A 72089-nucleotide genomic window follows, 5' to 3' on the forward strand; every position below is an offset into this window, starting at 1 on the left:
TTCCTCTGATAATGCTCACTCACTCCTCCTTGGGCATAGATCTGCTCCCAGAATGATTTCTGCTTCTCCTTTCCTTGCTCTGCACCTACAAACTTCTATCAGAAATGCCCGGGAAAACGGTCTCTCAACCACTGGATATGAGTCCTCTCTTCTCTCAACTAACGTGATCACCAAGAATAGTTCATATTCAGCTCCCAAATATTAATTCCACTCAAATTACTGCCCAAAGCAGGGGGCACCAAAACGGCATGTTTACTTTAAGAATTGCAAATAAAGGCAATGATTTTTTTTTTTTTACATTGAAGACAAACCCAAAATAAAAGTTCTTATGATCATTGTCTTGTTTCTATTCATCAGATGCCTGGCTAAGCAATTTACTGGAACAAATCCACATTTTCATTCATATTGTTAATGGAGAACTCTAACCAGAAAGAGAAGAAGGAAGGGGACACTGGAATATGTCATCTGGAGTGTAGACAATGGCTGTAAAATGTGCCTGGGTACTCCTAAATAAAGTAACAACTATTCAAAATTACACAGGAGAGGCAGAAGTGGTGAAGGAGGAGGTAGATGAACAAGAGAGGCCATGAGGAGTTGGTAATTACCAAAGATGACTCATGTGAGGACATGAAGGCTCATTATTTTATTAAGCCTACTTTGTATATGTTTGAAATTTTTAGAATTAAAAGTAAAAATATCTAAAAATAAGACTTTACCAAATTTGGCTTGCAGCAGGAATGATTAGGGTAGGATGCCATGGTGTACCCATGCATGAGGGAGAGCCAGTGATATGGACAGGAGACAGAAATACTGGGTAGAAGAGGGCAGTTTCTCAGCAAAGGCCCCACCCTCAAGCCTGGAGATCTGCAGCTGTAAACAGGGACAAGAATTCCTGTTTTCCTCCCCAAAAAGTTGTCTTTGACCCACCATGCCCCTTTCTTGTACCCATATAAACCCCAAACCCCAGGCTTCAGAGGCAGACAAGCAGGCTAAGAGACAAGCAGAGGGAGGGCAGAACGACGTGGCAGAGAAAAAGAGGAGGAACGTCTGAACCCTGAGAGGAGTTCAGCTGGGGGTGGTCAGAGAAGAGTTCGGTCCCTGGAATGGCCAAACTCCAAGAGGAAGATCATCTTCTCACTCCATCCCCTCTTCCAGCTCCCCATCCATCCCACTGAGAGCCACTGCCACCACTCAATAAAACCCCACATTCATCCTTCAAGCCCATTTGTGACCCAATTCTTCCAAGACGCTGGGCAAGAGCTCGGGATACAGAAAGCTGTCACACTGGCCCTCTGCCCTTGCAGAAAGGCAGCAATTTGAAACAAAGTTAGGAATCCTGTCCTTCATAAAACAAAAAATCTCAAACTTTACAGATAATGTATTCCAATTCATAGTTTACCAAGAACTGAGTTGGAATAAATTAAATGCAGAAAAAAAGCAGAGTTATAATGTCCTATCATTCAAGTGAGACTAGACTTCCTTTATTTGAAATTCAATTTGGTTTTGAATTTTCTCCAGCCTATTTTCTCAGGAGGATGATGTCTCCTTGAACAACTGAAATAGATATGCCCTGAGAAAGGGGAGAGAGGCAGCTCTCTGGTGGTTGTCAGTAAAGCACCAGAAAAAACAGAAGAGAAGCAAGTAGAAGAATTTCAGCATCTACTGAGAACATATAATACATAAGCCAACATGGCCTCTTTCTTTAAGACCCAGTACCTTGGGAGGGACAATGACATCACTTCCTGAATCCTCCCAGTTTTCTATTTCCATGCCCTGCTTCCCTCAACATCCAGAGCTGGAAACACCTCCATCCTGCCTCTTCATGCCATGGCCTCCCTGCTCCTCTTCTGTGTGGCCTTTTGTCTCCTGCGAACAGGTGAGTTTGGAAAACAAATGGGGAAATAACTGCCTTAAATTTTCCAGGTTCTGGATTAAGCCTATCCCTAGAGATTGTAGCACGAGGACATTTACCAGTCTCTGTCTTCAGTTTCTGTCTTATTTCCCACAGGGTCCATGGATGCTGATATTACCCAGACCCCAAGGAATAGGATTGCAAAGACAGGAAAGACGATTATGCTGGAATGTTCTCAGACTAAGGGTCATGATAGAATGTACTGGTATCGACAAGACCCAGGACTGGGGCTACGGTTGATCTATTACTCCTTTGATGTCAAAGATATAAACAAAGGAGAGATCTCTGATGGATACAGTGTCTCTCGACAGACACAGGCTAACTTCTCCCTGTCCCTAGAGTTTGCCACCCCCAACCAGACAGCTCTTTACTTCTGTGCCACCAGTGATTTGCACAGTGCTTCACGGCCACCTGCTCTCTACACAGAAAGACAGACACATGGGTGAGTTGTTTGCTCTGAAGGGTACCTGGATATGGGTTGTGGGATGTGGGGTGTTTAGAGCTTTCAGTGGTCTTAGGTAGTGTGAGCTAAGGGCCACTTTGGATCAATGTCCCCAAGCCATGTGATGACTCTGAAACCACAGGCTACACTGAATCAATCTCCCCTGTCTATTTATTTTTCCTAGGGAGCTAGCCCAGTGGTGACCTTTCAGGAGAATGAACTTGAGCGTTTGACAGAAGCTCATGATTTTCAACAAGAGCATTTGTTATGAGCTGAATACAATGCAGTTTTTATAGTCCCTTTGCCATTATCTCCACCCACTTTGCAACATCCCACACTTTGTTCTGTTCCCACTGACAGCTCCTTTATCCTGTCTAACCTTTCTCTGCCCCAGTTCTTCCAAGCTCAGCTCCACCATTTAGCTCTATATTTGATTGCCTTTCTACTAAAAACAAAATAACTAGCTTGTTTTCTAAAACTTCACTGTAAGTAAATTTAATTATTAAGTCTGACTCAGAAGTTAAATTTCAAGTATCAGAGACTGTGATTTACAAAAGTAATTTTTCATCTACTACCCCACACTTTGATCTCTGCTGAGATTCATTTTAACCTGCAGGTGCAGATAGACTTACATTATTATCTGGATGTACTGAATTTCAAAAAATAAAATTCCCTGACCCCAGTATGAGGTCAAAGCTAGGAGCTTGGAAGTGCCCCTTTTTTTTTCCAGGCACTGGAATAGTCCCCTGGTTCCCCTGCAGAGGGGATTCTGTTAGGAGCCAGTGAGGCCCAGGCACAAAAATAATTGATCTAGGACTGACAGAGCTTGATGTAAAAGTCTTCCTGAGAATCAAGTTGATGTCTTCCTCATGGGTTTATCTTCTTGTCCCATAAGCTTCAATTATTTCAGCAAAAGAATCCACGGGACTTGGTGACTGTTCAGAAATGAATAATCCAACTTGTTCCCTTTTCTACCTGTTCTCATGTGAAAAGAATGTTACTCTTAGGGATTCTTTCTCATTTGCTTTCCATTTAAAAAACAGGTTTCTCCAGAGTTTTGTTTCCTGCTTTCTATGCACACCTCATCAAGTCTTAACAGGAATAATAATTCTTCCCTCACAAGCTATTAACTGTCCCAGTTAATTGTCTCCTGGACATTTCTGATAGATTTCCCCAGGATTTTTCCTTCTGCCCTTTTTCCTCAGTATACATATTTTTCCTCAACCTTCCCGTTCATTGTCATGACAACTTCTTTCATAGGTTCCTGCCTGGCAAATTCAACTATCTACTGGACACTTGCAGCTGGATGCTCCACAGGCGATTCAAACTCAGTTTATCCCTGAAATGAACTGTCTCTCCATCCTTGCACTTGCCCATTTTGGCCACACACTGTATTTCTATCTCAGTGATTGAACAGCCATTCTAGGTTCCTGATTTTTGCTATGCCTCATATTAAATCAGTTTCTAAATCTATTACTTCTATATCCCACATTGTCATAGTTTGTGTTCTCCAAAAGAAGATTTTGAGAGGGAAATTAGTGTGCAGGAAGGTTTGTGGAAACTGCCCTTGCAGTCCACGTGGGCAGAATGAAATTGGGCAGAGGGAAAAGTTGGGCTATGCCGTATCCTCAACAAAGTCCTTCACTGACCCCACAGGGAGCTCTGAGTCTTGATGGTCCTTTAGTGCCATCCCAAGGTGAGAGGGAAGATCTTATTCCCACTTTCCTTGTAACCACGTCATTATATGTGAGTTGCTCTGAGAAGCACTCATAAATTTGATGGGGAGGAAGCGTCTCTTTAGAACAAGGCCATTCACAGAGAGATGTCGGCATCACAGTTTCTAATACACACATATTCATCTGATTCAGTTACCCCTCTCCCTCCTCATTGCTTCTACCTCAGTGCAGACCCTCATCATTCATTGCCTAGAAATAAATGCAATGCCCTCTCCCTGGCTTACTAGCTTCTTACCCCTTTCCCTTACCCTATTTCTCACATTGCCACCAGCATGACCACTTATGACATTCCTCACACAACACACAAAGCCCTTCAGAAATGGTTCTCCAACTAAACATCTGGCCAAATTGGCCGAATTCACTCCAGCACTTTAGACTCTAGCTCAACTGAACTTTTTATATTTCCCTGAATATACCAGGCTGAATTGCACAGGTGTACCTTTGCCAAAGCTCTTTCCTTCATCTGAAATGAGCTTCTTTATTCCTTTTCTGTCAAAACTAATTTTTTTATTTCAACTTTTATTACAGATTAATGGGCACATGTTGTGCAGGTTTGTTACATGGGTAAATTGCGTGATGCTGAGACTTCAGGTCCCAACAATCCCATCACCCAGGCCATAAGCATAGAATCCAACAGGTGGTTGTTCAGCCCATGCCCTGCTCCCTCCTTCCCCCATCTAGTTAGCCCCAGTGTCTATGGTTTCTATCTTTACAATCATGTGTATTCAATGTTTAGCTCCCACTTAAAAGAGCATATAGTATTTGATTTTCTGTTCTTGCATTAATTGCTTAAGATAATGTCCTCCAGCTCCACCCATGTTGCATAAAGGGAATGATTTTGTTCTTTTATGGCTGCATGGTATTCCATGGTGTATATGTACCACATTTTCTTTATCCAGTGCACTGTTGATGGGTGCTTAGGTTGATTCAATGTCCTTGCTATTGTGAATAGTGCTGCAATGAACATAATGGGTACATGTGTCTTTATGGCAGAATAAATTATTTCCCTTTGGGTATATATCCAGTGGTGGGATTGCTGGGTCAAATGGTAGCTCCATTTTAAGTTCTTTGAGAAATCTCCAAACTGCTTTACACAGTGGCTGAACTGGTTTGCATTCCCACCAACAGTGTATAAGTGTTCCCTTTCCTCTGCAGCCTCACCAACATCTATTGTTTGAAATAAATCTTGAGTGCCTGGCTAATCCTCACATATCCTTTAATTCTCAAATCAAAGATGAGCTTATCTATAAGAGTTTTTCCAACTTCTGTAGACAAAGATTCAGCTTTTCTCTTGTGTGTGATAGTTGATGCATTTCAAAGTTATCATAGTTGTTATGTTCCTTCATATTTCTTTTAACTTTTATTTTAGGTTCATGGGGACATGTACAGGTTTGTTATAATAAACAGTTATGTGCAAAACTGTGATGCTGATCTCATTCTTTTTATGGCTGCATAGTATTCCATGATGCATATGTACCATATTTTCTTCATCCAGCTTACTGTTGATGGCCTTTTAGGTTGATTCCATGTCTTTGCTATTGTGAATAGTGCTGCAGTGAACATCTGTGTGCATGTGTCTTTATGACAGAATGATTTCTATTCTTTTGGGTATGTGCACAATAATGGGATTGCTGGGTCAAATGGAAGTTCTGTTTTAAGTTCTTTGAGGAATCACCATACTGCTTTCCATGATGGCTGAACTAATTTATACTCTCACCAGCAGCATATAAGCAATCCCTTTTCTCAGCAGCCTTGTAAGGATCTGTTATTTTTTGACTTTTGATAATAACCATTCTGCCTGGTGTGAGATGGTATCTCATTGTAGTTTTGATTTGCATTTCTCTAATGATTAGTGATGTTGAGCACTTCATATGCGTGTTGATCACATGTATACCTTTTGCTGAAAAGTGTCTGTTCATGCCGTTTGACCACTTTTTAATGGGGTTACCTGTTTTCTGCTTGTAAGTTTAAGTTCCTTATAGATTCTGGATATTAGACCTTTGATGCATACATAGTCTGCAAATATTTTCTCCCATTCTGTAGATTGTCTATTTACTCTGTTGATAGTTTCATTTGCTGTGCAGAAGCTCTTTAATTAGGTCTCATTTGTCAGTTTTTGATTTTGTTGAAATTGCTTTTGGTATCTTCATCATGAAATCTTTGTCAAGTCATATGATTAGGATGGTATAATATTTCCTAGGTTATCTTCCAGGGGCATTATAGCTTTAGGTTTATATTTAAGTCTTTAATCCATCTTGGGTTGATTTTTGTATATGGTATAAGGAAGGGATCTACTTCAATCTTTTGCATATGGCTAGCCAGTTATCCCCGGCACCATGTATTGAATAAGGAGTTCTTTCCCCATTGCTTTTTCTTGTCAGCTTTGTCAAAGACCAGATGGCTGTAGATATGTGGCATTATTTCCTGGCTCTCTATTCTATCCCATTGGTCTATATCTGTTTTTGTACAGTACACCATGCTGTTTTAGTTACTGTACCCTTGTAGTATAAGTTAAAGTTGGGTAACATGATGCCTCTGGCTTTGTTCTTTTTGCTTAGGATTGCCTTGGCTATTCAGGCTTTTTGGTTCCACATGAATTTTAAAATACTGTTTTTTCTAATTCTTTGAAAAATGTCATTAGTAGTTTGATAGGAATATTAGGTTGGTGCAAATGTATTTGCAGTTTTTGCATTGTTGAAATTTGCCATTTGATATTGAAATACATTCTTAAGTAAATGTGGTTATGTTATACATCATTTTAATGCACATTTTCACTTTATGTTTTTTGCTAATTACTTATTACTTGCTACTTATTTGGTATTTATTTTAGACTCTCCACATGGTGTTAGACAAAAAGCAGATTTGAGTGATTTTCTTATTCAAGTTCAAACTGAGTCATAAAGTGGCAGAGATAACTCGCAACATCAGCAATGCATCTGGCCCGGGAACTGCTAATGAACATACAGTACAGTGTTAGTTCCAGAAGTTTTTCAAAGGAGATGAGAGCCCTGAAGATGCAGAATATAGTGGCAGGTGATCAGAAGTTGACAATCACCAGTTGAGCGCAATCATCAAAACTGATCTTCTTACAACTGGGCGAGAAGTTGTCAAAGAACTCGAGGTTGACCATTTTACAGTTGCCCAGCATTTGAAACAAATTGGAAAGGTGAAAAATCTCGATAAGTGGGTGCCTCATGAAGTGAGCAAAACTTTTTTTAAATTGTCATTTTAAAGTGTCATCTCTTATTCTATGCAATAACAACGAACCATTTCTTGATCAGATTGTGACATGGAACGAAAAGTGAATTTTATATGACAACTGCCAACAATCATCTCAATGGTTGGCCCGAGAAGCTCCAAAGCACTTCCCAAAGCCAAACTTGCACCAAAAAAAGGTCATGGTTGTGGGCGGCAAGCCTCCCAGGTGCCGAGGCAAGAGACCGAGGACACGAGCTGCTCCAGTATAATAAAATATAAAATAAGAATAGTTATACCAGATATAGATCTTAGATATGATTATATATGAATATCATTAATCATTAGTTTGTAGCAATTACTCTTTATTCCAATATTATAATATTCCTCACTCTATAATCATAACCTAGGAAAAACCAGGCTATACAGAGATAGGAGCTGAGGAGACATAGTGAGAAGCGACCAGAAAAGAGTGCGAGCCTTCTGTTATTCCCAGACAGGGCCACCAGAGGGCTCCTTGGTCTAGCGGTAGTGTTAGCGTCAAAGAAAAACACCCGCTACTTATCTGACCAGGAAAGGGAGTCTCCCTTTCCCCGGGGGAGTTTAGAGAAGACTCTACTCCTCCACCTCTTGTGGAAGGCCTGACATGAGTCAGGCCCGCCCGCAGTTATCCGGAGGCCTGTCTCCCTGTGATGCTGTGCTTCAGTGGTCACGCTCCTAGTCCACCTTCATGTTCCATCTTGTACACCTGGCTCTGCTGTTTAGTTAGCAATAGCAAATTAGTGAAAGTACTGCAAGTCTCTGATAAGCAGAAATAATAGTGTAAGCTGTTTCTCTTTCTCCTCTCTCTCTCTGCCTCGGCTGCCAGGCAGGAAAGGGCCCCCTGTCCAGTGGATACATGACCCATGTGGTCTTACCTATCATTGGAGATGGCTCACACTCCTTATCCTGCCCCTTTGTCTTGTAGCCAATAAATATCAGCACAGCCTGGCATTCGGGGCCACTACCGGTCTCTGCGTCTTGGTGGTAGTGGTCCCCCGGGCCCAGCTGTCTTTTATCTCTTTGTCTTGTGTCTTTATTTCTATGCTCTCTCGTCTCTGCACACAAGGAGAAAACCCACCGACCCTGTGGGGCTGGACCCTACACATGGTCACTGTCTGGTGGTCTGCCGCCAGTGTGATCCACCACAGCTTTCTGAATCCCGGCACAACTATTACATCTGAGAAGTATCCTCAGCAAATTGATGAGATGCACCAAAAACTGCAATGCCTGCACCCGGCATTGGTCAACAGAAAGGGCCCAATTCTTGTCCACAACAACACCTGACCGCAGGTTACACAACCAATGCTTCAAAAGTTGAATAAATTGGGCTACAAACTTTTGCCTCATCTGCCATATTCACCTGACCTCTCACCAACCGACTACCACTTCTTCAAGCATCTTGTCAACTTTTTGCAGGGAAAATGCTTCCACAGCCAGCAAGATGCAGAAAATGCTTTCCAAGAGTTCATTGAATTCCAAAGCATAGATTTTTATGCTACAGGAATAAACAAACTCATTTCTCATTGGCAAAAAATGTGTTGATTGTAATGGTTCCTATTTTGATTAATAAAGATGTGCTTGAGCCTAGTTATAATGACTTAAAATTCACCAAAACCACAATTACTTTTGCACCAACCTAATACCATCGAATCTATATTGCTTTGGCCAGTATGGCCATTTTAATGATACTGATTCTTCCTATCCCTGTGCATAGAATGTTTTTCCATTTGTTTTTGTCATCTCTGATTTCTTTGAGCAGTGTTTGGTAATTCCTGTTGTAGAGATCTTTCACTTCTCTGGTTAGCTGTATTCCTAGATATTTGTTGTGTGTGGCAGTTATGAATGGAATTGTGTTCCTGGTTTGGCTCTCAGCTTGTATGTTTTTAGCGTATTGGAATTCCAGTTTTTAATGTTGATTTTGTATTTTAAAACTGCTGAAGTTGTTTATCAGATCAAGCAGCTTTTGGGCAAAGACTGTGGGGTTTTCTAGATATAGAATCCTGTCATCTGCAAATAGGGATAGTTTGACTTTCTCTCTTCCTATTTGGATGTCTATTTCTTCCTTCTGCCTGATTGCCCTGACCAGGAATCCCAGTACTATGTTGAATAGGAGTGGTGAAAGAGGGTATCTTTGTCTTGTGCTGGTTTTCTTTTTATACTGGCTCTTCACAAGGCTATATATTCTTTAGTTAAGAGTAGACATCTCGATGGACCAGTGACTATCACCCTATTAACCAGTCATGGGAGCACTGCCATGCATTTGGTATTTTAACTTTCAGGTATGCTATCACATCACAGAAGGCCTGGTCCCCTCCCCACCACCTGCAGCTGGACCTGTCTTTGATTCCTACCAATCACCTATATTAATTGCACCTAAATTCAATATTCCAACATGGCATAACTACCCTAAGGTGCTAATTAATTCATGCTTGAAAGACATAACAGTAATTAATAGACAAACACACACAACCACTCCCCTTATCGGACTTTTAAAATGAAAATCTGCAACCCCCCCCCCCCCGCCCGCCCCATCTCTGACTTCATCAACCCAGGAAAAAAGACACCTTGCCAAACTTCAAAAACAAGTAAGCCTTAATTCAACTCGGCCAGAGCCCAAAGTATTCGTATTTTAGCTTTGGGTATCCCCAACAGCTACCCCTCAACTAATGCAAATTTTTTTAGGAAACTAACCCCCCGCCAATCTAATTCTACTTTTACAACAATTATATCTAATATGCATGCCCATCCATTACTAAGCCCATACCCTAAATTTACACACCCCAAAAGGCATCATCTGTCACCTTGTACTACACCAACCACTTGGGAGTACTAACACCTACTCCACCAACTCCTGCTAACTCAACTTTAAATCCCTGAACCCTACAACTATGCATATTGCCTGTATCTTCTTCTATACTCCAATTTTGCACTTAACATATATACGGTTAATGTAGCTTAATTATTTAAAGCAAGACACTGAAAATGTCTAGATGGGCTTATACAGCCCCATAAACAGACAGGCTTGGTCCTGGCCTTTCTATTAACTCTTAGTAAGATTATACATGCAAGCATCCCCATCCCAGTGAAAGTACCTCTAAATCACCTTGATCAAAAGGAGTAAGTATCAAGCACGCACAAATGCAGCTCAGAACACTTTGCTCAGCCACACCCCCACAGGAAACAACCGTGATAGACCTTTAGCAATAAACAAAAGTTTAACTAAACTATACTAATATCTAGGTTGGTTAATTTCATGCCAGCCACCGCAGCCATACAATTAACCTGAGCTAATAGAACTCGGCATAGAGTGTTTTAGATCTATCTTTAATAAAGCTAAGCTTCATCTCAGTTGTATAAAACCCTAGCTGAAATAAAATAAACTATGAAGGAGGCTTTAATACTTCTGAAGACACAATAGCTAAGACCCAAACTGGGATTAGACACCCCACTAGGCTTAGCCCTAAACTCCAATAGTTAAATCAACAAAACTATTTGCCAGAACACTGCAAGCAATAGCTTAAAACTCAGAGGACTTGGCGGTGCTTTATAACCCTCTAGTGGAGCCTGTTCGATAATGCATAAATCCCGATTTACCTCACCACCTCTTGCTCAGCTTATATACCATCATCTTCAGCAAACCCTAGTAAAAGTCGCAAAGTAAGCACAATTATCTACATAAAAACGTTAGGTCGAGGTGTAGCCCATGAGGCGGTAAGAAATGAGCTACATTTTCTACACCCAGAAAATCTCATGACAACCCTTATGAAATCTAAGGGCTCAAGGAGGATTCAGCAGTATATTAAGAGCCAGAGTGCTTAATTGAATGAGGCCATCAAGCACGCACACAATGCCCGTCACCCTCCTGAAGTATTAATTTAGAGATTAGTTTAACTAAAACCCCTACATATTTATATACAGGAGACAAGTCGTAACATGGTAAGTGTACTGGAAACTGTACTTGGATGAACCAAGGTGTAGCTTAACACAAAGCATCTGGCTTACACCCAGAAGATTTCACCATAATTTGACCACCTTGTGCCAACTCTAGCCCTAAACTTAACTAATAGCGCTACCGAATAACCTTAATCAAACCATTTACCCAAACAAAAGTATAGGTGATAGAAATTTTACCCTGGTGCAATAGATATAGTACTGTAAGGTAAAGATGAAAAAGTTAACCAAGAATAAAATAGCAAAGATAGACCCTTATACCTTCTGCATAATGAATTAACTAGAAATAACTTTACATAGAGAACCAAAGCCAAGGCCCCCGAAACCAGACTAGCTACCCAAGAACAGCTAAAAGAACACACCCATCTATGTAGTAAAATAGTGGGGAGATTCATGAGTAGTGGTGATAAGCCTACCGAGCCTAGTGATAGCTGGTTGTCCAAGATAGAATCTTAGTTCAACTTTAAATTTACCTACAGAGCCACTTAATCCCCCTGTAAACTTAACTGTTAGTCTAAAGAGGGACAGCTCTTTAGACATTAGGAAACAACCTTCACGTAGAGAGTAAAAAACATTATCTCCATAGTCGGCCCAAAAGCAGCTATCAATTAAGAAAGCGTTCAAGCTCAACATCCAACCACTCTAAATTCTAATCACACCACTGAACTCCTAACACCACATTGGACTAATCTATTACTTTATGGATGCAATAATATAAGTAACATGAAATATTCTCCACTGCTAAAGCCTACATCAGACCAGAATAACCCACTGACAAATTAACAGCCTGATATTAATAAACAACTCAACAAATTTATTATTACCTATACTGTTAATCCAACATCGGCATGCTCTAAGGAAAGGTTAAAAAAAGTAAAAGGAACTCGGCAAATTGTACCCTGCCTGTTTACCAAAAACATCACCTCTAGCATTATCAGTATTAGAGGCACCACCTGCCAGTGACATATGTTCAATGACCATGGTACCCTGACCGTGCAAAGGTAACATAATCACTTGTTCCTTAAATAGGTACTTGTATGAATGGCCCCACGAGCGTTCAGCTGTCTCTTACTTCCAACCAGTGAAATTGACCTGCCCGTGAAGAGGCGAACATGAATATGTAAGATGAGAAGATCCCATGGAGCTTTAATTTATTAATGCAAACAAAGCTCAAATAAGCCCGCAGGCCTTAAGCTACTGTCCCTGCATTAAACATTTTGGTTGGGGTGACCTCGGAGCATAATTTAACCTCCAAGCAACCTATGCTAAGACTAAATCAGTTTAAGTGAATTACTATACATATATTGACCCAATAATTTGATCAACGGAACAAGTTATCCTAAGGATAACAGCGCAATCCTATTCTAGAGTCCATATCGACAATAGGGTTTATGACCTCGATGTTGGATCAGGACATCCTAATGGTGTAGCTGCTATCAAGGGTTTGTTTGTTCAATGATTAAAGTCCCACGTGATCTGAGTTCAGACCGGAGCAATCCAGGTCTGCTACATGTGTATTTAAGTCCTCCACACCTCCTATCTACAAGCCTTTTTAAAACAAAGAAAATATGTTTGGTTAAGAGAAGGCTGGAAATGAGAGAGGGGGTTTTACTGGACAAAAAATGTATGGAGACTTATGTAACAATTATTATCTGATATTAATATCTGATGGTAATACATAATTGATTGAGAACTAGGGTGGAGTGACATAATCCCAAACATACATGGGAGAATGTTCGGGGAAATCAAAGCTGTTTTTCTTAATGGAATCTAAGTCCTGAGAAAGAAGACATGCAAAGGAGGATGCATATATATAAAAATATATGAAATATTTGTTGTTTTAATTGTTAACACAAATTTATATACTCATATATTTAAGTGAGTCTAATTAGAATATTTAATAAGTTAAGCTTATGCCTGGAGTCCTATTTTTAGTATTACAGGCAAAGAGGCAGAGTTAGAAGGAAGGAGGGGAATGAATTATGCATGCTGTATTTGAGGGCCTTTGGAACTTCCAAATGCTGGTAGAGTACACAGTTGGCGCTCTGTATCAATGGGGTCCTCGTTTGCAGATTTAGTCAACCTCAGATGAAAAATATATTTTAAAAATTACAAAATAACATAACAAAAAAATACAAAATCTAAAACACTGAGGTATACCAACTATTTACATGGCATTTACATTGTATTAGCTATTATAAGTATTCTAGAGTTGATTTAAAGTATACAGGAGGATGTGCCTAGGTTATATGCAAATACCATGCCATTTTATATAAGAGGTTTAAGCATCAGTGGATTTAAACTAATCCCCCATGAATACTGAGGGACCACTGGGTTGAGAACATGGTGCTGAAGCTCATAAAAAGCCCTTGCTGTGGGATTCTGACATAAGACACTGCATAAAAGCTCAACACACATGCCCTATAGTCAGTGTCTGTGATTCTCTGGAATCAAACTCTATTCTGTGAAAACAGGAACCGTGATGGTACAGGCTATTCTTGGCATGGAAAATGAAACCTCAGAGGTAATTCTACTTCCATGTGGTCCCAGAGCCCTGAGCTGGGAGATGTTAATCACTCTTTGGGAAACCAGAACCCTCAGCCTTTCTCCCTTCTGCCTCGTCTGAAGACAGGTGAGTCCTTTGCCATAATATAAAGTCTTAATTTAGCATTGCCACATTCTGGTTCCAGATCTTTCCCTCCTGGCTGAATATTAAGACTGCATTTTGTCTCTTGTCTTTCTTGGTATCTCTTCCCTATGCAGACTTCATGGACACTGGAAGGACTACAAAGTCCTGAGAATCAAGAAGCCTCCGTTGAGAAAGGTGGTTTTACTAGAACAAAAATGTATAGAGATATATACAATAATTATATATCATAATGTCTGTCTCTGTAATTATTCACACTTAGCAATTCCCAGCACCTTCTCCAGAGGACTTCCCTAACTAAGTCAGAAAGGTAGTCTTTGGGGAAAGTGTTTTCATCAATAAAAGGCAAGCTATGCATGAGTTATTCCTGCACTGGGCAGCAAGGAGTGGATAGTTACCTCTGCCTTTGAGTTCCCCTTCATCTGACTAGGACCTGAGACTCTCTCATATCTACTTTCAAGCCCAGGTTGAGCACTTCTCTTCTTTCCTTTCTTTAGTTGCTTCTACTGTGAGGTATAGATTTTACATCCAGTCACTGCTGAAGACTTTCATCAACTCATCACTCATCCTTAAGTCATCTCACACTGAGAACAACTGGGAGCCTCCCGCTTTCCTGTTTCTTTAAAATTTGTCAGAATCTCCCCAAACCTCTAACACCTTTTTTTCAGCAGGGGGCAGTAAAATTCAATTCATTTTTTCTGTTCTCAGCACTTACTCTTAAGACCAGATTTCACAGTAAATTCTAAAGCCAAATCTCATTAATGATTTTATTGGTTACTTTTGTCTTAAAGGAGCCCCTGATAGGACAAGAGTATTTCAGGGTTTGGTAAATCAAAACTGTTATATTCCTTTGTGACACATGACAGAGGAAGAGTAAGCAGGGGCCCACATGTGTTACATGTAAATATATACAGACTTGAAGACATAGTGTTCAAATAGTAGAGATATAATCGTAAAAACCCAAACTCCATGTCAGCATCATGTGAACAAAAATTTTAGTAAATACCAACTGTAGATCTTAATGAACTAGGGAAAAGGAAGTGGACAAAGCTGGGAGAAATTCTGGAATTAATCTTTGTATCTCACAATCAAAACCAAAGACTTTTCTGTTAAGAAGAAATGGGGGAAAGGGCGGAGGGAGAATGGCACTTGGTTTAGACATTGTTTACTGCAGCAGCACCCAAACCATTTTTAGTAGTATTACCAAAGCTTGTATTGGATTGTATTTTCTGTTGTGTCATGATTGATGGTGCAATTAAAGGCAGATGGACTAAAATCATCCTAGGCAAAGGCTAAGTTGATTAAGCTGATAAAGCCTGAACACCAAGTCAGTGAAAAATGAGACTCAGAAAGTTATTATCACACAATAATAACACCATTCTGAGGACTCAGTAAATTCCAGTTACCGCTCCAAGCTCTTTACATGTGTCTATATAAATAGATTGCCTCATTTAACGCTCACAGGTTCTCCTGCTCCTTGTCTGATCAAGCCATGCTGTTCACTGGTTCCCTCTTCTGCATGTTCTTCTCTCTTGGGTTTGCAGAGTTCATTCCTGTTCATCCTTCAGAACTCAACTCAAATGCCACTTCCTTTCCCAACCTTTTTAATTGGGTAAAATCCTGCTATTATAGGCATTCAAAGCTATGTAGTTTTTATGTTCATAGCTTATAAAACAGTTGCAATGGAATGTTTTGTAAGAATATTAAAGACTTGAGTTAAGCAAAGCATCAAGCCTACTTTGGATGAGGGAAGTGAACAAAAATATTAGTCATTTGATGGGTTAAAAGGATATAGATGAAACTGTTTCAACAGGACGGCTGTGGGACCCAGGAAGTTTGCAGGGGCTGTGTCATCACACACACACAATGACTTTATCAAGAGCCTATCCTGCTTCCCCACTACTGGGAGACATCCTCTCTAGCCCCAACTGTGCCATGACTATCAGGCTCCTCCGCTACGTGGCCTTTTATTTTCTGGGGGCAGGTAAGTCATAGACACAGTTCATTCCAAAATCTAGAAGGAACAGTTCCTCTGTGTTGGGTTTGTGCCTGGCTGACCATCAAAGTCCATCGTGAACTCTGTTGCCAATTTTTGTCTCTTCCCATAGGCCTCATGAAAGCTGACATCTACCAGACCCCAAGATACCTTGTTATAGGGACAGGAAAGAAGATCACTCTGGAATGTTCTCAAACGATGGGCCATGACAAAATGTACTGGTATCAACAAGATCCAGGAATGGAACTACACCTCATCCACTATTCCTACGGGGTTAATTCCACAGAGAAGGGAGATCTTTCCTCTGAGTCAACAGTCTCCAGAATAAGGACAGAGCATTTTCCCCTGACCCTGGAGTCTGCCAGGCCCTCACATACCTCTCAGTACCTCTGTGCCAGCAGTGAATACACAGTGCTACATGGATACTGACACTCCACACAGAAAGGGTCGCCTCTAAGGTGAGGACATCTTGACTTCAGAAACCTCATCTTAAACTACAGAAACCCCTGCAAATCTTCCCAGACTCCTCAGCCTTGAGGGACAAGTGTGCTTTAAGTAACAGTCTGGACTAAAGACTATCTCTGGCTAAGTCTCTAACAAGCTGAGAAATGACCCAGCCCCACAGTCATCCTAGCTGACTTCCTCCTTACATCTAGTTGTTGTTGTTCAATTGAGCTTGCACAAATTTTATCCTTCAAGATAAATGTGATAATATTTGACAGTTACCTTACGGCTAGCTGAAGAAAGTCTTTGTCAGCTAAGAAACAGGAAAAGGATCCTTTGACTTTCTGCACAGCCTGTCTTTATCTCTGGTTCATGGGTCCTTCCTCATGTTAAACTTGTTCCTTCATACACAGCCACACAAGTCCCTGCCCTTTCCTGACCCCAGTCCTGCACCTCACGACTTCAGTTCCTCAATCTATGACTTTGAACTTGGAATAAAATTTTATTTTCACTTGAAATAAGTGATTAATTATTATTTTCACTAATGTCCCTCTAAATAAATGTAATTTTAGCTAAATCTGCATGAGGCCTAAGGAAGAGAAAAGGCTCCAACTTTGGCAAAGAATAGTCTTTAACAATGTCCCTGGATTCAGCCCTAAATCTCTTTGGAGACTACTCTTACCATTGGAAGACTATCCCATGGCTAGGTGATTCTTCTGTCTTGGATATGCTGGATCTCAGGGAAGTGTTCTCTATCCACATGAGATCAGACCTGGGACCCTGAATAGATTTATTTTTCACAAAAGTAATAGACTGCTGTGGGGCCCTGGGTGCTGAGCTCAGATGTGAAATCTCTGTTTTGAGGTTACCAAAAAGTAAAGTCACAGAGTCTCTGTCCTGGTTTTGCCTCCTTAAAAAGTAGCTTTAATATGTTAGAAAAGAATCTAGAAAACATAATACATATTTTATTGTAAAACTCATTTCTTGTTCATTCTTCTTTTCTGTTTGTTTTCTGCAATACTAGCCATTCCTTGCTCTTCTTTGTGGGCCCTTTCTATTCCTGTTTTCCTTATTTTGACCTTATTTCTGGACTTTTTGTTCTTTTCCTCTTAACCTGTACATACATCTTAGACAATATCATCCGATCTATTACTTGAAGTATATGTCTCACTAGTTTCAAACTTATTCTCTAGCTGCCTACTAGATATATCCACCTCTATATTTCATAGGATCCTCAACTCAACTTGTCCCCAATAGAGTTCATCATCCTCCCAACAGCATATCCTCTTTCGGAGACGCCATCATCTTGGGAGGCTCATCTCCAGTGGTCACGTGTCCTTAGCAAACACCTAGAAGATTAAAAACCCCTCCTTACTGAACTCTTAGCCTCCTGCCTTATCCTTCTGGCCTTCTTGCAAAAGTGATATGCATCAGAGAGTTGACCCTCTGTATTCATGAGTTCCACATCCCTGGATTCAACCAAACACAGATCAAAAATATTTTTTTCAAAAGTTGTGTCTATACTGAACACATACAGACTTTTTTCGTTGTCATTATTCTAAACAATACAGTATAACAACTATTTACATAACATTGCATTGTATTTGGTACTATGAATTATTTACAGATGACTTAAAGTATATGGGAGTATATGCATAGATTATATGTAAATACTATACCATTTTTTATCAGGGACTTGCGCATTTGTAGATTTTGTTATCCTTGGGAGGTCTTGGAACCAATTCCCCAAGATGCTGAGGGATAACTGTAGACAAATGTGATCATGCTACTGGATACCCTCACCATTTCTCCATGCTTCTCCTTCACATTCAAGATAAAATTTAAATGTATTCACCTGGCTTAATGGTATTTTGTGATCTGGACTCCAGAAATTAGCTTATCTTGAACACCTTATCCTAGCTATTTTTCATCCTGGCAATCCTGAACTTCTGACCATTTTCTATAGTCCATGTTCTCTTACCCATCTGAGACCCTGTACCTGCTGTCCCTCTATCTCTGAAGTCCACACTTCTTGTCTACAGGGCTGACGCCTACTCCAGCATCTCATTAATCACTACGCTAACACAAGAAGTCTTCAACTGCTTCAGTTCTCAAAAGAAGTGAAAAGCAGACACTTCTCAAAAGAAGACATTTATGCAGCCAACAGACACATGAAAAAATGCTCATCATCACTGGTCGTCAGAGAAATGCAAATCAAAACCACAATGAGATACCATCTCACACCAGTTAGAATGGCCATCACTAAAAAGTCAGGAAACAACAGGTGCTGGAGAGGATGTGGAGAAATAGGAACGCTTCTACACTGTTGGTGGGAATGTAAACTAGTTCAACAATTGTGGAAGACAGTGTGGCGATTCCTCAAGGATCTAGAACTAGATATACCATTTGAACCAGTGATCCCATTCCTGGGTATATACCCAAAGGATTATAAATCATGCTACTATAAAGACACATGCACACGTATGTTTACTGCGGCAGTATTCACAATAGCAAAGACTTGGAAGCAACCCAAATGTCCATCAATGATAGACTGGATTAAGAAAATGTGGCAAATATACACCATGGAATACTAAGCAGCCATAAAAAAGGATGAGTTCATGTCCTTTGTAGAGACATGGATGCAGCTGGAAACCATCATTCTGAGCAAACTATCACAAGGACAGAAAACCAAACACCGTATGTTCTCACTCATAGGTGGGAATTGAACAATGAGAACACTTGGACACAGGGCAGAGAACATCACACAATGGGGCCTGTCGTGGGGTGGGGGGAGTGGGGAGGGATAGCATTAAGAGAAATACCTAATGTAAATGACGAGTTAATGGGTGCAGCAAACCAACATGGCACATGTATCCATATGTAACAAACTTGCATGTTGTGCATATGTATCCTAGAACTTAAAGTATAATAATAAAATAAAAATAAATAAATAAATCTTTGTGAAGTTATAAACTTTTATTTGGTAGGTATCTAGAAGTGGAATTACTGAGTCATAGGATAAGGGTATAATAAATTAAAAACAAAACCAAAACTTGTAAAATATTTTCAGAATTGGCTATTTCATTTTACATTTCTATCATCAATGTGTGAGGTTCCAGTTTTTTCACATCCTCTCCAACACTTGGTCCTTTTTAATAGCCATCATTCTGGCAAATGTGTAGTGTCATCTCACTGTGGTTTTTAAATTTTGTTTCTCTAATAACTAATGATATTGAGCATCTTTTTGTTTGGTTATTGGTTATTCCTATATGACCTCTGATGACATACCTATTCAAATCCTTTACTCATTTTAATTGGACAGTTTGTCTTTTTGTTATACTAAGTTTTAACTGTCCCTTATCAGACATATGACTTTCAAAAATTTTTCCTGCTCTGTGATTTGTCTTCTCATTTTCTTAACAGGTCACTTTGAAGATAAACCATTTTTTATTTTGATGAGGTCCAATTTTTCAATTTATCTTTTATGAATTATGCTTTTCCTGTTACTTCTAAGAAATAACTAAGCCAAAGTCATTTTTTTCTGTCTTCTTCTAGAAGTTTCATAGTTTTTGCTCTTATATTTGGTGTACACCATGTTCTGAGTTAATTTTGGGGTATGGTGTGAGGTAATGATCCAAGAGCATTATTAATAGTATTAGTATTTTTGCATAGTGTAATTTCTGCACTATTTGTTGAAAATACTATTTCGTCATTAAACTGACTTTACACCATATTCAAAAATGAGTTAACCATAGTGGATGGGTTTATTTCTGATCTTTGTTGATCTTATGTTAATACCACACTCTGTTGATTATTGCAGCTTTATCATATGTTTTTAAATTGGCTAGTGTAAGTCTTTTAACTGTGTTTTTCTTTTTCAAAATTGCCTTGACTATTCAAGTCTTTGTATCACCATATAGGTTTAGGATCAGCTAGTCAATCTCTACAAAAGGTACTACTAGAATTTTGAGAAGGATTGCCGTGTACTTATTGATAAATTTGGAGATAATTTCTATCTTAACAATACTGAGTCCTCCATGATCATGGAATGCTTTTTCCATTCTTTTAGATCTTTCAAAATTTATCTAAACATTTTATATTTTTTCCATGTATAGGTCTTATATTTCTGTTTAGTATATTACAAAGTGCTATTTTCTATAATGCAACTATAAAAATATTTTTCTTAATTTCACTTTTGGATTATTTCTACTATTAGAACACATATGATTTTTGCTATACATACTGTATCCTGAAATCTTGCTAAATGGATTTGTTAGTTCTAGAAGTTTCTTTGTAGATTTCGTAGGAGTTTTTTTTTTTTTTTTGCATACAGGATCATGTAGTCTGAGATTAAAAAGAATTTTACTTTTTCCTTTCCAACCTGGATGCCTTTTATTGCAATTTCTTATCTGACTGTACTGTCTGACATCTCTAGTGCAATGTTGAATAAAAGTAGTGAAAACAGACATTGTTACTTTGCTACCAATATTATAGGCAAAGCATTCAGTCTTTTCAAGCTTTCATGTTTAAGGAGAGTGTTTATTTCTTTCATGCTGTTAATCAGAATGAGAAAGTTCAATCTGTTCATAATTTGTTGAGATTTTATTATGATTGGGTACAGGTTATTTTGTCAAATTTATTTTATTGCATACATTGAGATAATAATCTGATATGTTTTTATTCTATTAATATGGTATATTACATTAGTTGATTTTGGATGTCCAGCCAATCTTGCACTGGTGGGATAAATCCCACTTGGTCATAGTATATAATATTTTCATATATTGCTAAATGAGGTTTGCTAATATTTTATGGAGACCACAGACATACTAGTTTGTAGTTTTCTTGTGATTCCTTTTTATTTAGTATCAAAGTAATTCTGACCTGTTAGGCTGAATTAGGAAATTGTGGACTGAACTGGGGTGAATTTAGGAATAATCTCTTATTCTTTATTTTGTGAAAGTTTTTTTTTTTCTTGTAGGAGTGGTATTATTATTTAAATATTTGATGGAATTTACCAGTAAAGTCAGCTAGTCTGGAGCTTTTCTCTGTGACATGGAGTGACAAACTATTGCTCACACGTAAAAGTCAAGCTATGGCTTATATTTGTATGATTCATAAACTAAGAATAAATTTTATCCTTTTAAAGTGTTAAAAGACGGAAGAGGAGGAATAGGAGAAAAAGAACTGACAGAGGTTGTACATGGCCCAAAATCTTTACCATCTAGCTCCTTACTGAAAAATTTTGCTGACCTCTGCTCTATATGGTGTTATTTACTAAAATATTTCTTCACTTGTAACATGTCTATCCAGACATGTGGCTTTCTTTTTTTCTCAAGTTACTCTTATGTCTTTCTAGGAATATGTCTGCTTCATCCAAGTTGTCAAATTCATTGACATAGTGTTGTTCATGACATTTCCATATATTTCTATAGGGTTAGTAACTGTATTCTTCATTTTCACTCCTGACTTTGCAATTTCTATTTTCTTGCTTTTTATCTTGTTCAGTCTGACTAAAGCGTTATCAATTTTATAGCGTTTCAAGTAACCAGTTGTAGTTCCATTGATTTTCTCTATTATTTTTCTATTCTCTATTGAATTGATTTTTAATTTGATCTTTTTGTTTTTTGTTTTTTTTCCTGAAACGGAGTCTTACTCTTACGTCCAGGCTGGAGTACAGTGGTGTGCAAGCTCCGCCTCCCAGGTTCACGCCATTCTCCTGCCTCAGCCACGGAGTAGCTGGGACTACAGGCGCCTGCCACCATGCCTGGCTAATTTTTTTTTTTTTTTTTTTTTTTTTTTAGTAGAGACGGGGTTTCACCATGTTAGCCAGGATGATCTCGATCTCCTGACCTCGTGATCCGCCCGCCTCAGCCTCCCAAAGTGCTGGGATTACAGGCATGAGCCACCGTGCCTGGCCTAATTTGATCATTGTTATTTCTTCCTTATGTTTACTTTTGGTTGACTTTTCTCTTATTTTTCCAGTGTCTTCAGGTAGAAGTTTAGATTATGATGGAAACTTTTGTAGTTGTTTTCCTAATGTAGTTATTTAAAGCTGTACATTTCCCTCTAATCATGGCTGCATTCCATGTACACTGATATATTTTTAGTTTTTTAGTTAAAAGAATAATTTCTCTAAAAATTCCTTCTGAAGCCCATGAGTTATTTAAGAGTGTGATGTTTAATCTCCAAATATTTGTGATTTTTCCAGCTTCTTTCTGTTGCTTATTTCTAATTAAATCCCTCTGTGATGAGAGAATATACTTTGAATTATTTTAATCCTCCTATCTGTATGTTATTATATAATACATAATCTATATGGGGAAATACTCTATGAGCACTTGAAAAAGTGTACATTCTGCTGTTGCTGAATAGTGTGTTCTAAAATCGTCAATTAGGTCAAATAGTTTAGTAGTGTTTTTCAGGTCTTTTTACCCGTATTTACTTTCTGTCTAGTTGATGTGATCAATTTTTCAGACTGGAGGATTTAAGCCACCAACTATAATTTTGGTATGTTTATTTTTGCTTCATATCTGTCATTTTTACTTTATGTACTTTGGGACTCTGTTGTTAGGGCCCAGGAGTTACTCCACAATGCTGTACAGGCACATGCTTTCTATGCTAAAAGTAACTAAACTTAGAGATTTGTGGGTACCATCAAGCATACCCATATATATAAAATTGGAGTCTCAGAAAGAGAGAAGTGAGAGAAAGATAAAAAATAATGGCCACAAACTTCTCAAATTTGTTGAAAAACATTAATCAAAAGAACCTAGAAACTTAACATCTCTCAAACACAGTAAACACAAAGATATCTATGTCTAGATACATTATAGGTAAACTTCAGAAAGCCAAAATCCACAAATAATGTATTGAAATCAATATATTTCCTCAACAAGAGAAAAATGACTCATCATTTGAAAGAGAAGAGCAATACAATTAACCTGACTTTAAATCAGAAGTCATCGTTTCTGACTTTAAATCAGAAACAATGGAGATCAGAAGATAATGGAGAGGCACTGAAAGAAAAAAAATTCCACCAAAAATTCTGTATCCAGCAAAACTATCCTCTATAAATGAAAATGAAACAAAGACATTCCCAGATAAACAAAGGCTACAGAATTGTGTGGTTAGCAGACCTATCTTACAAGAAATATTAAAGGAAGTCATCTGGCTGAGAGAAAATGACATTATTAGTAACTAAAATCCAAGTAAGAAATTAAAAGCACCTTAAAGGATAAATATATGTGTGAATAAATACAAAAAATACATATGCACAAACACACATAGAAGGAATATATATTTTATGTTTTTATATCATTTGATATACATATATAGGTTGAAACTTTAATCATTATGAAGTGTTTTTCTCTAATAATATTTTTTGCTTTAAAATGTATTTCTCTGATATTAATATAGCCACTCAAGCTTTTATGGTTACTAATATGACATATGCTTTTCCATACTTTACTTTCAATATGTTTGTGTCTTTAAATCTAAAGTGATTTTCCCATAGTCCGAAAATAGTTGGATTTTGGTCTTTCTATTTTACAACATAAAATCAACTCAAAATAAATTAAAGACATAAGCATAAGACCTGAAATTTTAAAAATACTATTAGAAAACATAGGAGAAAAGTTTCTTAAAACTGGTCTTGGCAAATAATTTTTAGATATTACTGCAAAATCACAGGCAACAAAAACCAAAATAGACAAGTGTGATTACATCAAACTAAAAAGCTTCTGCACAGGAAAGGAAAGGAAATAATCAACAGAGTAAAAAGACAAGCTACAAAATGGGAGAAAATATTTGCAAACTACACATCTGAAAAAGGATTAATATCCAAACTATATAAGAAATTCAAACAACTCATTAGCAAGAAAACAACCCAATTAACATATAGCCAAATGACCTGAATAGACATTTCTCAAGAGAAAGCATACAAATGAAGAAATGTTTATCATCGCTAATTATCAGAGAAATATAAACTAAAGCCACAATGAGATATCACTTCACAACTGTTACACTGGCTAATACTACAAAGACAAAAGATAACAAGCATTGATAAGGATGCGCAGAAAAGGGAATCATGTACATTGTTGGTAGAAATGTGTGATGGTTAATATTGAGTGTCAACTTGGTTGGACTAAAGAATGCAGAGTATTGTTCCTGGGTGTGTCTGTGATGGTGTTGCCAAAGGAGATTAACGTTTGAATCAGTGGACTGGGAAAGGAAGACCACCCTCAATCTGGGTGGGCACAATCTAATCAGCTGCCAGCACAGCTAGAATAAAAGCAGACAGAAGAATGTGGAAGGAGTAGACTGGCTAAATCTTCTGGCCTTCATCTTTCTCCCATGCTGGATGCTTCCTGCTCTCAAACGTCGGATTCCAAGTTCTTCAGTTTTTGGACTCTTGGACTTAAACCAGTGATGTGCCAGGGGCTCTTGGGCCTTCGGCCACAGACTGAAGGCTGCACTCTCAACTTTCCTACTTTTGATGTTTTGGGACTCAGACTGGCTTCCTGGCTCCTCAGATGGCAGAAGACCTATTATGGGACTTTACCTTGTGTTTGTGTGAGTAAATACTCTTTAATAAACTCCTCTTCATCTATCCTATTAGTTCTGCCCCTTTAGAGAACCCTGACCTAATACAGAATGTAAATTAGTACAGCCATTTTGACAAACAGTATGGAGGTTTCTCAGAAAATTAAAAATAGAACTATCATATAATCTAGCAATTCCAGTTCTAGATATAAATCCAAAGGATATGAAATCTGTATGTTGAATAAATACATGTACTCTTATGTTCCTTGAAGCATTATTCACATAGCCAAAATACAGAATTAACCTAGGTTCCCAATGGATGACTAGATGAAGAATATATGATATATATTCTGTATATGTATATATAAATATATATATTCTTTATACATATATGTGTATACATACACACACACACACACACACACGATGGAATAATACTCAACCCTACAGAAAAAGGAAATCATATAATTTGCAACAACATGTTTGGACCTGGAGACATTATGCTAAGTGAAATAATCCAGGCACAGAAAGACAAATAATGCATGGTCTCACTTATGCATGGAATCCAACAAAGTCAAACCCACAGAAGTAGAGAGCAGAAGGGTAATCGCCAAGCACTGGGATGGGGTTTCAGGAAGGGACGCATAGGAAATAGGGAAATGTTGATCAAAAGGTACATGTTTTAATCAGACAGAAAGAAGTTCTAGAGATCTATTATGCAGCATGATTACTATAGTTAATAATATACGTACTCTTGAAAATTGCTAAAAATGTACATTTTAAATGTTCCTACCAAAAAAAAGTCAAAACAAAATAAGTATGTGAGATTATGCATATGTTAATTAGCTTGATTTAATTATTCCACAACGTATACATATATCAAAATGTCACAATATCACATTGTGTACCATAAATATATATAATTTATATTTGTCAATTTTAAATAAATAATAAATGAGATAGCTTTCAACTAAGCTTATATAGCAGTATAATATAAAAATTTTTGTAGTAACAAAATTATGGTAACTTTGCTTTATACTGAAATGTGCATTAAGCAAGTGTTTGCATAAAATATAGTTAAAATTACTATTCACAGCCCACAGCCATGAAAACATGTGTGCCTTACTCTTGGTACAGAAACAAATAGCTTGTACTCCTAAGGAAAAAAGAAAATTCCTGCCTTTTGATGAGAATTGTTTGAGTTTTATACTTATTTTATGGAGCACTTTGCTGACCTCTTCGTTCCACCATAGCTGGATATTCCTCCCTTGCATGTACTTTTGTTTCCCGGGGGCAGTGAGTCTTGGAAACATTTGGGACATTCTTATTCTGAGCTTGCCTGGCCACAGCCCAGGTTCCTTCCTGGACACTGCCGCATCAGGCTCTCTCCTCGGCTCTCTTTCTGTCTTCTGTCCCATCAGCTCATAAACCCCAGCTCATAGAAGCTGAAGCCACCTAGACTCCAAGACACCTGATTGCAGAGTCAGGAAAGGAGTTCTCAGGATATGTGCCAAGATTTCATACTGGTTTTTACAAGAATCGGGGTTGGAATTAGAGCCGATTCATTATTGAGTTAACATTGACATTGTTGATTAGAGACATATCCCTATTGAAAATATTTCCAGGCAAAAGATAGAAGTTCCCTTTGGCTCTGAAATCTGCAAAGCCCTTTCAGGTGTCCCTGTGTCCTTGTGCCGTCACTCCACAGCTCTGCACAGGCATGTGCTCACCGTACAAAATGACAGTCTCAAAGGGAGGCGTGCCCACCCACAAGAGGCTCCACCCTATTCTGAGAAAGAACTTCTTTCACAGGAGGAGAGAATAGACCTTTCCAGAACCTTTAACATGAGATTTTTTGCGTGGGAAGTCTGACCTGAGCAGCAACTTTGCATCAGACTTCAAAAGGCAATATTTCCCATACCTCCTTGTGCTGTGCTAGTGAGTACAGAAGTCGAGAAAACGTTCCTAAGTCTATGGCAAGTTCAAACAGTATCATTTTCTATTTCTGAGATTAAATTATGTGTATTGAGATCCTTACTCTGCCCTTTCAGATTTATTGCTCCTCAGACAAGATATCCCCTCTTCAGGTCCCAAACACATTCATTGCAATGCCTTTCCTCATCCTTGTCCCAGTCCTGGCTCTCTAGCTTCTTGAGACAATAACCCACCCTAAGGTATGTTGTGAGATGCATCTTCTGTGTCACTGGGATCCCTAAGTGGTACAAGCATTCACTCAATTGCTTTAGCTAGAGTCCCCAGAATATCTTCACCTCTTCTGTCACATTCTTCTTCCACATTGGTCCGTAAACACATCTTTAACATTTCTGTTTATTAAAACTTCTCAAATTCAACCACTATTTTCTATCCCAACGAATACTGCCTTAGCTCAGGCAACCACTGTCTTTGACCTGAATTACTTCTTTGACCTGAATTACTTCAACACCTACCAAATATCCACCTACCTGATGTCTTACTCTCTGTTCTAACTCAGTTCATTCTCTGCAGCTGAAAACGTTTCCTTTCCATTGACTTTAGGGTTATGAACAGTCTTCTTTATATCTAAATGTTAGCCTGTAAGTTCTTTTTGTTAAAAAAAAAAAAAAAAAAAACTTCCAAACTACAAATTCTTAAAACCCTCCATGATTTGGCCCTTGCACACCTATCCAGTTTTGTGAAATTCACCTACTCTTTACCCACTTTTTGCATACTTATGCTCTAATAATATTCATAATCCCTCAGCTCTCCCAAAGCTCCATATGTACTTTCTCACTCACTCCTGAGCCTTTACACATGCTGTTCACACTAGCTAGAATAATCTTTCTCTCCCTATTTATCTGTACTCCTAATCCTTCATGTTTAAATGGCATAATCATCATGCCTGAGTCTCTGACTATGTGTGGTAAATACCCCATGGTACCCAGAGCTTCTACAATCATAGAGCATCACACACTTCATTGTTTAACTTGTTATGATAGTTTTTAAAATTATTAATACAAAATATGCTCAATGAGGCCAAGGACCATGTCCAAGGTTTTAATTTTTGTATCTTCAACAGTATTACAGGCTCTGAATAAAGTAGGTGTTCTTTAAATATTTATTGAACAAACCAGGGTTTTATCAGTTCTTGCTTCCCTAGCTAAGATATGATCTCAGTTATCTAAACATTTCTCTCTCAGAAGTATTGCTGCAATTATTTAGAGATTTTCATATTGTGGTAGACTGAATAATAATCTCCCAAAATATTCAGATCTGAATCCTTGAGAATTGTGAATATGTTCTCTCACGTTACTGAAAGGATTTTGCAGATGTGATTAAGTTAAGGATCTTGAAATGGGGAGGTTTTCCTTGATTAGCTGAGTGGGCTAAATATCGGCACATACCTTCCTAAAATATCTTACCTAAAACCACACCACCTCTGTGAAGCCCTCTCTCTTTTCCCAGGCAGATATGGAGGTTTCTTTCTTCATGTGTTTATAAAAAATTAAACAAACTTCAACTTCTATCACTATGTTATGATATTTATGGTCATGTCTGACTCTTCCTAGACTAGTATGGTTTTTGAGGGATTGGACTATATATTCATTTACCTTTGTAAATCCAGTATGTAGGACTTGGTACAATATATTGGATACAGAATTATAAGCCCGATGGGAGCAGAAACCTTTATTTGTTGTTCATGCTTATCTCCCAGAATCTAGTACTATGTCTGGTGCATGTAGTAAGAGTGAGGCAAGAGGATGCAAGTCAGAAAAAGGCTATGTGACAATGGAAGTAGAGATCGGAATGACAGACACACTTTGAAGATGGAGGAAGGGCCCTGAGCCCAGTAGTGCAGATGGCACCTAGAAGCTGGAAAAGGCAAAGAAATGGATTCTCCCATAAAGCCTACAAAAGGACCACCACCTGCCAACACCTTGATTTTTAGCCCCATAAGACTCATTTCAGACATTTATCCTGAACAGGATGGAAGTAAAAAAGTAGAATTGATCAACATAAAAGCAGAAGTGAATAAAGTAGAAAATTTTTTAATGATAGAACTAAGAATAAGCAAATGAGATAATTGTTTGCCAGCCAAAAGACAGAGAGGACAAATATACTAAAACAGAAGTGACAAAGGGAAGTATCATGATAAAGTCTATTTTTAAAAACAATATTTTGTATAATTCTCTGCAAACAACCTAAAAGCCTAAATTAAATGGCTCACATTATAAATTTAACAAAACTGACCCTAAGGTGGATAAAAAGCCTAAACAAAACAATGACTGCAAAAGAAACAAAGAAATTTGTAATAGAATTTCCTCACAGAAAAGTGCCAGTTCCATATAGTTTCTTACAGAGATTTTTCCACACCTTTTAAAATCAGGGACTTTGAGAATACCTAAAATATTGCGAAGTATAGAACAGTAGGAGAAATTTCTAAATTATTTTCATGACATGAGCTTAATATTTATACCAAAACTCAACAAAACTGCACCTTAAAAAAAAAAAAAAATCTATAGACTGGCCGAGAGCGGGGGTAGATCATGAGGTCAGGAGATCAAGACCATCCTGGCTAACACGGTGAAACCGTCTCTACTAAAAATACAAAAAATTAGCCAGGTGTGGCAGCACGTGCCTTTAGTCCCAGCTACTCAGGAGGCTGAGGCAGGAGAATCGCTTGAACCCGGGAGGTGGAGGTTTCAGTGAGCCAAGACCATGCCACTGTACTCCGGCCGGGGCAACAGAGCAAGACTCCATGAAAAAGAAAAAAAAACAACTATAGACTTACATCACTGATTAGTATTGATAAAAAAGTATTCAACAATAGAGAATCAAATAATGACACTAGAAAATAACCTACAAATTGGTGTTTGCTCCAGGATGGTAAGGGTAGTTCAATATTAGTAAACTTACTCATAAAATCTATTATATTAGTCAATGGGGTTGGCCTGAGCACTGGGAAAGGGATGGATAGAAAATACTGTCTCAGAAAGGCATTGAGAGACAACACATCCTAATCCTATCTGGAAATTTATGCTCCTCTTCAGCCATTCACGTTTCTTCTTAACGATACTCTCCAGCTTTACTGAACTCTTTGCAAACTCCAAAAATATCATATTCTCTTAGATGTTGCATAGGCTGGTCCCTCAGCCTAGTCTACCAGGAAATTATTTATTTTCCTACAAATCTTACTTAAACCCACACTACCTCTCACTACCTCTGTGAAGTCCTTTCTTCCCAGGGAGATATGGAGGTTTCTTTTCCTATGTGCTTATAACAATTTAAAGTCTGTTAGTATATTATGGCTTTTTAGTCGTGTCTGACTCCTTCTAGGCAAGTATGGTCTTTGAAAGATGGGACTGTAAATCTTTTTACCTTTGTAACTGCAGTAGTAGTACTAGGAATGATATATAGAATACAGAATTATAAGCCCCCATGGGAGAAGAGACCTTCTTTTTGTTGTTCATGCTTGTATCCCAGAGTCTAGTACTATGGTGCACATAGATGTATATTTGTTCAATAATATGAAAGACCCAAATATGTCTTTATGGAATTGACCCTGCACTTATGCCTCACCATCTCCTACTTATCCTGGAATTATTTATTAACTATCTCATGTCTTAGGTCTCATCTCCCTTCCCTAGTTAAGAGCAGACCCTATTGCTAAGCAGGTTAAAATAGGAAGCTGATGAAGAAAATCTCTGTGGAAAATGCTGAAGAGGAACACAGGAATAAAAATAACTTTACTCTGATGATGCCTTATATAAGGGCAGATGCAGTTGGTTTAAACTTCTACATTGGCTCATTTCTATGAATGCCACACCTCTCAACTTCAGGGACTTCCAGTGAGGGGCTTCACAACAATCTCTGGGCTCAGTGGGGAGCTACTCCCTTGGTGAATCTCCTCACTGCCACTCAGTGGGCCATCAGGGTGGGCCTTCGCCTCTGCTAAGCCACAGGAATACACCACATCCTGCTCCTGAGAGGAAGGGAAAGACAAAGGATCATAGGAAGTAAACCCCTTGAGGAAATTTCTATGTGGAATTTATTCTATTTATAACAAGGCTTTAGTAGCATATTTATTTTCCCCATCTCAGACCCTAACCTCAAGTGAACTTACTCCCAGATTCACACACACAAACATATGCACCAGCACCATCCCAGCAAGGAGGCAGCTGCAACAAAAAGAAGCAGGTGGGAGAATATTATATTACATATTTAACTACAGGATCACTCCAAGAATTACATTCCCTAAAATTATTCCCTCCATTGGAAGCAGACTAGTAGCCAATAGGAAGAGAAATTGCTAAAACAAAAATGTGTTCGGTTGGATGAAGTATTTACTTAAAACAGAAATGTATTTATGAAGACATAATTCTTCAGAATTATATTATAAGCTAAAAATAAAATCCTATACCCACCAACTGACTGAAAGGACTATCTCTGGGACAAGGGCACCCCAGAGTAACCTTGAACGTTGAGTTCTCGGCCAGGACAGGATGGAGGGGTCAGACACACCTTATTATACCTCTCCCTTGGAGCCGTGATGAGGTTTTCTTCCCTAAAGGCTAAACACAAACCAGCCCTTTGAAAAGACTCCACCACTAAAAGCAACAGAAAGTATGATGCTGCCCCTCCTTTTTGCCTGGTAAGAGGCCACCAACCAAACAGTATTTCTGGCCAGTCTATGGAGGACGTGTAGTGAGGCTTTTGGTGTCCTTTGCTTCACCTTTTGATGTCCTTTGCTTCACCTTTTGATGTCAGAGAGCTGAAAACTCCACCCCCAGATCATGCTAACATGGCCATTTTTTTTTACAGGAATCCCATGAAGGGGCAGGAAACTCAGTTGTGGATGTACATGTTTTTCCCTTTATTAATGTTCATGACTCCTCCTATAGCTTATTGAATATCTATATTTGGCCATTCCACTCAGCATGTATTTCTTTTCCCTTTGCCACTCCCTAGATGTATGTTTCTGGCTTCTGGCCAGAGGCTGTGCTTCCCAGCCTGTCAGAATGGCCACACTGCAGGCTGCAACCCTTTATGAGAAATAAAGCTCTCCCTTCCAAATTTGAACCTCCTCATTCTTCAGTTGACAATATCAAAGATTACATAGTTGTAGATGTGTGGTATCATTTCTGAGGGCTCTGTTCTGTTCCACTGGTCTATATCTCTGTTTTGGTACCAGGACCATGCTGTTTTGGTTACTGTAGCCTCATAGTATAGTTTGAAGTCAGGTAGCATGATGCCTCCAGCTTTGTTCTTTTGGCTTAGGATTGACTTGTCGATGTGTGCTCTTTTTTGGTTCCATATGAACTTTAAAGTAGTTTTTTCCAATTCTGTGAAGAAAGTCATTGGTAGCTTGATGGGGATGGCATTGAATCTATAAATTATCTTGGGCAGTATGGCCATTTTCACAATATTAATTCTTCCTATCCATGAGCATGGAATGCTCTTCCATTTGTTTGTGTCCTCCTTTATTTCATTGAACAGTGGTTTGTAGTTCTCCTTGAAGAGTCCTTCACATCCCTTGTAAGTTGGATTCCTAGGTATTTTATTCTCTTTTAAGCAATTGTGAATGGGAGATCACTCATGATTTGGCTCTCTGTTATTGGTGTATAAGAATGCTTGTGATTTTTGCACACTGATTATATCATCATTCTTCTAAGACGATACCAATGAAGTTTCAAGGATGATTCAGCATGATAATGAACTGTTTGTAATCATTCAAGATATACTAAATGCTGAAGGAAGTCAGTTTAGAAATAAGAAGTAGGACAACCAAAGGATACCACCTAGAAGACGACAAAGAAAGAATTTTACAGAAGCCACTCATGAAAAGAGATCCACCAATTCTGAGATAAAAGAACTGGGTTTGAGTAAGCCACTTGTTATAAGAGTGCTCAAGGTTTTCAGAAAAAAAATAAACAGAGCTAGTCAATGATACCTGGTAATAAAAAGATATTTTGAATTTCAGGCCATTGAGGGTAGCATGCTAAGTGTGGTTTTAGTTTTGGGAATTAGAGTAAAATGAAAATAATTTCTGAAGAAGGCTCCAGCCAAACTTTAAAAAGAAAAAGAAAAAAAATGCAAGGTATAGAATATTTCAAAAATTTATTATTAATAGTTGAAAGTACATATTTTAGAACTGGACTGATCTGGTCACCATCTAGTTTTGCCATGTTACTTAACCTCTCTAAAGGTAGTTTCCCTAGCCTATAAAATGGAAATAGTCACACATGGCTCTGAGAGGTTTTATTTAGTTGAGAAAATGTATGTAAATTGCCTGACACAATCCCTACCACAAGAATAAGACTCAATAATAACTAATGGCGGTAGCAGTAAGAGTGGGACTACTAGCTGACCATTCTGAAAGTTGAGCCTGAGTGAGTGATAACTATACACTGTGCAGTTGTAACTTCTTAACACATTAATTCATTTAATCTTCACAGCAAATCCACAGGTTCATACTTTTATTAGTACAACTTAGAGAGAGTAAAACTGAAGCATTCACAGTTGACTTACTTGCCTAAAATGAGCTTAAATAGCAGAACCCATATTTAAACCCAGGCACTCTCTCTCTGGAGCCTTCTTTGTTAGCCGCTAACCTCGTGGTAGTGCAACCAAGTAAAAGGGCTTGCTGTCTGATATGCTCAGAAGCCAATAACCATGGCTTCAGCTTCTGAGAAAAGAAAAGGTTCTTCTGCAAAACTAGTCAGCAAGGAGACATAAGCCGGCTCAAATCTGTCTTCCTGATTTGGGGTCTTGGACAAGTTTTAAGGGACTGAGAGAAAGGATTTAGTGATACTGGGTTGATAGAGTCTGATTGGAGGGCTTCAGATTTAACCATTTATGGTAAAGTAGGTTGAGGTAGATTTCAGCCTGGATCTTTCCGGCCAATGAACCCCCATTGCTTCTGAAAGAGTTTCAGCATCCAGGTTCCAGGCATCTTCCTGTCTGCTTGGTTCCGAAGGGAGGAATCATTCGTTCCACGTGTTGTTTGAGGTCAAAGCTTTTGGCTCTGTCGTACCTACAAGCTAACCATATTTTGTTATCCACATAACAGACCCAGTTTGGGCTGATCCTGCAGTTACAAATCCCTCCCTTTTTGTTTACTTTAGTTCTCAGTCTTGAAGGAATTGAGTGTCTACCACCCTAGCTACTTTTTGTTGATAAGGGAAATAGGTCTGGGTTTGAGGAATGAAATTGTTTCATAATTAATTGCAAATATTCATGGGTCCTGAGTTGAGGTCAAACAGGTGGGTCAGGGAATTCGATATTTAATATTTCATAAGCAGGGGGAATTGATTTAAAAATACAAGATAGACAGCAGGTAGAGACCTTGAGAGAAGGAAGAGAAATCTCAACACATACAGAAATATAATTTTGAGTTTAAGTAGAACCTCAAAAAATAGATCTTATTCCTGATGAAAACACGTTGTTTACATATTATATCCAGGTTTGTTAGAGAACACTAGATGGCATCGAGTGGCTTTTGGTCTATTATTTGGGTGGGTCTCAACATTTTTAGAAGTATTAATGTAAACACAGCATGATGTATTAAAGCATAAACACCTCTTTGTTTAGCCAGTATATAATCTAGAGTAATTTTATTATCTAGTATTACTTTAGCCAAAGCACCTGGCTCTCTCTGTTGAGCCGCCATGGCCATTGTGGTCTCCTTGGCAAGCTTTTTCAGGGCAATGGAAAGGTTTTTAATCATATGTTTATGAGAAGCAACTCCCCACCATGGCAACAGAGTTTGTCTAAAGAAATATCCTACGCCATCTGCTGGGCCACCTGGTAAATATTTAACTGGGAGGAGGTTTAGCATAGATCTTTTGGCCATGGTGAACAGTTTTATGGTGTTAGTCTAATGCCCAGCATCACTAATGTCACAGACAGAGAAAGGAGTGACTAAGTACCCTAGTAAACAGATGTCTTTGGGGCATCAGCTATCAAGGCATTCATAGTCCCAGGGCTGGTCGTTTGTTTCATAGACAAAGACATATCCTGAGGAGGCGCATAGAATACCAGATATTTTGCCAGGCGCGGTGGCTCATGCCTGTAATCCCAGCACTTTGGGAGGCTGAGGCGGGCAGATCACAAGGTCAGGAGATTGAGACCATCCTGGCTAACACGGTGAAACCCCATTTCCACTAAAAATACAAAGAATTAGCTGGGCATGGTGGTGGATGCCTGTAGTCCTAGCTACTCAGGAGGCTGAGGCAGGAGAATGGCGTGAACCCGGGAGGTGGAGCTTGCAGCGAGCCAAGATCGCGCCACTGCACTACAGCCTGGGCGACAGAGCAAGACTCCGTCTCAAAAAAAAAAAAAAGAATACCAGATATGTTAACATCTAAGTTCTCAGTTTCAGGAATTTTACTTAGGACTTGGTCAAAGTAGGAGTCAGAGTATAGAGGAGTCTAGAAGGAGTTATCTAACTTACAAATTGGTAGGAAGAGGGCAGTCCTTGAAGGTATACTAGGTTCTTCTTATTTAAATCTTGACGTAATCATGTAGATCTACAGTTTGAGGACACATCAGTGTATATCTCCTGGACCAGAGGATAGAAAACAGGAAGTGGAAAGTAGCTGTGTCAAGTAAACAGATGATTTCCGTTTCTGCGTTAGCTAATGTCTGGCTTCTGTGGGCATGGGCCCCTTTATCCTCACAGTTTTATAGCTGTTAACCTAAGTGTCTTTGCAGGGAATGTTAATGGAAAACAGGGAACTAATGATCTTCCCCCAGCAAACCTGACCCTATAGGTTATACCTGTGGGGTTTTTTTAATCACAGTTCACCAGAAAATTAGGCACTTTAGAGAAGTTGGTCACAGAGATAAGCAGCAGATCAGTGTGATCAAGTGCAGAGGAGGGTTTTTGATGACATCTCTAACGTTTAGGTAAATTTTGTGAGGTAGGTAGAGATTGGGACTTTTTTATCAAGAAATTATCTTTTTGGCCAGTCGTGGCGGCTCATGCCTGTAATCCCAGCACTTCGGGAGGCTGAGGTGGGTGGATCACTTGAGGTCAGGAGTTTGAGACCAGCCTGGCCAACATGGTAAAACCCTGTCTCTACTAAAAATACAAAATTTAGCCAAATGTGTTTGCTTGAACTCAGGAGGCAGAGGTTGCAGTGAGCCAAGATCATGCCACTGCACTGCAGCCTGCACGACAGAGTGAGACTCTGTCTGAAAAAGAAAAAAAAGAAAGAAAGAAATTATCCTTTTATGTTGAGGTAAGGCAAGCAAAAGGATATAAAGAGGAAAATTGTGGGCATTTTTAACAGAGGAAATCGTTTTGTTTCCCTGAGAGGAGATATTTGGCTGATAGAAAAAAAAGGATCAGAAAAAAATAAACTCTACCCAAGGAAAGTCTATAAGGTCCTAAATAATATTTTTGAGGTTAAATCAAGGAGGTAGAGATGCATAGAATAATATATATGACAACAAGGTAAAAATTAAGTTGCATTAATACAGGCCTCGCCCGATATCTTGAGCAAGCTGTCTCCTTTAATTGTCTCCTGTTTCTGCCCTCGCAGTTCCATGAGATGGAGGCTGGTTTTAGAGACAGAAATGGATTTCCACTTATCTGGAGAGCCAGGAGCCCTTTTGGTCTTATTGGGTTTTTTAAAAAGTAACTTAAGATCAGTTAGGGGTTTCCAAGTGAGTTCCTGGGTGGAAAAGCTGGTTGTGGGCCTCCACAGCCAGCTGGTATATGGTCAGTCTGGTCCTTTGGCTTTTCTTATCTGTGAAGGGCATGACCTGTTTGGGAATTTTACAGGGGCCAAGAGGAATCTTCTGAAAATGGGAATAACTTTTACCCATGAATGATGAATTTAAGGCCTCAACCCTTTTAACTTTATTGCTGAATGGATCACTAAAGGAACTTCATAGGGCCTAATCTGTTTGAACCGTAGTTGGTCTTCAGGCTGGTGATTTTTCTAGGTCTTAAGTTGCACTTAGTTTCCTAGACTTAGACAATGTAAAGGAACATCTATAGGAAACATTAAAACAGCTAGAAGCGTAATTATGTATAGCAGACAAAGTTATACCCAGAGACTGTACACATTTTATAGCATCTAATGCATTTACCCATCATGATCATTTTCAATATTAAAATAATATTTAATCTTAAGAAGGGTTGTCCCACATAGAATTTTGTAGAGGCTAAACTGTTACTTGCTTTTAGGGGCCATTCTTACTCCAAGCAGGGCAAGTGGCAAGACCTTATCCTATGTTAAATTGGTTTTTGACACATTTTGGCAAGTATATTTTTTAAGATATTGTTTATCTTTTCAGTCTTTCTAGTAGACTGGAGCCTCTAAGAGGTGCTTGATTTCCACTGTATCCTAAGAGCTGCATAAACGTCTTAGGTAAGTCTGGTATCTTTATTGTCACTTTGAATTGAAATTGACAATCCAAAGTAAGGAATTATGTCTTTTAATAAAGCTTGAGTTACCTCAGATGTATTTCTTGTTTGACATGGAAAGACCTTGACCCATCTAGTGAAGGTGTCTACAAGTACCGACAGGTATCTATAGGTTCCTCCAGCTCCTTGCATAACTGCAAAGTCTATTTGACAATCTTGTATTGTTTCTGTTCCTCAGGTTTAGACCCCTTTGCCTGCTGGAGGTGGTCCTGTCTTTGGATTCTCTGTAGCACAAATAAGACAATTTTGGACAACCTTTTGGATAGTCTTTCCTACGTGCAGCCTGACAACAAACTTTGGTAACTAATGATAGGTTGTGTTTCTTCTATAATGAGTTCTTTGATGTAACTGGGAAATAATTATTTATCAAATGCTCAGGGACAAGAACTATTCCTTGTTCATTGTAAATCTAGACTTCTTGTTTTATACTGTTCCCTATCCAAGTCTTGAGTATGAGTGTGAAATCCGTACTGGTTTGCTCTTTCTAGATTTACCTTTGAGTACTGGGTTTACATAAGGACAGATTCATACTTGGAATAAGTACCAGAGCCTTTGTTTTAGGCTCTTTTGTCCTGGCTGTATGTTTTCCTGCCTTGAGATTATTGCATTTAGTTATCTAGCTATCAGTCTCTTGGTGTCCTGGGCGGTACATTATGGCCATTTTTTTTTTTTGACAGCAAAATTGAGTCTAATAAGTCTAATATCTCTCTTGCATGTTTAATTTTATTTATGAGATTCGTGAGTCTGTCTTTTATATGGCTCCATTTGCATGCACTACCAAAAAGACATATTTGGAGTCTATATAAATGGTTACCTTTTTATTTGTCCTGAGGTATGAAGCTCGTGTGAGGGCAATAACTTCTGCCTTTTGGGCAGAGATAACTGGTGGGAAAGCCTCAGCTTTTAAGATTTTCTGATAAGTCACTACCGCATATCTGGCTTTTCAGAGACCCTGATCCATGAAGCTGTTCACGCTGGTAAACATTCCCGGGTCTGGGTATTTCAAAAACTGATTTGTCAAGTCAGGCCTGTTTTTGTAGAGCCTCTTTAGGGATTTCAGGGAGTGGTCCTTCTTCTACCTGTAATAAGGCAACTTGGAGGGTGCAGTCTTGTTTATGAGACACCTTAAAATTTACTCATTCTGGTGAAAAATTACTTGTGCATTTAATTTTGTTAGCAAGTCTTATCCCAACAAAGGTATTGGACATTCAGGCATATATAGGAAGCTATGTTTAAATAGGTTTAATAGGTTTTTCCTCTATGGCATTTGAGTGGCTGAAGGAAAGGCTTGCAAGGATGTTTCCCCAGATACACCAGTAATAGCAGTGTTCTTTGGGAAGACAGGGACTTGTCTTGTGTTTGGGATAGAGTATGTAGCTCCATGGTCAACTAGAAAATCTATGCATCACTTTTCCACACCAATTGTCATCTGCACTTCTTTGTGGGAAATGTTGACGGAGCTAATAGAGTGTATAGAAGTCCCTGGGTCTCATCATTACTGGTTGCTATCAGTAAGCTGTGGCATGTGGTGTGTTGATTTGTGGGGAGTTTTATCTTAAAAGACTATAGACAAGTATGTTATTAAAGTTTCCCATTTTGTATAGAGTTTTACCTGAAATGACTGGAACAAGATCCTGTAAAAAGGAGGTGTTCTGGGTCTGTGGTGTTGTGATTATGGGGATTCCTCTTCAGAGAATCACCAATGGGCTAGATATTCCCTCTTACATGTCTCAGAGGGTCCTAAACACCAGATGGTATTGGGCCGCTTGAGATGTTGGGGTTACCAAGGCCCCTTGTGTGCGCCTCCTGGATGAGCTGTTGAAGTTCTAACCCAGGAATGGGGTATGTTTTTCTGGTGGGATTGCCTATAAAATCACTTTACATCATAAGCCAATTGCCTCAACACCTCTGCCAGACTCTTAGTCACCTAGGAATACCCTAAAAGGGCAGGAGAAAGCCATGTATTTCATCTTTGGAATCCAACAACTTTCATTTAAATAAACTTCTAATGAGGTTCTTGTCACAACCATCAAAAATGTTAACCTCTGTTAGGATGAATAATTATGCAAACCAAAAACTCAGAAACACAGAGGAAAACCAAAACCAAGCCAAATTGAATACTCTAACAGTTACAGTACCTTATTATTGCACTTATTTTTTCGGACCCTAACCCAAAGCCAGGACTGAAATAATCTAACCAGGATCTCCCTAGGGTAGGATTCAAACCCATGAAGCTACACAAAAATAGGACTCTAATCTACAGTCCTAGACCAAAGACAATTTAAGGTGTAAGCACATATTAACAAGGTACTGACTCTAAAAGACATCTTATCCAGAAGCAATTTCTTTCCTCAAAAGAGAAAGTAGCACTCAAAGGGCATGAAATGTCATGACAGAGAATAAGGACCTCACAGCTAAGCCTCTGGATAAACTGGTCTAAGTAGCACCACTCAGTGTCAGTGAAGAAACTTTAGTTCCCACTGAGGGGCTACAGTGCCTTGGCAGGTGTTTGCCTCACATTGGGCACCTATATTTGTTATCAAGCAAATGGGTTTGCAAACAGAAGCCAGTAACTATGGCACCAGCTTTTGAGAAAAGAAAAGGCTTTATTGAAAAACCAGTCAGCAAAAAGAAAGGACTGGGTTCAAATCTGTTTCCCTGATTTGGGGTCTAGGGCAGGTTTTAAGGGATCAGAGAACAAGGGAAAGGATTTAGGAATATTGATTTGGTAGGGTCTGATTGGAGGGCTTCAAATATGACTATCTATGGTAAGATATGTTGAGACACATTTTAGCCGAGGATCTTCTGTGCCAATGGACCCCTCGCTACTGAAAGAGGTCTGGCTTTCAGGCTCCAGTCGTGTCTTGGTCTTCCTGTTTCTAAGGGGAGGAATCTTTGGTTCTGGGTATTGTTAGAGGTCAAAGCTTTTACTATGGCACATGTCTGGGCTACATGATTTGCAGTTATGTATCTATTGGCAGTGTGGGAGATGAGTGTTGTTTCTCTGGCCCGGAAGTAAACGAAAAGTGCTGGCATCAGGGATTAAATTCATCACAGCACCAAGCAACATCCTGCTTTTGGTGCTGCCATGAGCAACAGGCTTCTCTGCTGTGTGATCATTTGTCTCCTAAGAGCAGGTGAGTCCTGGGCACAGGTGAGGAATCCCTATTACTGAATTCACAGGATCTAACTATAAAATGTTTCTTCATAAAAGTCACATTAGTCTCCTCTTTCCCAGGCCCTATCTCTATTTGATCATCCATTTTTCCCCCCAACAGTCCTCAAGGATGCTGTGGTTACACAATTCCCAAGAGACAGAATCATTGGGACGGGAAAGGAATTCATTCCACAGTGTTCTCAGAATATGAATCATGTTGCAACATACTGGTATCGACAGGACCCAGGACTTGGACTGAAGCTGGTCTATTATTCACCTGGCACTGGGAACATTGAAAAAGGAGATGCCTCTGAGGGGTATCATGTTTCTCAAAACACTATAGCATCTTTTCCCCGACCCTGGAGTCTGCCAGCACCAACCAGACATCTGTGTATCTCTATGCCAGCAGTTCATCCACAGCACTGCATAGCCACATCCTCTCCACACACAAAAAGGTGCATACCAAAGAGGAAAAGCCTGCCCTCAAAATTCCTCACCCCAAATAAGGGAAGTTTCCTCACAAGTATTGACAAAAAGAGCCAAACTCTGTAAAATATTTGAAGAGATTTATTCTGAGCCAAACATGAGTGAGTGTGGCCAGAGGCAGAGGCTCAAGAGGGCCTAAGAACATGTGTCCAAGGTGCTCAGGCTACAGCTTGGTTTTCTGGAGACATCAGACATCGATCATGTAAGCTGTACATTGTTTCAATTTGGAAAGGTGGGACAACTCAAAGAGGGGGCTTCCAGGTCATAGGTGGACTCAAAGATTTTTCAGGCTGGCAGTTGGTTGAAAGAGTTATCATCTAAAGATTTAAAATCAATATAAAGGAGTGTCTGGGTTGTGGGGACAAAGGTTCTTATTATGTAGATGAAGCCTCCAGGGAGCAGGCTTCAGCGAGAAGAGATTGTGTTTCTTAATCAGACTTTTAAAAGGTGCCAGACTCATAATTCTTTCCCAGATCAGGGAAAAAACCTGAAAAGGAAAGAGAATTATCTACAGAATGTAGATTTTCCTCATGATAGGCAGCTTCGTAGGGCCACTTAAAAATATGTCAAAAAATATACTTTGGGGTAAAATATTTTGATTTTTTTCAGGGCCTGCTATGAGTCATGTTGGTGTCTTATTGCTACAAAGGGTCTGTATTGTCACTTGTAAGGTCTCCATTCTAATTTTAATGCTGGTTGGTTTGCCTGAATTCTAAAGTGAAGAGGGTATAATGAGGCATGTCTGACCCCACTTCCCACTAAGACCTGAACTGGTTTTTCAGGTTAACTTTGGAAGGCTCTTGGCCAAGAGAAGAGGTCCACACAGTTGGTTGTGGGGCTTAGGATTTTATTTTTGGTTTACACAAGATTATACCAAAGCCCTTCCCTAAATTTGATATGCCCTGCTTCCCTCTTTCCATTTTTGTCCTTCTAGGACATCTTTTTGGTTGTTATTAAACTCTTCGTTTCTTGTCAATATCCCACTAGACTATAGGGCATCAGCACAATATGAACACTTGTCTTGGTTTATTTGTGCTACTATAGCAAAATAACTGAGATTGGATAATTTATAAACATAAATTTGTCACAGTTCCATCGTCTCAGAAGCCCAAGAACAAAGCACCTCAGGTTCAATGTCTGGTGAGGGCCTTGGTCTCTGTTTCCAAGACGGCACCTTGAGTGCTATGTCATCACATGAGAAAAGTGCCTAAGCTAGTTCCCCAGCCCTTTTATGAGTCACTAATCCATTCATGAAAGCAGAACCCTCATGACGTAATCACTTCTCACCTCTTAATACTGCCCAATGAGGATTATATTTCAAAATGAATTTTAGAAGAAACACATTCAAACCACAGCACATTTCTAGACAAACTTTCAGACACAGATATAGGGAAATTTTAATGAAATTGAATTTTAACCAAGTAAAGACAAATAACCCACAGATTTGCAAATACCCTTCAAAGATTCTTCAAAGCGATCTCAATGGTTAATCGTGTTGTTTAGGAAAATGAGAACAGTGACAGCAAGACCTCTTCAGTGGTACAATGGCCTCAGCAGCAGTAAAAGAGGGTAGTAAACATTATGCAGACTTTGTGTGGGCTCAGGATCACCCACAGAAAAGAAAGTTATTTTGTATGCATGTGTGTAACTGTGTGTGTTTAAGAGAAATGAACTGTGTTTATTTACAGGGATTACTGAGGAGCAGAACCTCACTTGGGTAGATGCAGGTGTAACTTTAAAGATCAATATCCATGGCTTTGAATAGATAGGCTAGAGATACAGCAGATTTACTGAGTAGTTTTATCAGTTTTCCAATTACTGCAAATTCAGCAGGTTAAAGTAACAATTGTCTTATCTCACAGTTCTATATGTCTGAAGTCCAAGAAAAGTGTGGCTGGATTTTTCTCAGGGTCTCTTAAGGTGGAAATCAAGGGGTCAGTGGTCTGCATTCTCATCAGGAGATTGGCTCCTCCTCCCAGACTATTCCTAGTATTGGTAGAATTTGGATTTTTGTGACAGCAGGTCTAGGGTCTCCATTTTTTTATTGGCTGTCACAGACAGCCAATGAGATTGGTCATTAGCTCCTTGCAGTTTCTTTCTGGTGCTCTTGATCTTCAAATGCACATCAAATCTGTCTCATATTTAAAATCCCTCTGATACCTACTTCTGCTTCAAGACAGAAAACTCTGCATTTAAAGGGCTCTGGTGATTAGGTTAGGCCAACCTGAATAGTATTTATTTTGTCAAATAATGTAACATAATCGCTGGAGTGACATCTCATATTTTTAGGTTCCACTCATGCTCAAAGTGAAGGACATTATACATGGGCATGAGTCATTGGAGGTTATTCTTGGAATTCTGCCTACCATATCGATGGAGATCAAATGCCAGGAAAGTCAGGAATAGAAATTCAGAGAGCATACAATCAAATACATTAAATTAGAATTCAGAATTATTCAAGAGATGGTTCAGAGTTTTGGCCATGTAGTACATCAAATTTTCTTACTATTGCTTAATCAAGGACATAGTACAGAAGTAGAATGAATTGGTCTTTATTAAAATGGAGTAGAGACCAGGTCTAGGAAGGAAAGGCAAGAAGGTAGAATAGATTTGGCTCTTACTGGAAGAACACTGGAGATTCAAGACAAGAAACAGAATTGTTTTAGTCCCTGAGTTAACAAAAGAGAAGATGAAACCAGAACAGTTGCCAATGAAGGATCTAGTGAAGTGGAAAGGCAGAATGGAGTGAGTGTGGAGAGCACTTTTCTGAAGAGAATAAACTTAGTTGTCAGATGAAAAGAGATATATAATTAGCTTTGTCCGTATAAATTTTGAGGTAATTCAGCATGGAAATACTTTTTCTTATCAGTTGATTAATTTGGGGAGAGGTAGCACAATCCTTTGAAATTCCAGTGAGTAGATAAACTAGGCTCAACCTCAAGAGGAAGCCTCGAAAAAGAAATGTCTGTTAGAATCCAGTTAACAGGAGAACATCTACTGTGACTATTATCAGCAAGTTGGTGAAAACTTCCTGAAGAAGAAATGTGGGATGATACAGAAACTGATTAAAGTCTCAGAACAGCAAATAGTTTCTCCTCTTGTGAATTAATTCACCTTCCACAATTAAACAGAGATAACTCAGGGTACCTCAAATACTGATGAGCTTCACCAGAAGTGAATTGCCACCCAATTCCATTGATGGAGAAAGAGAAGAAAATGAGCAAAGAAAAGATACTTTTAGAGAGAAGAATTGTTGAGAAGGTAGCAGTCCTTTCTCCTTTCTCTTTCCATGAGGTAGTTGCTATTCATTACTCCATGATGGGGACTGGGAACACAGGAATCACCACTCATGGATTAATGAATTCAAGATCTATACTTTCCATTTTGATTCCAAATTTGAACTTAAATTTATTCAGGACGCCAACTGAACACTTGTACCTAAAGGTAAAACTCATATCATATTTCCCTCCCAAGATGAATTTCCTCTGAGTTCCTGACTTGACGGAGCCATTTATTTGTATAATATATGAACACTGAGAGTCATGCCACATTTCTTTCTCTTTTGCCCTGGACATTCAATTTTTATGCAAGCACTTTCATTTATAACTCCTAAATATCTTAGTTCTTTGTTTACTATCTCAATCACTGCAACCACTGACATGTTTATGCCCTTTTTACTAGCTTACCAAATAAATATAAAAGGTCTCATTAATCTCTCTAGTTCCTTATTAATCCTCATTTCATCTAATCTTAGTATTATACCCAAGTATAATCTTCCAAATTGCAAAGATCTGTTTCTATCACTCTTTCTGCAGCATCTGTGGCTCCCCCATGGTCTATAATAGATACAATCTAAGTTTATTAAAATGAAAGAAAACTTATGACTATCCCTTTAATGTTTTGAAAAAAGGAAAATTAGTCCTTTACCAGAAAAAAATAGCACTGTATTATAATGTCAAATTCATACTAGAGTCTAGGATGGTGTCAAAGAGCTCTATATTTTTCTTCTTGAGTCACTTTGACATCCTCCCACAGTGAGACCATTACAGTTGGTGTATTAGTCTGTTCTCACACTGCTATGAAGAAATACCCGAGACTGTAATTTATAAAGCAAAGAGGGTTAATTGATTCACAGTTCCACATTGCTGGGGAGGCCTCAGAAGACTTACAATCATGGTGGAAGGCAAAAGAGGCAGGCACCTTCTTCACAGGGTGGCACGATGGAGTGAGTGCCAGCAGGGGAAATGCCGGATACTTATAAAACCATCAGATCTCGTGAGACTCACTCATTATCATGAGAACAGCATGGAGGAAACTGCGCCCATGATTTAATTACCTACACCTGGTGCCATCCTTGACACCTGTGGATTATGGAGATTATAATTCAAGGTAAGATTTAGGTGAGGACACAGAGCCAAACCGTATCAGTTGGGTACTGAGGAGGATATACTGTATTAATCATGCCTTCTTATTGTCTGTATTTTCTAATGTTTTTTGACATCCATATTTTCTGATGTTTTGACATCTGGGGACTTGCTGATCTTGGAGGGACTGACCCTCTCAGGATTAACTCATTCCTAGGGATAGTAAACTACTTTCCCTAGAGCATGCCTTTCATATCACATTAACCAATCCAAAGCCTCTACTCCAAACCACCTCGTTTATTGGGCTCTCATACTCTGAGCCTCTATTCTCCTAACCTAATTACCACAGGGCCAGGTACTAAACAACTTGAGATAATCCCTACACTTTGGAGCCTGCTCAAATTTTTAAACTAGCCCATGCTAAACCTACTTAGCCTGCGTACCCTGCCTCACTCATTCGTTCAGTGAAACCGCAATAAAGGTTCTTGCCAATGTTTCCTGTCATTCCTTCTATCTTCTGACCCACTGTTGTGATTCTTATTGCTATGATTTTTTTCTAACTTGGTCTTGAGGTCTCTCTTTTTAGACTAGCCATAAACCAATATAGCCACTCTCTAGGAGACCTCTGACTCAGGGGATGGGGAGTTAAATTCAGGTGTGAGTGTCAGGTGGGACACAGTGGAGGAAGTGAAAATGAAATGCATGAAAGGAAGAAATTTATTACTCACAGAACCCAAAGAGGTTGGAGAGGCCTAAGAGAAGTGTGAAGATGGCAGGGAGCTCATCCAGTTGGGGAGGGAAGGGAGGGTACAGGCAAGGGCAGGAGGGGGTGAGTGAGGGCCTGTGGAACTATTCCTTAGGCTTTCCTATGGGGGTTATGTGTCAGCTACTTTAAAGAAAATATTTCAGAAGGAGAAAACTTACTTGCAGGACTCTAGCATTGGCCATTAGGCTTTTTCATGGTCAGCAGCTCTGGAGTGTGTTGGGTTTTGGGTCAGGGGAATGAGAAATAGACCATATAGCCGACAACCACATAGGGAGAAGTTATAACTGGGGCGAAGATGACAGTATGACTGGGTTTCAAATAATTTGTTTCAGGCCTTAAAAAAAATTGGGGCCAGGTGCAGTGGCTCACATCTGTAATCCCAGCACTTTAGGAGGCTGAGGCAGGTGGATCAGTTTGAGGTCAGGAGTTCTAGACCAGCCTGATCAACATGGCAAAACCCCATCTCTACTAAAAATACAACAATCAGCTAGGCATGGTGGTGCACACCTGTAATCCCAGCTACCTGGGAGGCCAAGGCAGGAGAATCACTCGAACCTGGGAGGCAGAGGTTGCAGTGACCCAGTATCATACCACTACACTCCAGCCTGGGCGACAGAGCAAGACTCCATCTCAAGAAAAACAAACAAACAAAAAACTGGGCCTGTATGGCCCTGCATAGTGTGTCATGCCCCTTTCTTCTTGGGAATCATAGGTAACAAACTGTATTTTCAGTGGCAGCTGAAAATAATAGCACTCATATTCTAAAAGACTTGCTTCTTATGAGTAGGAAGAATGGGTCAGTGCTTCAGAATCCCAGACATGTCCAGGAGGAGGTGAAGAAAATCAAATGACCAGAGCATACCCAGCCTGATTGAAACATACACAATATAGTCACCCCTTTGTCTCTATGTATTCACCAAGTCTTCAGGTACACCTGTATATAGCATGCTGACAAACTCTGTCTTCTTCAATCTGCTAAATCATTTTCTACTTTCGTACATTGCTGTGGGCCAGGAGAGCCCTGGGTGTAGTGGATAGTGGGGAGGGGTTAAATCCATCTAGGAAGGAGATGAGTGGGTGAAAAAAATTGTGTAACATATACAAAGGTTTCTATGATTACAAACCTACTATGAAATCCAGTCACACACTGAGCTCTATCTCCAAACATGCTGTGCATAGTATTTCCCTTACATGGCACACCTGCAAATTCCTTTCAAATATAACTTAAAACAATAGCACTACATGAAATGTGCCATTTTCCCAAGAATATTATGGACTCTTTCCCCTGTATTCTCCATACCTTACACAATTCTCCCTTTCTGCAAATACCAAATTATCATGTTTATTGGTATAGTGATCTTATCATGGGCCTACGAAATCCATGTGGTCAAATGACATGCCTTTCCATTACTCCTTCCCCAGAATCTTCTCCTGTGCGTGACATCCATGTTTAATGAATGATCAGACAGAATTAATATAGGAACAGGGATGCTGACTTCTGTGTTTATGCCTCTATTCTCAGGGCCTGAAACAGCACCTGATATTTAACAGGTGTTCATTATGTGTCTGTTAAAGAAAAAAAAAATCAGCAATGTCTATAATGATTTGATCCTGGATTTGCCTCTTCTCTCCTTCTTCCTCCAAAGTATATTTCTTAAATTTAACCACCCTTGTCTTCCTTTTCTGTCTAAGGGCTACTGGTAGGTAGGATAATGACTCTGAAAGGTGTCTGTCCTAAACCTCAGAACCTGTAAATATGTTACCATACATAATAAAAGATAATTAAGTTTGTAGATAGTTTAGTGTGCTAATTAGCTAACCTTGAGGCGTGAAGATTATTCTGACTCATGCAGGTGGGCTCAGTATAAACACATAGGTACATAAAAGTGACTATGGTGAGAGTGACGTGAGAACTTCACCCTCTGTTGCTGCTGAAGATAATGAAAGGGGCCACAAGTCAAGGAACGTGGGAGGCCTCTAGAAGCTAGAAGAGAAAAAAGAAAACATTCTCTCCTAGAGCCTCCAAAGAGCAAAGTGCCAATGAGACCCACCCTGGACTTCTAACCAAAAGAATTGTAAGATAATAAGTTTGTGTTGTTTTAAGCCACTAAGTTTGCAGTAATAGGATACAGCAGTAAGAGAAAACTATTATAAGGCTCTATTTCCAAGCAGCTGCAAAAAGGCAGCTGATGAAGGAAGTCACGCTGGGAAGTAGCCCAAGAGGCAAAAGTACAAAGGCAGGAGTCTGAATCAGATGATGCCACTTTTAAGGGTGGATTTGTCAGAGACATGTGAACCAGAGCAACTCCATCTTCAATAGGAGCTGGATAAAGTAAGGTTGAAACCTACTGGGCTGCATTCCCAGATGGTTAAGGCATTCTAAGTCACAGGATGAGATAGGAGGTCAGCACAAGACACAGGTCATAAAGACCTTGCTGATGAAAGAGGTTGTAGTAAAGAAGCCGGCCAAAACCCACCAAAACCAAAATAGTCACAAGAGTGACCTCTGGTCATCCTCCCCGCTACACTCCCACCAGTGCTATGACACAAATGTCATGACATCAGGAAGTTACCCTGTATGTTCTAAAAAGGGGAAGCATGAATAATCCATCCCTTGTTTAGCATATAAAAGGATATAACCATAAAAATAGGCAACAAGCTGCCCTCAGGGCTACTCTATAGAGAAGTCATTCTTTTATTCTTTTATTTTCCTAATAAACTTGCTTTCACTTTATGCTATGGACTCCCCCTGAATTCTTTCTTGCTTGAGATTCAAGAATCTTCTCTTGGGGTCTGGATAAGGAGCCTTTCCTGTAACAGCTTTCTGGTGATGATGAAGGGACTGTAGGGAGGAAACCCTGGAACCAAAGGATAACTTTGGGTTAAGTGTTGGGATCCTGTAACATCTTCCTGGAAAACCCTGAAGGGATGGTACTAAGGAGACCTCCCCCCAACCCAAGGAAATAGACTGCAGCACTGATTGGACAACTTTGGGTAAGTGGTGGAGTACCTACCCAGGTAAAAAATGGGATTGGGATAGAGGCTCAACTTAGAGGAGTCAGAGTCTCTCCTAAGACAGAGAGGGTTAAAGGCCCCTCTTAATAAAACGCAAGGACACTTGAATGACCTTGGGTTAAAGGCCCGATTTAGGAGGATTAGAGTCCCTTTCTAAGATTTAGGGGGTTAGTGGCCCTTCTTAGAAAGTCTGTCTTGGTAAAGTCCCTTTGGGCTAAGAACGGGTTTTGCACTACAGGATGTTAACTGCTATTCTCTTTGGATTAATCTGCCTTGAACTCCTTGCTGACAGCTGTGGGTAACAGGATTAGGCATGTACAGGATCATGGGACACGGTGAACTATTTTCTCCCTAAAACAGAAAACTTGAGAGCTGATGGGACTGCTGGAAAAGATCCTTCACAACCATCATGCGGCTACCTGAACTGTTCAGTGTCACTGCAATGGGTGGGTCTTTCTCTGGTGTCTCCGAGTGCCTCCCCTTCCCCACCCTGCCTCAGGCAACGCTTTCCTCTTTCTCTCTTTCTGTCTCTTTTTCTCAGTGCAACTGGTTGAATTAATGGTAAAAATAACTGTTTATCTCCTATAAAGTTTTGATTAATGGAAGAAAGGATTTTTGAGGCTAGACTTAAGCTGTAGCAAATCCGATGTGCTTTGTGTGTTTTTCTGTATTATTCTGTCATAAAGAGGGGGACCTGATGATAGAACACTGGCTTAGGACACCTGTAAACCACTTTTCAAGACAGACCAGCAAACTGGTCAGTTACAAACTTTGCTGCAGGTTCCTGAGAAAAATTGCATGAGATTTTTTTTCTTGTCTTGCATGTCCTAGGGAGCTTGAAGCTGTAACCATGTGGCCATGTTTTCTCTTTTCACAATGGCATCCTGTGTTCAGGGTTCAATTCCTGCCTCAGGGGATGAGTTTTTTTATATTCTTCTGTGTATGTATTTACATGTATTATGTGTATGTGATGTTTATTTCTAAAAGAGCATTGATTAATGGGTTTAATAATGAGCGCTTAAATCAAATATTTTGTCAGAAAAGTAAAAAGTGTAATGCCTTTTAGTTCATGTGACTTTAATTTTCCAGAAATAAAGACAGTTTTGAAAATTATTGGTAAAATAAAAATATCTTCAAAAATATAAACATTTGGCTTAAATTAGGCAGGACAAATATTAAGATTGCTAAATGCTCGAGGGTCATAAACTGCTTCTTTAACTTTTGAAAATTGTTCAGTTAACCTACCTTGAAGCCATTAGATTCTAGATAAGACCTGGGGACATGTGGAGTTAGCCACGCCCCCTAGTTATGCTGGAGTCAGCCTTTATCTGCACTTCCGCCTGGTGTGTCCCAAGCTAGGCTCCACATCTAGTACGTAATTAAAATCCTGAATTTAGCAACTTTTGGTGAAAAACCTTGGTAAGAGTCAACATTATAACATGTAATTGATACTATGGAAGAAACAGTTTTATATGCAAATTGTGTAAAGAAAGTGAAATGCATTTTTCATTAAAATATATATAAAGTCATGGGAATTTACATTTTTGCCTAGATTAAAGCATTAAAGGATCGTTTCAAGTTATGATGAAGCTGACTGTTCAAGAAAGCTGTGGAAGGCTTGTGAAAAAATAACTGTAAAAGAGATTCTGTGTGCAAACATTGGCTAAAATTAAAGGGGTGTTATTCAGTTATTCTAGAAACTGAACATTGGAATAAAAGCACTATTTTACTCTTTAACGAAAACTTATAAAGGGTTATAAAAGGTTTATAAAAACCTTACCTAATGGTCAACATGATTAAGATTGAATACATTTATCTATAAGGTTTTACTAAGAATTGGGTTTGACATCAATAATGCATGAATACGACAGTGACGTTTGACTTATTTAATATTACAATCATACAAGAAGCATTATCAAATACAAAAGGCATTTGGTTTTTTTGGGCTGTATTTGTATAAATGTGTAATTGGTACATGTTCCAAAATTATTTGAAAAAAAAAACTTCTTTAACCCTGATATGACTTAGTGTATGCTATTAATAATTGTTAATTAAAATCATTGCATGCCACAGAGGCAACCACATTTTTCTAGTCAATTTTTGGTTTAGTTGTGGCTGTCCTAAGACTTTTGGTCATCCATAGACAATTATCTTGTTTTGGTTCTTTGTAAAAAGTGGTTTAGAATTAACTATAGGACTCTAGAAAACTGTGCTTTTAAATGCAGATTTTCTGATAAATTTGGACATTGTGACATCAGAACAGAGGAAAACCTTTCAGGACCCAGGGAGAGCTGAAATGCTCATGAATATCAAGCAGAACAGAAGTTAACTGCATGGACTAAACTAGCAAAAGTCTAAAGTAACATTTTTAACTTTTTGTGTAAAATGTTGCTGATCTTTTGTGTTTCAGAGTCAAGGAAACTTTTGAGCTATTATAGATTTTAGCAATTGAGTAAAGTATACTTGTGTGAACAAAATTGAGAGCTTATTTTTTTCTCTTTACTTGATTTCTCCAGATTTTGGAAACTCGTGAGTATTCTTAATTTATGGCAATGTAGTTATTTGCATGAGTGTAATAAGAATCTGTTGGGGTTTGTTTTGTTTTATTTTGTTTTATATTATTATTATTATTGGTAACAAGACACAATTGGAGAAACTGGTTATTTTACCAAGACTTTGTTGGAATGGTATACTCTCCTTTAAGGAATCAAACTTGACTTGCCAAGTCAATAAAAGCCCCTTAGGGATCTGGCCTCTGATCTTTGCTACAACAGTCCATGTACATGATTTCTGACCTGTGGTAAGTAAACAGTGTCACCTTCTAACAGGTCCAGGAGCCCCAAGTTATCTTGGGACCCCAAGAGGAGAGGAATTTACTCAACTCATAGGTATTTGAGGGTAAAAACCCGTGGTAGGGCTCGGCTCAAAAAGAGTCTTATCTAAGATTCCTTCTAAGAAACAAAGTTCCATTAAAGCCAGTGTTAAAAGTCTATGTGAAAAATAATTATTCTTGCTGTACTTTATACGAATAATCAGACCAAGTATAATAAAGCAAATTGGTCTTACCATGACTTATCTTTAGTGAAAATGGAAAACAGGAGAGAGAATATTATGTTTCAAGACCTATGTTACACTTGTTATTAAATTCTAGTCTCATCAGTTGTTAAGTTTGTTTATGCAGTTTAGGCTAACCCTGCTTATTCCTATGAACCAACCGGTGATCTTTGCCTGCTACTCTGAAAAAACAAGGCATTTTGGTAATGTAAAAATCCGGATTTTATTCTAATTCTGGGCATGTACTGGAATTGGCTAGCCACCTCATGTCAGCTTGGTTCCAGTAGTTGCCCAGTTCATGAAGAGCCTTCTAATTTAGTTTACTTGGGATACTTTTGCTTATTTTGTTATGTTGCTGTTTTACTCTTTGTGTAGGAATGCAGACTAAGTTTACTAAATGTTTTCTTAAACTGAATACTTAATCTTTCAGATATCGCCTTTTGTCAAGACTCAAGAGTTCTGAATGGCCTTCATCATACTGAAGTTTTCTGACTGAGCTCCTCTCTACTCTGAACACAAGAGACCATAATAGTTAGGCAGAAATATCATTGCCCCTATTCAGCCTGAAGAAGTTACAGAAGATGAATCTTTGTCCGTCTACAACCTTAGGATTAAGGGTTCTCTTAAAAAGGGAGGGAGGAAATGTCTAAGACATGCGAACTAGAGCAACTGTATCCATAATAGGAGCTGACTAAAATAAAGCTGAAACCTACTGGGCTGCATTCTCAGACAGTTAAGGCATTCTAAGTCACAGGATGAGATAGGAGGTCAGCACAAGATATGGTCCTTAAAACCTTGCTGATAAAACAGGTTGCAGTAAAGAAGCTGGCCAAAACCCACCAAAACCAATATGGCCATGAGAGTGACCTCTGGTGGTCCTCACTGCTACACTCCCACCAGCACCATAATAGTTTACAAATGCCATAGCAACATCAGGATATAACCCTATATGGCCTAAAAAGGGGAGGCTTAAATAATGCACCCCTTGTTTAGCATATAATCAAGAAATAACCATAAAAATAGGCAACCAGCAGCCCTCAGGGCTGCTCTGTCTTTGGAGTAGCCATTCTCGGATTCCTCTTTCTTAATAAACTTGCTTTCACTTTACTCAGACTCCCCATGAATTCTTTCTTGCACAAGATCCAAGAACCCTCTCTTGGAGTCTGATTGGGACCTTTTTCTTGTGACAGATTCTGCCAGTTTCTGTTCTTGGCAGGTTCCATTTCTACAAATTCCTCATCTCTACAAGTTTAAGATCAGAATGTTCCAGCAGGGAACACTACAGCTGTTTCTATCCTCAGGGAGACTACTCATCCTGGGAATAATTCCTTCCTTTGTCCTGCCAATATAATGTTTATGGACCCTGCTAAGTAGCACCCAGTCATGAAGGTGCTGTCACCGAGGAAGGTAAGGAGGTTGTGACAAAAAACACAGAACGTGACCCTCTGAACAGCAGGAGAGTAGAAACCATTCTTGTCATCAGAAATTTCAGAGAGGAAGCTCACTCACTGTCCAGCTTCCCTCCCACACAATGGAAGCATAAAAATGGAAACCCATTTTGCACAAGAAATTAGCACGTTGCCCCTCAAGAGAATTATATCCTATGATGTTTGTTTCTGTAGGAGTGTTTAAGCAGTTAAAACCATGTACCATTCACAAAAATCTATACATAAAACATGAATGTTTAGAAAGTGAACACATTTAGAATGATATTTGTTTCAATTTAAGATGCCAACCTAGATACAAGTACACACTCAGTTTGACTAAAATTGCTGTAATAATAATCTAAAAGCAAAACTACAGAAGGGTAGAAAAAGAAAGGTAACAGATTCCTGCCGTTGATATGGAAATCATACTTTTAGCATGTAAACAAAGCCAATCCTGCTTGTAAAACAACCCTGATCCAGCATGTAAAACAACTCTGATCCTGCAAGGAATGTGGGGAGACAGCATGGGGCGCCTAGATGTTACAGGTAGTTAGTTAAGGCATGAGTGGGGCAGGAAAGGGCTCCCTTCCCCCCACCGACCAGGAATGTCAGACAATCTGGTCTTGGTTCAGAGATTATAACATTGCCTCTCTAAAAATAATGCATAATTCAGCAGCCTGAGATAGGGAGGGACAATCTCTTGCTGATCCACAGCTGTTAACACTAAAGTATCAATCGAATGCAGGCACCAAGGAGAAGCAAAGAAGGTTTTCAATAAAATCTCAGGTATTGGGCAGGTGAACCCAGGTATGTGCATTGAGAGACAAAAGGGTGGAGTATGACCTTCCAGGGGCACTCCAACAGAAACAGGAAGAAAGCCTCAGATGGGCATGCACACAACTTCCTAAACACACTGCGCATGCTCACTTCCGAAGTGTAAGGAGGGCACTGTGCATTCGGGCAGCCTATCCTCAGGGGAGAATCATGAGAAAGGGGCACAAGATGGCCGCCTAGGAAGTCCCAGGATCAAGGTTAAATGCCACACTTGTTCTTCAAGTCACCTGCTTGGATCTCTTCCAAGTGTTCTTTCTTTTCTTTCCTGTTCTAAAGTCTTTTTAATAAGCTTCCACTCCTGCTCTAAAACTTGTCTCGGTCTCTTTTTCTGCTGTATGACCCTCAGTGGAATTTTCTTCTGAGGAGGCAAGAACTGGGGTTGCTGCAGACCAGCAGGGATTCGCTGCTGATAAGATACCTTCCACCAGTAACTTGGAGATGACACCAAGAGACAACACAGGCAAAGGAAGGTGTACTAATTCTGTTTTAGGTGTAGAAACTGGAGTGATTGGAAAATAATTCCTAAAAGAAATTGAGAAGTCAAATTGTCAAGCGGTAAATTCACCATCACATTTACCATAAAGCATGTAGAGAAATGGAAATATTTACACATCATGGTTGGGAGTGCAGGATTTGCAGTCAGACAGTTTCTGGCACTTAGTAGCTTTAGAAAGTGACTTAAGCCCTCTAAGCCCTCAGTTTTCACATCTATAAAATGAAGTAAATAATATAAGCCTCTCAGAAGTGGGGTGAGGGTTGAATGAAACAGTATGTGAGTAGTTTAACACAGAGACTGGCACCGACATAAGAAAGTATTGTGATAGAAGCAGCAGTAGAGAAAATATTTTGAATAGCTGTATGCATGGCAATCCTTTAACCTCTTTATTCATGGCAACTCATTTAATTGCCACAACAAATATGTAAGGTAAGTACTTTTATTATTTCCACTGTTATGGACTGAGTTGTGCTACCTTCTTCATTTCGTATGTTGATGTCCTAAGTCCCAGCGCCCCATAATGTGACTGACTATATTTGGAGATGGGGTCTTTACATCGATAATTAAGTTAAAATCAGGTCATTAGGGTGGGCCCTAATTCAATATGACTGGTGTCCTTATCAGGAGGTTAGGACACAGACATGCAAAGAGGGAAGACCAGAAAAAAGGTATAGAAAAAAAATGGTTATCTACAAGCCAAGGAGAGAGGCCTCAGAAGAAACCAACTCAACAAATTTTAAAAGATGTATTTTGGAGAACAAAACTTAGAAAATATTTAGAACAGAAAAAAACCATTTCTTCTAGAACTGAGTTGGTCTAAAAGTGCATATCTTGGTAAGGCTCTGTGAGGAAATGACCTAATCTGGAGAGAAGCTGCTGGGACACTCGTCTGTGTGTGGCCTGTGGCTCACAGGGGCGGGTATTCTCAGAAAGCACACGGGATAATCACCATCCTGGTGTGTCCGGGCTCTGGGAACAGGCTTTTCCTCGTGACTTTCACATGAGTTTCCTGGTGGGCTATGTAGTCACTTTTCTGCATCCTTCTTTTAAAGGCTCATGAATGTCAAAGTAACACAGACTCTGAGATGATACAGGAAAGTTGTATCCGAATGTTTTCAGATTATCAGCCAGACCAAACGTTCTGGAATCCATAAGATCCAGGCCTGGGGATAAATTTAATCTATTAATTATTCTTCTGAAATTGGCAGCTTTGAAAAAGATGCCCTGAGTCAGCATAGTCATTCCAACCAAAAAGAAAAAAGGGAAAAAATAATCATCTTTCCCAACCCTTAAATCGTCCAGCACTAACCAGACTCTGAGACCCTCTGCAGCAGCAGCCTATCAGTGCAGCCACATCCTCTCTGAGCGGATATGAAAAACCCCAGGGGTGCAGCGACCTGACCTATGAGCTGCCACACACGCTTAAGATGCCCCAGAGACCCTGCACCCTGATCTTACTCGTTCCTTTACTGTTTTCATCCTAATTGCTCTCTTACACATTTGGCCACACATTTTTGGTCTTGGTAGTTGTATTAGTTTTCTGTTGCTACTATACAAATTACCACCCATTTAGCGGCTTAAAACAATACAAATGTATCATCTTACAGTTCTGTAGTTCAGAAACCAACACAGGTATCACCCAGCCGAAATCAAGGTGTTGGCAGATCTGGGTTCCTTTCTGAAGGCTCCAGGGGAGAATCGCTTTTCTTACCTTATAGGTTGCTTTCCTCTATCTTCAAAGGCAGCACATTCCGTTGCTCTGACCCTACTTCCTTACTCACAGCTCCCTCTAAACACTGCTGGGAAAGGCTCTCCACATTTAAGGACCTGCGTGATTACCATTGGACCCACCTGGATAAATCCAGGAACTGCTTCCTATCTCAAGGTCGGCGGATTAGCAGCCCTAATTGCACCTGCAGCTTTAATTACCATTTGCCATCTAACTGAACATCCACAGCTGTTACGGGTTGCAGGGATTATCAGCACGTGAACATCTTTAAGGAACCATTCAGCCCACCACTCCGATGTTCCACTAGAGGGCACTAACGTATTCCTGTAATATAAACATTAAAATTCAGATAATGGTGGGAGGGAAAGTTTGATAAAATTGAATACTGTATTATCAATTTTAAAAACTTGATATATAAATATCATTCATTGGGGTCTTTCAAAAGTTAATCATATAGTACAAGAAAATACATAAACTAGAGTGACTTTCTCAGAACTGAAATGGCCTGAGCATAAGTGAAATAGAATTTGAAGTGTGATGAGAATTCTGCAGTCTATTCTTGGGCTCAAAATCACATAGAAAAAAAACAAAAAAAAGATTGCTTTATATTGAAAGGGATATGGCATAGGTTCTCTTACAGGGGTTTTTAGGAAATGGTTCATCAGTTTAGTAGGTGTTAGCTTAATTACTTTTATCGGGATACTGTTGCCCCGGCTGGGTGAATGAGCAGTCCCTAATAAGAGAAGGAAGAGAGCAAAGACAGAAAAAGTATGAAGGAGAGGAAGGGATGGCATGGCATAGAATGAAATGCTTTCCATTAAAATGCAAAGATGAAGGAGATGTTTCAGAGTGCCCAGCTGTCTAGAGGATTCTGTTTACTTTCCATTCCCGCTGTTAGGGACATAGGAGTCTGCCTTACATTAGGGAAATGGAATAGAATAAGTTTCCGTACTTCCTAAATATGGCGGAATTGGGTAGAAAAGATCAGAGGGAAGGTTGTAGGAAGGAAGGGTGGGAAAGCCAAACAGCTGGCTCCTCCTGTAAGGCTATTGGGGCCTCAGGCTAACAGCATCACTTTAGTACCTTGGTTGATGTAGAAAAGGAAACAAGAGAGCAGAATAGCCTCATAGTCAAAGGAATAGAGAGGGAGAAGTGACATTGCTGAGAAGAGTGAATTAGCTGGTAGAGGGGCAGAATATAGAATTAGCTACCTCCTAAATCTTGAATTAATCTAATATGAAAAGAGATTGGGAAAAATTATAATACTCTGAAGTGTAATTATGCGCCTGTTCAACTTTGGAAACACCACGGAATGTGGGGAAATCCAATATCCACTAATAGTGAGCTTAGCTATGTGGATGTGAGTAATTCTGAAAGATGTTGCTATTTGGGATGTCGAGGTTTACTAAGTAACATGAAATTATTTACATGCGGTGGGTTTTTAGAATGAAAGCTGTTTTCCCTCTCTTAAGAACACCCGAATTCACAGCTAGGATATGGAGGATTTGCCAGGAAAATGCAAACACCTGTGGCTGAAGTAGAGCCAAGCTCTCTCCCTACATTTTTTTCTGGAAAGCAGTGGTGCAGAAATAGAATAAGAGAGAATACTCCTCTTAGGTCAGAGCTAAGGTCCTGATAGCAATCACTCCTTTCTCAGTGCATGGAATGGAAACTGTTAGAGCTGCACCTCTTACCATGAAGGGGTCTAAGGTCAAGGAACTCATCTCTGAGGTTTGAGAGTAGCCCTGAAAACCAGGAAGGAGGCCCCTTCTTGTCTGGAGATGATAATGATTTGGCAAAAACAATGACGGGCTCTGTGAGGCTCTACTTGTGGTAGGAAGCTTTTGGGAAGAATGGGGTAGCCTCCTTCTATTCCACCATCCAGGAATACATTCGTTCCTACAAAGTACAAGAAGGATTCAAAGGTATACATGTGTCAAAAATCACAATGAGCACTGTAAATATATGCAATTTTTATTCATCAACTATACCTTAATTTAAAAAATTAAGAAAAGTTCAAAGGTTTTTGAGGAGGAAGGCATTCTGGGGAATCCTAGGAAAGTCACCTCAATGTAGGAAGAACATATTCAGGCAGAAAAGAGAGCAGTACCAGCAGCTGCTGGAAGAGCCAAGAGAAGCTTGACACTCCTGGCCCCAAACACTGCCTGGCTACAACACGATATCCAGGGACAGATACCTTCCATGTACAGCAAGCTGTGGAGTGGCAAGAAAGCAAAGCACATACCAAAAGCAGGCAGGAAGCAGAGCTGGCTGGTAAGACTCTGAGGTTACTGCAGGAAGCAGATGTTTCCTCTGCCTTTCACCAGCTTCTTCTGGAGAAGAACAGAGAAGGGGAAAAGAAGAAAGATGCTCCAGATGCCATCTTTGGTGGAAACAGCTGCTAGATCTAGCAACGATGACTAAGTCAATTTTGCTAAAGAGCAAAGAAGCTGTGTGTCTTGGATTTTACACAGCGATAGACTAGCAAAATAATCTATGATGTGAATCTGAGATTTTACACCTTAGACTCTTTTAAAATGTAGTGACTAAAAATATATACCAGTGGATAAATGAAGTCAGGGATATACTTGAAATTTTTTCTGCCAGAGTAGAAATGACTTCGAAATATATGATAATGCAGCTTTCATGTAATCCCAGCTACTGGGGAGGCTGAGGCAGGAGTATTGCTTAAACCCGGGAGGCAGAGGTTGCAGTGAGCCAAGATCATGCCACTGCAATCCAGCCTGGGTGACAGAGGGAGACTCTGTCTCAAAAAAAAAAAAAAGATAATGCAGCTTTCAATAACATAAGCTTTATGTTCTCACACTTCTAAGTGATAATCAAATGTGTTACACTACTTTATACCCTGAGATCCAAAATACATAAATATTTGACAATTTGTACAAGACTGTATTAATAAGAAAATGTGTCACTTGTATAAAGAGAAGCAGCCTCACACAGATTAAGGAAAATGACATTGATTACAAATGTCCTCAGCCTGAGTTGGCTGTGTTGCCTTTGTACACTTCAGTCCTCTGAGCTGAAGTGGGAGTGGTTTCTCTCCTGAAAATGTTTCTGAGGCCCAAATAGCTGAAGAGGTGGAGACATTACAGAAACCAAATGGAGCCCCCAGAACTGGCAGACACCTGCCTGATGCTGCCATGGACCCCCAGCTCTTTGGCTATGTGGTCCTTTGCCTTCTAGGTGCAGGTGAGTCCAAGAACACGTGGGCAACTTTTGGCCTTATTTTGTAGGCCTCAGCCCAAGGTCTCCTAAAGGCTTAAGCATTGGGGGTCCCCTTCAGCTCTGCCTCTGACTCTGTCCCCTTCCTTTACAGGACTCTTGGAAGCCCAAGTGACCCAGAACCCAAGATACCTCATCACAGTGACTGGAAAGAAGTTAACAGTGACTTGTTCTCAGAATATGAACCATGAGTATATGTCCTGGTATCGACAAGACCCAGGGCTGGGCTTAAGGCAGATCTACTATTCAATTAATGTTGAGGCGATTGATAAGGGAGATGTTCCTGAAGGGTACAACGTCTCTCGAAAAGAGAAGAGGAATTTCCCCCTGATCCTGGAGTCGCCCAGCCCCAACCAGACCTCTCTGTACTTCTGCGCCAGCAGTTTTTCCACAGTGCTGCACAGCCAGCTGCTCTCTGCACAAAAACAGAGGGTAGCTGCAAGAACAAGAGACTCTTCCTTCAGGAGACCCCTCGCCAACCAACAGGATAAACTTCCTCCGTCATCCCACAGAAGCCCTTCCCCACTCCCCAGCCTCAGGGACTCTGCAATGCAGCTGCTCCGCAGAACCAGGGGTCCATCCTCTACCTGCTGTACCAATGAGGTTTCAAAGTTGGGCAGTACAAGCTAGCTGAGTTAGGTCTAGTGCCAGGGTACACTCTCCAATCCTTTCTTCTTGTGGAGCTTAAATCTTTAAATTCAACTAAGCTGTTGCCCAAACTGAAGACTCCATTTCCAACCTAATGGGTCTCAACAGTATTTGGTCCTGTATCCCAGGTCCTATCCGGAGGTTTTGTCACTTGGAGCAACACCATGTTTGGAGTTATTTATGAAACCCAACAGCTCCTATTTTCTTTCTCTCAACAGATGGTCCAGATGCCCAAGCCAGAGATGCAGGACTGATCTTCACTGTCTCTCTGACTTTCTCCTTCCACGCCGAATCCACCACCCCATCCTGCATTTTTCTAAGTACTAAATTCCTCACATATTTTACTAACTTTTCTAATTTCACTGATCTCACCTGGATCCCTCTAACCACCTTCCAAGTAGCCACCCTACCTGCAAGCCCGCACCTGCCCCCACCCACAACCACTCCCTCAAGCTTAAAACCCTTTGGGCCGGGCACGGTGGCTCATGCTTGTAATCCCAGCACTTTGCGAGGCCGAGGCAGGCGGATCACGAGGTCAGGAGATCGAGACCACGGTGAAACCCAGTCTCTACTAAAAATACGAAAAATTAGCCGGGCGTGGTGGCGGGCGCCTGTAGTCTCAGCTACTCGGAAAGGCTGAGGCAGGAGAATGGCGTGAACCTGGGAGGCGGAGCTTGCAGTGAGCCGAGATCGCGCCACTGCACTCCAGCCTGGGCGACAGAGCGAGACTCCGTCTCAAAAAACAAAAAAAAAGAACTGAGCATTTCTTTTTTTTTTTTTAAATAATTTAAGTTCTATTTCTTGCAACCTCCAGACATCCAGCCCTTCACAGACACTACCAGCCGTTAACCCGAAGCACTGTACAGCCACTTCCTCTCTGCACAGAAAAGGCTGCCACAAGGGGAGAGACGGTCTTACCTTCCTGAGCCTGCCCTCACCAGAGGAAGCCACTGCCACCACAGAAGCACTTAGGAGCCTTTCCCAGCTCCTTGCACTGAGACTTATGGAACTCTGAGGGCCCTAGTCTGTAAAAGTCCATCCCCGGCCTGGCGCAGTTGCTCACGCCTGTAATCCCAGCACTTTGGGAGGCTGAGATGGGTGGATCATGAGGTCAGAAGTTCGAGACCAGCCTGGCCAACATGGTGAAACCCCATCTCTACTAAAGATACAAAAAATTAGTCAGGCATGATGGTGCACACCTATAATCCCAGCCACTTGGGAGGCTGAGGCAAGAGAATTGCTTGAACCCAGGAGGTGGAGGTTGCAGTGAGCCAAGATCACACCATTGTACTGCATCCTGGGTGACAGGATGAGACTCCGTATCAAAAAAAAAAAAAAAATCTATCCCCAGATCACAGTGCGCCTGTGAGATGGAGCTGCCAATGTCCTCTTTCCCTTCCTTCTCCTTTGCTATTTCAATAGGGCTTCCTCAGCCTGAGCTCTTTGTTAGAATTGACCTGCATCAAGCCAGTGCCCCCCTCACACCACCTACTAGAGAAGGCTGCATTCTACATTACGGTCTTCAGGGATCCTCTCTGGGGCCCCATATGCTTCCCTTTTTGTTTACCTGTGTCTCAGGGGACAATTGTAATCTTAGTCTTATACTTTTCATTTAAGCAGGTTAGGATACACTATGCACTTACAGATTTCACCAGTAGAAGCTTTGAGACTTCACATCTTGTAAAATTAAAAAAAAAAAAAGTTGTACTAAAGATAAGAATGTTTATGGATGTAAAGCTCTTTGTGTAAGCAAATAGTCTGGCGAAACTGAAGTTCAAGGGTGTTTGTGTTGGGTAGCTGCGTCATTATGCTTGATTTATGGTAAGGCCAAGTCTGTTGGATTAGATATTAGATATTCACAGTAATGTCAAAACTAAGGAATATAGTCTGAATAATTATGATAACTATTTTATATTATTGCAAACAACTTAAAAACTATTGTATGACTTAATTGATTCACACTACGCATGGATACAGTATCAAAACCTGTTTAGACCATTAGAAAGTTTTAATGAATAATGTTAGCAAAATAACCACAAGTAAAGTGTTACTGGAAAATGCAGTATAAGCATCACACTTATAGTGGTTGCTTAGTTGTCGACCACAATAGTGGTCAGTTGTAGCTGACCGTTTTGTTTTGATCAGTGGTTCTCGATGTGTACCAGAATTACTTGGTGAGATTTCTTTTTATTGTGGGAATAACACTTAGCATGAAATCTAACCTTTAAACAAAACTAATGTGCAATATGATATTGTTAACTCTAGGGACAATGTTGTATAGCAGATTCTAGAATGCAATTATCTTGTATAATTGAAGCTTTACACCAACTGAATGGCAACTCAGCTCTTCCTTCTCCCATTTTCCTGGCAATTATCATTCTGTTCTCTGCTTCTCTGTGTTTTACATAATGCTAAGTGAAATGAGCCAGTCACACAAGGACAAATCTTTCATTGAAGGGGTCTTTTATCACCAAAAGTACTTAGAATTCCTGGCACTTGGTGATAATAAAAGCAAAACCATTTCACTTGGGTTTTATGATTGTTTTAAAATGCTCTGCACCCTTTATCGCTTGCACCTGGGGCTGAACACACCTACCACCCCATTATTGATATACCACCCTCTCCCCAACCCCATCAGGTAAACCCACACATGTGAGCACTCACATGAACCTACACAAGTGGATTTGAACCAGATTCAAACCCAGGCAGCATAGTTCCAAAGCCTGCCCTATTGCCCAATATGCTACTTGTAGTAATTATTAAGTATACTGTATGAGAAATTAAGACTGCTCTAATAAAATATATTTTGAGAGTGAGGAGAGAGAGAGAGAGAGAGAGAGAGAGAAAATGGTAAGGTTTTCCTAATCACAGTTGGTCAGGAAAAAAATTACCTTCACTTTCAAAGACTGAAACTCACCAGAAGGACTCATGGGACTTGGCGTGTCCTTGTACTCATAGCAAAGATGTATCACAAATATGTAGTAAGAATACTATGATCACAAGGAACAAAGACATGGTGGACTTTGGAGAAATCCACGTGAGACTTCCTTATGTTCTCTTCCACGAGAGAGCACACTCTCACCCCGACAATGAAAATGCAGCAACGTGAGAACAACCTTTCTGCCCAGGGAAGCTCATTAGAGACTCAGCACCTCCACTAATTTCAGTGGCTGGTGTTAGGTGCTGAATGGTGTCATTAAACGTTCATATGTTGAAATCCCAGCCTCCAGTACTTAAGAATATGACTATGTTTGGAGGTAAGGATTTTACAGAGGTGGTTAAGGTTAAATGAGGTCCTCACTAATATGACTGGGATCCTTATAAGAGGAAATTAGGACACAAACATGCATAGAGGGAAGACAATGTGCAGACACAGGGGGAAGCCATCTACAAGCCAAGGAGCAAGGCTCCATGAGAAACGAACCCTGTTGACACCCTGATCTTGGACGTCTAGTCTCCAGAAGTGTGAGAAAATACATTTCTGTTGTTTAAATGACCCGGTCTGTGGTGACTTATGGCAGCCCTCGCAAAATAATTCAGCTGATCACATTGGCACCCTCTGCCTATCATGCAGCATAATTCCAGACTTGACGTAAAGCAAGTGTTCAGCCTAACCCACATGGTTTGTGTGAGCAGTCTAGGCACACTAAGCCACGCTTACCAGTGATTGTGGTGGGAACACTCCCAAAATTCAAGTTCACAGATGCAAATCAAGAGCTAACCATACAAGCAGGCCCTTCTAAGGCCAGCAGTCTCAGGCCCACTGTGTCAACTCTTTTCTATACGTGCACATACACACAGTGACACGTCCACGAGCACAAGGGATATCCTTCACTCTCTAGCACCTCTAGACCCTTTCTAGTCTAGACAATGGCTGAGGGATTATGAGTGTGGGCCGGGACAATGACATCACAGACCATCAACCCACAGCCTGGTCCTGGGAGAAGACCTATTCTTTCTTCAAAGCAGCCATGGGAATCAGGCTCCTCTGTCATGTGGCCTTTTGTTTCCTGGCTGTAGGTGAGTCCTGGGAGTTGTTGGGTCTGGGGAGTTGGTGGCAACCCCTGTCCTACTATTTCGAGGTCTTGTATACAAAGCTCTTTTCTCCTCAGGCTCCTTGATGGCCTGTTTCTTCAGCCTTGCTTTCTGTCTCTCACAGGCCTCGTAGATGTGAAAGTAACCCAGAGCTCGAGATATCTAGTCAAAAGGATGGGAGAGAAAGTTTTTCTGGAATGTGTCCAGGATATGGACCATGAAAGAATGTTCTGGTATCGACAAGACCCAGGTTTGGGGCTACAGCTGATCTATTTCTCATATGGTGTCAAAATGGAAGAAAAAGGGGATATTCCTGAGGGGTACAGTGTCTCTAGAGAGAAGAAGGAACACTTCTCCCTGATTCTGGAGTCCGCCAGCACCAACCAGACATCTATGTACCTCTGTGCCAGCAGTTTATCCACAGCGCAGCACAGCCACATCCTCTCTGCACAAAAAGAGCAGACTTAAGAGAGAAGGGGCCCTAACTCAGAGCTGGTGCTGGCTCCAGTGGCCCATTCATGCTAAATAGAAAAAAAGTGGCCACTAAGGAGAAACTAGCTCCATAAGCACACTTCTTTGCAAGGAGAGAATGAGGTATTATTTTTCACCCCTTTACAAGTCAGAGACTGTTCTAGATTTAATTCCCCCAATCCAATGTGTTGTAAATTCACGAGTCCCAACAAGGAGGAGAAGTCTTCTTGCATATTCACACTGTAGCCCTGTTCTACCATTTCGTTAATTAATTTTGCTTTCCCTTTTCTATCCTTGTCTCTCTTACTGTGCATTTTCTACTTTGCTTAGTGTTTTGCTCTTGGTTGACATTTCACTAGAGGACATTAACATATTCTAAATTCTTTCGATGATTTTTACTGTCTATGTGCTGATTCAAGAGAAAGTTTGTGGAATTTGAATTCTGTACATTCAATTTAGAAAGAGAAAAACTCTGATTAAAGCAAATCTTCCTCCAGGTTCTCTGATCAATCATATTTTGCTGGAAAAAATTCTGATCACAGAAGGTTTAAACTATGCTGCAGAAGGTGGTAGGAATTTGGTTATAACTGCACCCACAATCTTCTGGAGAAAGTGTGTATTTGTCTTTAAGAATAAAACATATGCTCTTCTGTCAGTAAAAATTAACAGTGCTTTGGAAATACAAATAAATGTAAAGGGTAACAGAAATCCCAAAGTGCAGAGAGTTATAATTGGCAAGACAAAACAGGCATCTGAAAACGTATTTTGATTCAGTGCTAAATTTTTGTGTGGAAGAAGTCAGAGAAAAAAATTAAATGAATGTGTATTACAATATTCAAGATTAAGTTTGTGTGAGATAGGACTTGAGCTGATTTTGAATACAAGTAAATGAGGGAAGAGAAATCATCAAAAGGAAGAAATACCCTGCAAATGTTTCTGTGAGAGATTTTACCGGAAGGAAGAGGAAGATTCTTTCCCTGAGGAAAGACAGGAATCACAGTTCTCCTAGCTGAGGCCAACATCCAGAACAGAGAAAGCACATCTTCCCAGAATATCATTAAAATCTGTTCCCTTTTGCCCCAAGAATACACGCTAGCGGTGCTTGTAGCTGCAGTGTTTCCCCTGAGATAACACACAAGGTTTGATACAAGAAATTCTTTCTCCACCTTCTAAACGTTACAGTGCTTAACTCCTACATCCTGTTCAAGAAGGAGAATTCTGAGCACACGATTAGCCATAGAAACTTCAGACTGACATCGATTAAAAGGATGCTGAAAAAGCATCGTGAGCCAGGGCAACAACATCTCTGAGGTCGTCCACGCTCTGATGATGTCACACCTCTTGGCCTGCCTGGAAGACTTTTCCCCAAGAACTTTACCACCAACATCAAAGAAACAAAACCCAACTGGTCACTGCAACTTTTGCTGCTCACACAATGACAAGGATGGCAAGATCTGTAGAGAATGGCAATATTTTTGTGTGGAATGTGATGTTCCACTTTCTGTTGTTCTGTGCTTTGAAATTTTCCCACACGAAAAACTTATCTAATACTGATTATTATATACATTTCTGTGATGTTAGGATTAGAGGCCAGTTCTGTTTAGAAATAATTCCAAGAACAGTTTTTATATTTTATTTCCATGTTGACAATCAGTCAAATTTGCTTCAGCCTCAAAGAGTGTGTTTATGTCAAATTAAATGAACGCTGGCAGTGAGCTGCACTTTTTTCACTAAACAGGAAAAGGGTTAAATAACAGAACACTGTATCTACAGACTTTCATATTCAGTGAAACTTCAGGTTTTCTGAGAGTCCTACATTTTCCCACAGATTATTTATTTCTTATAGCAAGTATTGCCCAGACTCAGAAGATCAACTGCAAGAGATGGGAACGGGTACCAGCACTTTGCGTCCATTCCCAGGGCTATGTGGGACCATTTCCATCACAGGGGTCATCACCTCAATTGAGTCCCTGGTAGAAAGAGTGCTATGCCAGACTCAGCTTCCCTTCTGGCATGGTTACCACCTGCTCCCTCCAACACAGCCTCACCTTGCTAAGAAAATGCAGCCCAGGGAGAGAGGAAGAACACATAAAAAAATGAAAATGAAAATAGGCAGAGATGGAGTATCAAACATCAAAGTGAGTAACAGAAGACATCTAAAGAGGGCAAAAGGATTGTAGATTGGGATAGGAGGTTTGAATTTAGAACAAAAAAATGAAAAAGTGTTCACTGAGGGAGTTCACAGTTTACAGAATAGACCTTTTTTTTTTTATTCTTTTTTTGAAATGGAGTCTTGCTCTGTTGTTGAGGCTGAAGTGCAGTGGCACAATCTTGGCTAATCGCAACCTCCACCTCCCAGGTTCAAGTGATTCTTCTGCCTCAGCCTCCCGAGTAGCTGGGATTACAGGCGCATGCCACCATGCCTGGCTAATTTTTGTTATTTTTAGTACAGAGGGGGTTTCATTATGTTGGCCAGGCCGGTCTCGAACGCCTGACCTCGTGATCTTTCCACCTTGGCCTCACAAAGTGCTGGGATTACAGGTGTAAGCCACCACGCCCGACCCACATAATAAACTTTTAAAGGCACATAGTAGATCATGGATGTTTACCATGAGGGTACAGAGAATAATTCAGAAAATGCAAACCATTATTTCACTAAACATACATAAACATACATCACATTAGGAGACCAACAAATTCACAGAACATAAAAATTGATACTCTAAATCTCCAAGTAAGCAATGTTTGTTTATTTATTTATTTATTTTGTTTTACTTTAAGTTCAGGGATAGATGTGTAGAATGTGCAGGTTTATTACATAGGTATACATGTGTCATGGTGGTTTGCTGCATCTATCAACCCGTCATCTAGGTTTTAAGCCCTATAAGCATTAGCTGTTTGTCCTGATGCTCTCCCTCCCCTCGCCCCCTGACCCCCAACAGGCCCTAGTGTGCGTTTTTCCCCTCCCTGTGTCCACGTGTTCTCACTGTTAAACTCCCACTTATGAGTGAGAACATGCAGTATTTGGTTTTCTGCTCCCATGTTAGTTTGCTGAGGATAATGGCTTCCAGCTTCATCCATGTGCCTGGAAAGGACATGATCTCATTCCTTTTTATGGCTGCATAGTATTCCATTGGGTATACATGCCACATTTTCTTTATCCAGTCTATCACTGATAGGCATTTGGGTTGGTTCTATGTCTTTTAAGCAATGTTTTAAATTATGCGATTTGGGAAAATATAACAAAATATATTTTTTTTTTTGTTGAATGAGAGTATTAATAGTGCTCTTTGCTGGGACATGGCTGGGAAGAGGTCTGGCCTCTTCCTGCAGGGAACAAGGAAAATTTAGAGAAGGAAGCAATTTTTTTTCTCTACAGTCCACTGAAATATCACAGGTAGTTTATACATATAAAATACAGCAGCTCTGACATACAGGTATTATTTTCTCCTAATTAAAAATAAATTTAAATAAGTGAAGTGTAATTAAACCTAAATTTAAATGACTTGCCTATAACCACACAGCTGAAAACTTAGTGGAAAAGGCATGTTTCTATATTGTTTTTTAAATAATAAGATAATTGAATCCAAGGTAGGTATATTTCCATCCTCAGCTGAATGGGTCCCAAGCCCAACTATTAGGGGAAAGATGTAATCCACACAGCCAGGGAATTCTACCTTCTACCTTTGTAACAGCAAGATAGCCATAGCACCAAAGACATTTTTAATATCTTAGCACAAACTTCTAACACCTCCATTTTGAAGTAGAAGGATGAAGGCTTGAGAGCATAAACTGGGTCTTGTTAGTGATGGACAAGTGGACATAGTCATATTAATTGTGTTTTACAACATTCTTCGATAATCACTATTAAGCCAGCTGTAGATACACTGTATCATCATTTATCTCCTATGTCACCATCATATCATAAGATTAACATTGACGACTTTGAAAATTTGCTGCTAAAATTAAATTATCTCAATTTTCCAGTATCCTCCTAACTGACCTAGCCAATTTTGTATGGCTTGAAAAATTGGGAAATGTCTTTTCATCTGTGCTAGATCTTCTTCAATTAATTTCAATTAATTAAAACAGAAATAGCAAGAAACTAAGAGTCAATGGGGTTTCTTCATCCCATCATTCCCCATAAAGGGCAGTGACAAGCACCTAGATATAACATAGATCTCTTCTGCCCCCTGTTGAGGGCATCAGAACTGGCTCAGTTCACTCAGACATCAGTGGCAGAAACTTGAGGGAGATTTCCTTTATGCTCAAGCTTTTGGTAGAATAAACTGGTACCTGTTCTATCCAATGGATGCTGTCTTATTTAACTTGGAACACTGAAGGGGTACTATTCACTAATGAAAACATTAAAAAGCAGGCCATAAGATATTTTAAAGAAAGAGAAAATGTAATGAAGGATGTATAATCATTACATAGTGTATCAGTCTGTTTTCACACTGATGATAAAGACATACCCGAGACAGGGAAGAAAAAGAGGTTTATTTGGACTTAACGTTCCACATGGCTGGGGAGGGCTCAGAATCATGGCAGGAGGTGAAAGGCACTTCTTACATGGTGGCAGCAAGAGAAAAATCAGAAGGAAACACAAGTGGAAACCCCTGAGAAACCCATCATATCTCATGAGACTTATTCACTATCATGAGAATAGCTCGGGAAAGACTGGCTCCCATGATTCAATTACCTCCCCCTGGGTCCCTCCCACAATACATGGAATTCTGGGAGATACAATTCAAGTAGAGATTTGGGTGGATACACAGCCAAACCATAGCCTTCTGCCTCAGGCCCCTCCAAATCTGATGTCCTCACATTTCAAAACCAATTATGCGTTCCCAACAGTCCCCCAAAGCATTAATTCATTTCAGCAATTACCCAAAAGTCCACAGTCCAAAGTCTCATCTGAGACAAGGCAAGTCCCTTCCACCTATGAGCCTGCAAAATAAGCTAGTTACTTCCTAGACACAATGGGGGCACAGGGATTAGATAAATACAGCCATTCCAAATGGGAGAAATTGGCCAAAACAAAAGGGTTACAAGTCCCCATGAAAGTCTGAAATCCAGTGGGGTAGCCAAATTTTGAAGCTCCAAAATGATCTCCTTTGACTCCAGGTCTGACATCCAAGTCATGCTGGGGCAAGAGGTGGGTTCCCATGGTCTTGGGCAGCTCCACTCCTGTGGCTTTGCAGGGTACAGCCTCCCTCCCAGCTGCTTTCACAGGCTGGCATTGAGTGCATGTGGCTTTTCCAAGTACATGGCACAAGTTGTCGGTGGATCTACCATTCTGGGGTCTGGAGGACAGTGGCCCTCTTCTCACAGTTCCACTAGGCAGTACCCAAGTAGGGACTCTGTGTGGGGGCTCCAACCCCACATTTCCCTTCTGTGCTGCCCTAGCAGAGGTTCTCCATGAGAGCCCCACCCCTGCAGCAAATTTTGCCTGGGCATCCAGGCATTTCCATACATCTTCTAAAATCTAGATGGAGGTTCCCAAACCTCAATTCTTGACTGCTGTGCACCTACAGGCTCAACACCACATGAAAGGTGCCAAGGCTTCCACCCTCTGAAGACACAACCTGAGCTCTATGTTGGCCCCATTCATCTATGGCTGGAGTGGCTGGGACACAGGGCACCAAGTCCCTAGGCTGCACATGGCATGGGGACCCTGGGCCTGGCCCATTAAACCACTTTTTCCTCCTGGGCCTCCAGGCCTGTAATGGGAAGGGCTGCCATGAAGATCTCTGACATGGCCTGGAGACATTTTTCCCAGGGTTTTGGGGATTAACATTAGGCTTCTTGCTACTTATGCAAATTTCTGCAGCTGGCTTGAATTTCTCCTCAGAAAATGGGTTTTCTTTTCCACTGCATTCTCAGGCTGCAAATTTTATAAACTTTTATGTTCTGTTTCCTTTTTAAAATGGAATGCTTTTAATAGCACCCAAGTCACCTTTTGAATACTTTGCTGCTTAGAAATTTCTTCTGCCAGATACCCTAAATCATCTCTCTCAAGTTCAAAGTTCCATAAATCTCTAGGTTGGGGACAAAATGCCACCTATCTCTTTTCTAAAACATTACAAGAGTCACATTTGCTCCAGTTCCCAACAATTTCCTCATCTCCATCTGAAACCACCTCAGCCTGGAGCTTATTGTTCATATCACTATCAGCATTTTTGTCAAAGGCACTCAACAAGTCTCTAGGAAGTTCCAAACTTTCCCACATTTTCCTGTCTTCTTCTGAGTCCTCCAAACTGTTCCAACCTCTGCCTGTCACCCACTTGCAAAGTTGCTTTCACATTTTTGGGTATCTTTTCAGCAACACCCCACTCTACTGATACCAATTTACTGTATTAGTCCATTTTCATGCTGCTGATAAAGACATACCTGTGACTGGGAAGAAAAAGTTTAGTTGGACTTACAGTTCCACGGGGCTGCGGAGGCCTCAGAATCATGGCGGGAGGCAAAAGGCATTTCTTATCACGGTGTCAGCAAGAGAAAAATGAGAAAGAAGCAAAAGTGGAAACCCCTGATAAAACCATCAGATCTTATGAGACTTACTATCATGGGAATAGCACAGGAAAGACCGGCCTCCATGATTCAATTACCTCCCTGTGGGTCCCTCCCACAATGCATGGGAATTCTAGGAGATATAATTCAAGTAGAGATTTGGATGGGGACACAGCCAAACCATATCACATAGTATATATTGAAAATGTGTAGTCAAGAATCTTGGATGAGATACACATTGCCAGATACCATACAGTTACCTGCCTAAGAAAAGAAGCCAATAATTACAGTCTATTAATGGTAACATTAGACAGACAAATGGTTGCATGGTAATGCCAGAGCCCATGGATTGAGATGCTCTGACATGTGATGGGTCTCATACATCACATTCTTGTCTAAAAATAGTAGCTAAGTGTTCTGAAGACGTTGCCCTCAATGAACTCATATTACTTCTTAATTATTGCCATTCTGCTTTACAAATGCTCAAAAATCTGTATATTTAATATTCAGTTATGAATATATCTTAT

At 39.9% G+C, this 72089-nt stretch overlaps 2 gene segments (V, D, J or C); both read left to right on the forward strand.

Moving 5' to 3' along the window:
* Window positions 1-1827: 1827 nt before the first annotated feature.
* Window positions 1828-60094, forward strand: LOC116814448 (T cell receptor beta variable 24-1-like). The segment is given in 3 exon segments: window positions 1828-1876; window positions 2009-2354; window positions 59987-60094. Coding segments are annotated over 3 exon segments (492 nt in total).
* Window positions 13846-16535, forward strand: LOC131381143 (T cell receptor beta variable 25-1-like). The segment is given in 4 exon segments: window positions 13846-13910; window positions 14042-14102; window positions 15739-15909; window positions 16034-16535. Coding segments are annotated over 2 exon segments (435 nt in total).
* Window positions 60095-72089: the final 11995 nt, after the last annotated feature.

This window comes from Hylobates moloch, unplaced genomic scaffold (assembly GCF_009828535.3).
Source record: "Hylobates moloch isolate HMO894 unplaced genomic scaffold, HMol_V3 SCAFFOLD_1, whole genome shotgun sequence".
NCBI lineage: Eukaryota > Metazoa > Chordata > Mammalia > Primates > Hylobatidae > Hylobates > Hylobates moloch.